Here is a 65654-nt window from a genome sequence, read left to right as displayed (position 1 = left end):
TGTATTACCAATCGAGCTGTTCCCTTTTTTTAAAAATAAGGCATTGGGCCCTCCCAAAAATATAAATTATATGTAAAATTAAGTAAAGCTAATTTTTAATTTTTCCCCTTTAAAACTGAAAGATAGATTAGAAAACCCACTTCTTTAAATCTCTTAAATTCCCTTTGTGAATGAAAAAAAAAGTTTTCATTTTTATCCTTTTTTTGGGGCCCTCCGGGGACTCCTTGCCGCGGGGTTTCTTTTTTTCTTTCGTGGGGGTTGCGTTCTTTTTGAACGCCCCCCTTTTTCCTTTTTTTTAAGGCCGGGTTTTTCTTTATTTTTACTCGGGCTAAAAACAATCCCGTCTTTTAATTAGCCCACATGACCAAAACCAGAGTACTTGAAAACATGAAAGCCCAAAACAACCCAAATTTTTTTTCGGGTTTTAATAGTTAATTTTTTTTAAACCGGCAAAAAACGTGGGGGAAATATGCATTTTTAAAGTACCGGTCATTTTTAAATTTCGTCACTCTTTTTCAAATTTAAACGCATTTTTTATTTTCGGGACGCAAGGGATTTTTTTCCCGAAACTGGAAAAACAAGGGTACGAAACTGATATTTAAACCATTTTTCCCCAAAAAAAGGAAGGCTGTCCCAAGATTTTTAACTAAAAGGTAAAAAAGGGGGTTTAAATAAAAACTAAACATTGCACCCGCTTAGAAATTTTATTTTTATATTTTTTTTTTTGTTCTTACAAAAGAATGTTACATTGGGTGGGGACTTAAAATTCTAAAAGGGTTCCCTAAGTTCTGTCGGTATTTTCTTTTGGGACAACCTTTAAAAACACAGGGGGCTTTTAAATTATGAAAAAGAAATAAAAACAAGGAAAGGGGCTTTCCCAAAACGAAAGCCCGGGCCAAATTTCAACGGGCCCCCAAAGGGAGCCAGTATGGCACCCAGCAAGGGAAATTTCCATAGTTTAAAAATATAAACATAAACAATTTCAGAGTAGGAAAATAATAAAAACGGGGTAAGAACGGGTTTAAAAAACGGAGATAATTTTTACAAAGGCCTACGAAAGGTAATTTGGTTTGGGGAAGGGTTAGATGGGACGTCCAAGGGGGCCCCCTTGAGAAAAAATTTTACCCCCCACCTGAAAAGCTTTTTCAAAAAGCCCAATGTGAATGAAAAAAAAATTTTTTGGAAAGGGTTTCATCGAATGCCGCCCTTTTTTTTAACCCGGATAAAAATTTGACAAACTTAAACAATTACCGCACGTTTACATTTTCCGCCTTTTTTTTTTCAGACTGAAAATAAAAGGGGAAAATATCTACTGACTTTTAAGGGGCATAAATCAACGAAAGGTTTATAAAATTTTTTTTTTTCCTTATTTTTAAAAGGGATTTAAGGGGGAATTTTTTGTTCAAAAAAAAAACGTAAAAAATTAAATATTCCCCAAATTTTTGTATTAAAAGAGGCATTTAAATTTTCACAACTCTGAAAAGACCATTTTTGGTTTCCATGAAAACCCAATTTTATTTTTAAAATTTTAAAAACAACCATCAAATAAAGTTTAAACCCCTTTTAAGGGTGTAATACCGGACAATTATTTGATTTTTTCATTTCCGAATAGGAGTGTCAAAAACCTGCCCCTTGCTTTGCCCTTTTTTTGTCCCATCGTCTGTTATGTTTGGTGTCGCTGGCCCCTTGCTGCTGGGTACCTTGCTGCGGGGGCACCTTGGGGGCCCCTTGTGCTGGGCCCCTTGCGGGGCCCTTCTGCGGGGCACCAAAGCGGGCCTGGGCCCCTTAAAGGAACCCTTGCGGGGCCCATTGCTGAGGGCCCCCTTGGGCTGCGGGAAACACCTTGCGAGCCCCTTGCGGGGAAACCCTTTGTGCGGGGCCCCCTTGGCTGGGGAAACCCCTTGCGGGGCCCCTTGTTTTGCTGGGAAACCCTTGTGGGCACCCTTGAACCGTTTTTGTTGCTTGTTTTGGGGGTTTCCTTTTTTGGGAATCCCCACTTTTCCCTTGTACCGCAAAAAAATTTCTATTTAATATAAATTTTAGCAAAAATTACCCTTTTGACCCAAGCTGATTTTAAGCTATTTTCAAATACTAAAAAAAATTTTTTGTGTTTTGGAGTATATTCCTAAATCATTTATAAAAATCTGGAAAAAGTATGATCCCTCGGAAGCATTTATCACAACAAAATTACATGAAAATTGTACATTCGATTTTATTGAGTCTGTACATGAGGGATAATGAAATAGTGCATCATCCATCATAAAGGTTTTAAGTTTATATCAGGAAAATTATTAGGTTCGTTTTTGTAAATATGTTGTTTTTTATTCTTGTTTTGACCCCAAATTTTAAACGAATTTTTGTCCCCGGTAAACAAACTACCCCAAAACCGTCTCCCCTTTAAAAATTAAAACTTTTTAAAGGGAAAAAATATGATTTTACCTAACTTTTCTATTGAAAAATATATACCCCAACAGGAACTGCCAACAACTACAAATTTCAAATTTAGTTAGGCGGGCAATGATAACTTTCCCACGTTTTTCTTGTGTTGCTGACCCAGTGATTTGTCGAGCTATTGCCAAAAAGGGTTTCTGAAAATAAAAGGGAAAATAAAAATTTACAATCTTTTAAATTTTAAATTTTGATGGGAAAAAAAATAGTAGCAAACGCTTTTAAAAGTTAAAAGTTCCAGATCAAATATAGCTACGCAGTCATTTTATATGGGGAAAATTTCCATAAGGGTAGGGTATGCTTTTTTGGGTTTTGTTTGTTTCTTTCCACCCCTTTGCCCCAAACCCGTATTTCATTTCATATAGGCGGGTTTATTTTTCCCAAACCATCGCCTGGGGGAAAAACATCATTTCCTTAAAAAATACCCCCCCGTGCAAAAATCCAAAAGCATCCCCCGGGGGGATCAAACCCCCGCGAGAAGGGGGTTAACGGGAAATTGGGAAGCCCTTTGGATTTTAACCCCTCGACCACGGAGGCGGTATGTATGTATGCATACTTGTATGAACCAAAGAGTGCCATATAATTCCGTGGAGACTTCATATTTGCTTCTATTCAGGAAGTTACAGACTCACAAGGGAAAAAGAAAATTAGATTCAAGAATCCAAACTAATAATGACAAATGATATTTATTAAGTGAACGTGACAATACTTTAAAACAATGACACCATTTTCACAAAACCATTATTAACATTACAACTTTTATTGTAAAAGTTCCACAAAAAACCATACTTTAAATGAGGCACAAATCCAGAAAAAACTGAAACCGCCCTTAGAGCATCATGGGTACATGTTTCTTTTCAAAAAAGCGGCCCCATCTCCGGTTTTCCCAAACATTTTCCAAAAGACCCCTGAAATGTTTCAAAAGGAAAAAGGAAAATTTCCCAATATTTTGTTAAAAAGAATTTTCCCCCCAAAGAAATTTAATTTACACGAATGCAATGTCCCTTTTTATTTTAGGGACAAACTCAAACAAGATGAATCACCCTCTTGTTTTTCCAAAAAAGCACCCCAAAAAGCCAGCTTGACAATTAAAATACACTGCCGGGATTTCTATCAAACTTATTAGTTTGATCGCAAGTCTGATCGCAATGGACATCCCACTTTCCGTTTTTACAAGAAGTGCATCTACCATGGCATTTATCGCAGTCGCTGTTGCAATTAACACTGCATGTGTTATTACAATAATTATCCCAAAATCCCGTGCGACATCTGCTGCAAACACCGCTTACCTCGTCACATGACCCCTCACAATTGATGTGGCATTTATTCTCACATTTATCTCCCCAATAACCAGTTGTACATGCTCTGATTGCGTGTTTACCTAAATATGAAAAAATAGAAAGTGTCGGCCGTGATACATCTTAATAAAATATTGATTGGGTTTTTTTGTTTTGTTTTTGTATTTTTCTTTTTTCCTAACAGATTTGATTTTGACCTAAAAAAACTCTATGCTTTTAAAGCGTGATATTGAGTCAGAAACTATATTTTGCATTCAATTTGATTTTATTCTTACCAGTGTAAAAGTAAAAAAGAATAAAAGAATAAAATCGAAATGCTATGCACATGTGGATTCGGCAAATATTTTCCAGAAATATATGCTTATCATTCAGATATTGACAGATATAACGAAGAATTAGCACAATCTAATATTTTTGAAGACATGGGCACTGCCGATAGAGGTGCTATTAAATAAATGGCAAAAAATAATCTAATCAATGGTATTCATTAATGGAGATGGCATATTCAGGAACTTACCAATGATATTATTAAGGGCTTCACTAGTTAAATCGGGTAAAGGGTGGTCCGTTTTTTTTTAAAATGAATTTTTTTTCTGGTAAAAATACTTTTTTCACCCTTAAACATGTTTATTTAAAAAAATTTTTGAACACGGGTATTTCCCCAATATTTGGGTGGAATTTTTTTGAATTCCTCTACAAAAAAAGGTAGTATAAACGATGTTAATAATTGGGGGGGTATCACTTTTAAACTTGTGGAAAACTTTTTTACTCGTATTTTGAGTAAAGTTTTCTAAAGGGGAGTTTTAAAATTTATGTTTTGTCGTTTTGTCACATTGTTTTTTTTGCTAATATATAGTGAATTTACAAAAAGGTTTATTGGCCCGGCTGATTATTGTGATAGGTGGAATTACAGTAAATTACAGTTAAAACGAAAATTATGAATATTTAAAAGAGGCGGTAGATTGCCAGATAATCTTGAGTTTTTTATTACAAAGATAATACTATTGATATTGTTAATAATTTCACTTATTTAGGTTTAGTATTCACAACGGGTGGTTCGTTCACAGAAGCACAGAACACCATTGCTGGACAAGCAATGAAAGCAATTTTTTAAAATGGGATAAGTATTTGTGTAAATTTGTTAACATTTCACTTTCCCATAGATAAGAAAGCTATTTGATAAACTTATAATGCCTATTTTGAATTATGGTAGCGAGGTTTGGGGGTTTATTCAAGGTTATAGTTTAGAACGAGTACATATGCAATTTTGTAAACGGATTCTTGGTGTCAAAAAAAAGTTACTCAAAACGATTTTGTATATGGTGAACTATGGTAGAATATTCATTAAAACCAGTACGTTATTACAATATTGTAAAAATTTTGGTTAAAATATTGCATACAAATGAAAATAAATATGTGAAGAAAGTTTATACATGGACTGAAAAACGATTTTGAAAATTTCCCAAAACAAAACAAACTGGTGTTCACTTGTAAAACATCTTCTGTGTGATTTAGGTTTTTATGATGCTTGGTTAATGCAAAGTGTGGGAAACTCTGATTACTTGTTATGTATTGTAAAACAAAGATTAACAGATCAATTCGTACAGAATTTGGTCGTGTAGATTAGATAACTCGAGTAGAGCTCTGTTTTATAAACAAATATCCGACTTTAAATTTTCAACCATACCTTAATTTTATTCATGTGAAAGGATTCTGTAGTAGTGTAACTAAATTAAGAGTATTCATCTCATAGGGGCTTCATATTGAGACTGGTAGATGGACTATACCCATACTACACCATTTAATGAAAGAACTTGTTTTTGCTGTAACGTCCTAGAGGACGAATTTCATTTCTGTATAGGAATGTAAATTATATAGTGATATAAGAAACGTTTAATACTACTTACTATTGGAAAAGACCAAATATGTTAAAACTCATCGACTTATTAAATACGGAAACATTTGTGTAGCAAGTAAAAGTTTGGGTAAATATGTGCATAGCGCTTTTGAAATTAGAAAAAAGAAGTTGTATACAAATCGTTTATCAATCTTCGTTGATGTCAAAAAGTGTAACTTTATAGTATATTTATTTTGTATGTATATATTGTGTATGTATGTATATGTATGTGTATATGTATATGATTACATATATGCATGATAGCAAATTTTAAAGTTTTCTAAAAATTACTCCACGACTCTTTCTTCCGAATAATTAATTTAGTGTCAAGATGTAACGTTCATACGACTATACATTACAGAATAATATTGTCGTATTCTTTTTAACTGAGCATTAGATTTCGAGCATTTAAAGAATATCTCTCTTCAAGCTATATGTTGATCTTGTGTTTCGTTTTCGATAAGATCAGGATACTTACAGTATGCAAATTCTATCTAAAATATTAAAGACTCATAATTTATGTTGGTCTTGTGTTTCGTTTTGACAAGATCAGGATATGACTTGTATATAAGGACTCATATATCTAACACACATAGTTATTTTGTGACAAAGAAGAGCAGGGTAGTTTATAGAATACAACACATACATAATTTTGTAAACATTTAGATATTATTAGAAATGGATTATTAATATATTAAGATATTTCAACATGCAAATGAATGTAAACCTTCTCCGTTGTTGTTTAAAACTTGTTTGAAATTTATTTTTGTACACTGTCTTGCCATATATATATTGTATTGTGTATCCTCACGGACCATGTGGCCTTATGGAATTTGAAAAATAAACTTATCAAACTTATCAAACGATTGACTTTTATAATGGTAATTGACCAATAATTATTACAACAAATGTTGACCGATTACTTAAAAGGGAGCTTTTATATTTTTGTTGTGCGTGTGTTGTTGGTTATTTTAATACAGCCACTGTTTTGTAGTTGTTTTTTTTCGTTTTATTTTTTTTCAAATAAATTTGCTACAGTTTATAGTGAGTGAAATTTTACAATTAATAACTGATTATACAGCTTCCAATGTACTTTGTCATCTTCAATAAACAAAAATAATGCATAAATTTTATAAACAAGAAATTATAGTGAAATTCTAAATCATTCCATTTTTATTTTCGATCTCTTTACAGATAAACATACTAATTTAGATTAATGTTACTCACCGTAAATTAATAATATCAAAAATAAGATGAAGACTTGCTTTTCCATCATTAATCCAAAATACTGCATCTGCCACTGCCCTCAAATTGTCCGCTTATGGTAAAACTATTTTCTCAACTTCCTTGTTATTTGAGTTTTAGGAAACAACACGTCATTTACTTTTACAGTCATCAGTTGAGTCAAAAAAATTTCGATGAATTAACTTATTTCAGTGAATTCTTTCTTTTTTGTAGAAATACAAAACTAGGTTTTTATTGACAAGGAACGTAAATATCACCCTGGTGCAATCCATAATTCAATTACATTAATCAGAAAGAGTATAGCAGAGTTTTTATGAAGCTCTTGCGCTTTTTATCATTACTTAATTTAAATGTACTCAAAATTCGATTCACAGACAGAAATTGGACGAGAAAGTGTTGGGGAGGAATAGGGCGGGGGTATTTTTTACGAGTGACGGGAAGAAAAAAATGGCACAAAATATATCTTCATAATTCAAAATAAAGAAAGTAACGCATTAAAGCATATCATTTTAAGTGATCCAAAATAAAAAGAATATTCAATCATTGAAGATACGGTTTCTGTTAAGAAAATGTCCCTCAGGAACAAATTCAATAAAACCTAGTCTGCGACTTTTTTTCTTTTCTTTGCCTTTGCGGATTATCCCAATGCCCCTTTACATGTTTCTCATGTTTCTCATTTTTTCTAGATCATATGCTCAGGTTCGATATTTCTTTGGCTTGTCAAGTAAATGGCTATTTAAGACTCATTCTTCTGTAACTGCTGTTTTATTATCAAACTTATATCATGGATTCCCCAAAATTGATACCGGACAGTTTAAGAAATGGAAACTGAACAGATCATCATTAAGAAATTCAGATTGTTCAGGGTTATGAATAAAGAAGATTGGAGAAAAGATGGGCGCCTTATCTTAAAGACCCATTATACCTCAGAAATGCTTTCATTTTTATTTCTCAAAATCTTTTTTTTTTATTTTTTTTTTATTTCTTTCTCTTTTTTTGGTATTCTTTATATCTTCAAACAAGTTACTCAATAGCCAATTACCTGATCGGTCTTTTTGTTCGGTTACTTTTTTGGCAATTTGTATATTTATAGTGATTAAGTAATTTGAATGAAAGCCAAATTAATATTTTGTTGCTTTTAAGACACGTTATTTTACATTTAGTGCTATTTTATTCAGTTAACAAGCATCTTACTTGCTCTAAAACAGTTATTTTAACGTTACAAAAACCAATGTTTTACCTTCCTTAAAAAGTAAATATTCTTAATTTTTTGAAGCGTAATGTACTTTTAAAGTAGTCGGTCACCAATTACTATGTTACCTACGGTTTAAACCCTTATACAACAACAAAGTAACGCACCCAATTTCCGTAATCTATATTACAAATCTATTTTTTGTTTTGTTCTTTTTATATGTGTGATTTCATGGACTTCCTGATTATGACCAAAAAAATGTAAACAAGAACGGTTTCAGGGTATAACAATAGGTACAAGTTATCAATTGCATTCAATCATCATAAACAAGCCGACCAAGTTTCATGTAAATACAAAAAAAATGTTTAATTTGTCATTTTTTCTGTGAATTCTATTGTTACAACTTTGGTAGGTAAATTGGTGACTTTAAAGGATATTGTCAGGAGAAAATATTAGAAAATAAATCGTTTTAAGAAGCCTAAGGCTAACATACTTCCTGATTAAAAAATCAAGATTTCTGAATTTCATAGACAGATTGTCGTATCATTGTATATAGAAACAAAAAAAACTGTTAAACTTCAGAATAAAGGACAGATAGTCTGCTCATAACTATATAAAACAACGATCGTTGGCCGTTTGTTTTTACCTGCCTTTTTCTGTTTAAAGCAGCACGCCTCCAGAATCATGCTAATTTTCATTAAAATTTTGAAAATGAATTTGAATGTGTAATGACGTAAAGTAACCAAAAGGAATCAAATTTCATATTATCAATGGCACTTACAAACCATGTAAATTACCAAAACGTGGTAAAAATATACATAGATGGCATTTACTGCGTTAGTAACGCAGTAGAAATTAAGTTGTAAATACTGGAAAAAAAACACTTATTAATCACACAGTCATAATATGTAAAATATTACTTGAATCTTGAAACTTTTAACATTTCTTACATATAAATACACTTTTCTCAAGTCTGATTTTATTGAAATATTTTGACTCATCTTTTAAGCAAAGATGATGTCTTCCTACCCAAAGTACTGCGTACAGTTAGGACCATCGCGACACACACCGAATTTCGGTAAAGTACTGTGTCCTGTTGGGGCCATTGCGACACACACATAACACGAAACAACGAAAACACGAAATTTCTACTGTGAAAAATTCGTAAGTACGATGGTGAAATTTAACTAACTACGATTTCATATATTATATAAACTCTTATTAGTTCTTTACATAAACTATTTCAAGCAAAATTAAGTAGACCTCTTTTCTCGTCTTTTTACCATTGTAGTTTTGGCTTTTCACCATCCTGTTTAAAAAAATGTAGAAATTTGAGTTCCATTTTAATTTGTTTTCGAATGAATAAGAGTAATGAAAATTTTATTTTATTTTTTGTCATTTAATTTATATTTTACGGTGATTAATGTATAATTAATGTTTTGGAATTGTTAACAATAAAAAAGTAGATGAATGACGTCATGCCACTTAGTTATGTGCACTGGTACTGTGAGACCAAAACAAATAATAATTGTTTTAATGTTTCTTCATATTAGACGACGTTGTGGTGAAATGGAAATCAAAATTTAAAAAATTTTCAAGATAATAAAAGGGAGAGAACTTTACTCGACTCTTCGACACTGCTAGTGATATGACAGTTCCCTCCCTTCTTAAGATATTAAATCTAATTTATACATACCACTAAACTTCAAACCTTTGTTAGATGTTTTTTATTATTATATAATCATATTGAAATCACCGTTGGTATATCTTGTTTCGTAGTTGTTTTGTTACATCATTTCTTGAGTTTTAAGTAGTAGAAACAGTGTTTCATACTTGCCACTAGTGGCTAAAAAGACCGGACCTAGTTTACCCACCCTGCATTTTAGGCACAAACAGGAAGCTGGTTAGAACCAGTCGGTTGCAACATGGATAGTAAGTTAGTAAATACGGTGTCCCGATAGGGCCATCGCGACACACATGTAACTCGAAACAACGAAAATACAATAGTGAAAAATCGAAATAACGAAACCCCGACTTCGACTTTTCACCATTGTTGTTTCCTTATTAAAGGGTTATGCTGTCGTTTGGAAAATATTAATGTCCTGGACATATGATAACAGTTGGAAAAAAATCACTTTGTCAAACGTATCTTACATGTACAATGTTAAAAATGTTTAAATGTTATATTTCTAGGTTTGTGTTTACATGATTATAATCGGTAACAAAAGGTTATCTATAGAATAAAATATTTCGGCCTTCATTTAAATTTTATGTTCTTTTTGGCACACTATACAGTTTGCATTTTCCAGTTATAGAATTAATATTTAGTATGATGTACATGTCCCATACGACATCGTGCAAGTACAGGTTGTTTTTTTTCCAATAAGAAAATAGGTGCATTATTTTCAATCATTAAAAATTGTAGGACTAACTTTGATTAATTGATTGAAAGTATATTTTCCCATTATACTCGACATTGTTTCTGAAATTTCATGCTTGATGTTTTAGACAAGGGTCTGGCATGTTTTTATTTTTAAACATCTTTAAAGAATTAGGTAGATCGGAAACCATTAATTGTTTTTTTAAACAAAATCTTCGCTGGCATAAATCGGTCTTACTCCTAACAAATTTCATGCACGAAATTTTACAGACATATAAAGCAAACTGAACTGACATGATGTTATCATAAGTTTAACTTTACAGACAAAGAGTTTAACTGGCAAAAGTTATCTTACACCAACCTTTACAGACAAAGAGTTGTGCTACACTTAACTTTTACAGACAAAGAGTACTGTAAAACCAAACTTGACAGACAAAGAGTTGTCTTAAACCAAACTTGACAGACAAAGAGGTATCTTAGACCAAACTTTACAAACAAAGAGTTGTCTTCAACCAAACTTTACAGACCAAGAGTTGTCATAAGCTAAACTTTACAAATAAAGAGTTATCTTAAACCAAACTTTACTAACAAAGAGTTGTCTTCAACCAAACTTTACAGCCAAAGAGTTGTCATAAGCTAAACTTTACAAACAGAGAGTTATCTTAAACCAAACTTTGCAAACAAAGAGTTATCTTAAACCAAACTTTACAAACAAAGAGTTATCTTAAATCAAACTTTACAGACAAAGAGTTGTCATAAGCTAAACTTTACAAACAAAGAGTTATCTTAAATCAAACTCTACCAACAAAGAGTTATCTTAAACCAAGTTTTACAAACAAAGAGTTATTTTAAACCAAACTTTACAAACAAAGAGTTATCTTCTTAAACCAAACTTTACAAACAAAGAGTTATCTTCAACCAAACTTTACAAACAAAGAGTTATCTTAAACCAAACTTTACAGACAAAGAGTTATCTTAAACCAAACTTTACAGACTAAGAGTTGTCTTCAACCAAACTTTACAGACAGAGAGTTGACTTCAAACAAATTTTACAGACAAAGAGTTGTCATAAGCTAACTTTACAAACAGAGAGTTATCTTCAACCAAACTTTAAAGACTAAGAGTTGTCTTCAACCAAACTTTACAGACAAAGAGTTGTCTTAAACCAATCTTGACAGTTAAAGAGTTTTTAAACCAAACTTTACAAAGAAAGAGTTACCTTCAAACAAATTTTACAGACAAAGAGTTGTCATAAGCTAACTTTACAGATAAAGAGTTATCTTACACCAAACTGTACAGACAAATAATTATCTTAAACCAAACTTTACAGACAAAGAGTTGTCTTAAACCAAACTTCACAGACAAAGAGTTATCTTACACAGACAAAGAATCGTGATATGCGACACTTTACAAAATCATCGAGTCATACACAGTACTTTAACAGAAGTTTATCCAAACCTCCAAATTTGAAAAAGAAATCAGAAATATATTCTCTTTCTTTTTTATAAACTATAAACTCATTGTGGTTTGAACCTAAAAGCTTATCTTTCATACATTTACATCGGATTAGCACCTCTACTCTTAAAAGTACAGATTTTCTGCTTTTAGATTTTTATCAGTAAATTTGGTTGTCCGAACACGAAATTTACAGTGCAGTTAATTTTAACATTCCTTACAAACATTATTTGAAAAGAAGGATTCTTTCTTCAGGTAATGAAAAATTATTATTTATCTTTGTGTATGATAGAGGTGCTACAGGTAGATCTAAGCTGCTTATTTCTGTGTAACATTAATTTTATATTGCACGCAACGAGGAGTGTTTCTTCAAAACAAAGTAAAGGTGATATACATAAATGACATACGTTTAATGTCATATGTTGATGTTCAGCGTTCTATATAATAATACAGAGTCGGTTGTTGCACTACACTATTGGGGTAAAGGTAAGTACTCTTAAAACAACCACAATATACGCACTATTTACCATGTTATTTCTGTTTCTTTCGACAGATAACTGATTACAAGGGAAAATGATAAATGGAGTCAGAGAGATCGTCACAGTGGTGGTAAGAAATCATTTTGTACAGTCTTATTATTTTTGTTGTATTTTTTATATTTTAATCACTGTATAAAACTGTGCTTAACAATAACTTAAATAAGAAAACATTCAAATGATAATAAACAGTAATTTATATCTTATCCATACGTATATTGGTACTTAACTTTTATCTTAGTAATTTATGAGAATATAATTTAGACGGTGATATATAAGGATCTTCAAGATTTTTTCTGTAAGTACAGAATTTATTTTCATTGCTAGGTAAGAAAATAAATATTTCATGAGTGGCGGTAGCTACTAGTGAAATATGTTAATTTTCATACCACAAGATGACAATTAATCTTGTATTTATAGACAGGTATACATTTTTCTTCTCTTTTGACATTACAATTTGAAAGCCTTTCCATTAAATTATTTATATTAGCTGAACTTAGATGAAAATAGTCCGGCAAGACACCAGCGAAAATACGGAAAAAATGTTTCACAACACTGAACAAATATTTTTTACAGTGAAAATACGGAAAATGAGAATACGCAGTTTATTTTATCAATATTTCTTATATACAATTTAAGTATATAATACAATTATCTTTGTGCAAAAAAGATAAGTCGTCCGGATAAATAATCTGCACATCATGTACAAGTCTACAACAGAAACTCGCTTATATCTTTAACTTGTTGAAATTATTATTCATTTCAGTTATTTTCTTTTTCCATGGTGATGAAAACAGAATCATTTGTCGTTGACACTGCAACAGACAAGTGCCTTCCGCGAAGTCCAGCCTGTCTTTGTGAAACGACTAAAGCCTATAAAGATGGCGGCAAAGAAGTCCCACAAAGCAACATTTACTGCGACGAGACAAGCTCGGATGTATTTCCTGATTTTTCGGTGATTACAAAACCTATAATTGACAGTTTTGACTGGTATATAGGACTTTCCAAAAATAACTTAACATCTATACCGGGAGGTTTGTTTACAGGTTTTGCACCCGTCAATCTCAATGCCACGTACATTTTCCTTGATTTAAACCAAAATCGTATCTCTAAAATCGAAAATAATGCGTTCGTAGGGATGGAAAACGTGTACTTAGAAATGGATTTAACATACAACAATTTGACGAATATTCCATTTGCATTTTTATTGCTGAAACAACTTCGGGGACTTTCACTTGAATTTAACCCAATCAAAGTCATGGATCAAATTGTTCTCCAACATATTGCCCCGACACTTACATATTATGATTTAGGAATTGGCAACATGACATCTTGGCCAGCAGAGTTATCTTCTTTTACTGATTTGTTTACTGCTGCACTGTATGACGTAGAACAATATAAGTTACCAAGACAACCCTTCTACGGATCTAAGAATAAAATAGATGCAATAAGTATAATTAGATCTGACCTAACAACGCTACCGTGTTATTTAACAGATCTTACAGCCCTGACAATACTAGCCATACATGAAACTCCTTATTTAAATGCTACAAACATTGTTGAAGTATGCCCAACGAATTACTCGCTGTTGAAACTTCAAAAATTAGAACTTGTTGAGGGGGCGCTTAAAGAGTTTCCAAACATTCTTAAGTATACACCTTTACTTAAAAAGCTTTATTTAGATCACAATCAGATTCAGTATGTGAATGGGAATTTTATTCCAATGAACAGTTTATTAGAAGGTCTGGTCCTTTCGTACAACAGTCTGCAGACAATACCAGGCAGCTTTCTGCGATTTCAACATCTGAGGGAACTAAATCTAGACCACAACAACATTGCTACTATGGTTCCTGGATTGGAGCGTATTATTTTACAAAATCCTAAGCCTAATCTGTGTTTAAGGTACAATCCAATTAATACAACATCACTTACAGCGAAATGTTCGCCGATCACTTTTCCATGGAGACCATAATTGAAAATTTGAATTTAGATATTTTCATAAAATAAATATAGATAATGCGATATGGAAATAAACCAACAGACCTTGACATTTCTTGATTTTTTTTTGGTCTTCTATTCACTATTCAAGGACTTTTATAAGCATTTTCTTATGATTCCTTTTTGTCTGGTACCTGACCACTCCTAAATCAGGTTTACTTGGAAGACTCTATATATAGATGGTCGACGTTGCAGCATAAATTATCCTGATTGTATATAATTAAAGTTAATTTGAATTGAGTTTTGTTCAAACTTTATTTATTCAATAAATTGTACATAAACTGCATTTAAAAACATTTCACTTACAGACCCTATAACAAGTAAAGAAACTGATAGCAAACAGCATGGATCCTGTTCAGACTGCGCGGACGCGCAGGCTGGTCTGGATCCATGCTGGTCGCAAACCCATTATGTTGGTTTTGTCATGACGCGGCTCATTTGATCGTTGAATTATCAGTATTGAGAGAGTAAGGTAACTTATGAAGAAGAAATGTCAGAAGAAAGGAAAAATATAGGGAGAAGTATAATTAAATATATCCGAATTTTAAGTATACTTAAGATAAACATGTTAAGGAATACGAGCGTACGGACAGGCCAAGTTCATTCACACTGATAATAAATTGAAAAATGATATTGAAATATGTCAGCACTATTTTTGAGGAATAAAATATATTCAATGGCAACGTTATTTTTCCTAAAAAACAAGAAATACATTTGTAAACCAATAAAGTTACAAAATTGTGAAAATATTTTGAAGGTAAAAGTATCTGTCAACTTAACCTAATTCTACAAACGAATAAGATCAAAGTTAAGGGGATTAAAATTAAAAGTACGCTATCAAATTTTCTGCTATTCAAGAATTGATCTTTTATGTCAACTAGTGAACATTCAATAAGTCACCGAAAAATAGAGAACTACGATATTTTAAATCTGGTAGACTTTCGTAAATATAGAAAACGGTTTCAAGCTCAAACATAATTATAAACGGAAAGAAATCTCGCACGTAAAAATGTAAGTAATTTTTATAACAAATTAAATATATTTAGGATAACTTTATTGTTTAAAAGTTTTAGAAGTCTAGAAATTTAGGGTAATGAATTTGACCTTACCTTTGTATTTATTTAAAATACGTTTTACGGACGGTAAAATGGAATTAAATTTCAAGTATTATCGATATATAATCATATAAAATAACCAAGATGGTCAAATTGAATGCATGTAATGTAAAGTCCCTGACTTTCATGACAATGTACAGGACTGTATATAGAAGCAGAAACACTTCTTAACAAGAAGAAACAACCGTAGATAATTTAGTTCCTTTTCTTTAACATGAATACTATAATCTACAACAATAATTTATTTGTAATTGTGGGCAGAATGTATGTACATGTACTACTTACTCTTTTTATTTCTTTATTATGTTACTCAAATGTGCCCGTAGTTTATCTTCCAAAGATACTGTCTTGTATTTTCGCAAAGTTTTGAGTACAGTCAAAATGTATTCAAATATTTGTTGATACGAATATTGATTGATCTTACAAAAAAATCTCAAAATTTATTTCGAAATACTCGTATAAACAATTGCAATTTTTGTAGGTGAAAAAGATGAAGATTTATTTGCCGATTTTGTTTCTGCATTGTTATATTGATGTCCATTGGCTAAGATTAAAGAAGACGGTGAATATTTCAGGTTCAAGTACTCAGTTATAAAAGCTGCAAAGTTGTAGGTAAACCATGCAAGTCAAACCTGAAACATGTATGTTTGACTAACGTTGTTTACATCGCACACTTATCATTAATGTGTTCAAGTCATGTTATAAAACAGATTGGTATAAGAAGCAATAAGTGTTTGCTTGACTTGATTTCAAGTGACACGCTCGTATAATAACAAGTCACCGATGTGTATTTTGAAGATATTTGGGAACCTTAAAATCCATAACAACACCATTTTATGTTCATAACTGTTACAACAAAATTATAGCAATAAACATGAAATAACGTTGTTAACAGTGGTACACGTTTAGTTACAAAGAAATACAAAAAGGTTAGCTTTTCTGTTACTATTGCAAGATGCAAAATATATCTTATTAAAACAATTCTCGCGATATTGGTGTAACTGTACATTTATAAGTATATGATTACAATTAAATGATTATTTGTAGACTATAATAGTAAATATAATGATATCATATAATGATGACATATTCAATTTATTGACCATGCATTCGGATAAATAACTATGAAAATTGACTGAATGTACCGCGTTTCGTAATCAGAATGACAAATCGCGGTTAACAGTATAACTGCAGTAATTGTAGTTGTAAAGAATATGTACTTAACTTGTGTGTTATTATTTAAGATTAAGTATTGATATAAATTATGTTCTGTAGTGAATCAAAATTATATAAATGAGTCGGTTGTTGATTTAAGGTAATCTGTATTTATCAGTGATCATAAAAAGTCTAAAAATTAAGTCTTGAATTATATATAATATTTGTACTCGGCTACTTGAGAGGACAAACACTTTTACTAGCATATTCATAGATATTGCGGTGTCTCTCTCAGTCAGAATGGGCATGAAAATGTGATTTAGTGGTGTGTAGCACGAACGTACGCGTCATGATTGTATAATTTTGGTTCTGTTTCGTACTTTTCATGATGGACTTCTTGGAAACAATAAGATTTTGGCAGAAAATTGTCTAATGTCACGCAGCTGTCCGCAGAAATCAAATTTTCAATTTTGTCGAACAATTTTACATCGGCATAGCGTTATCTCTGAGCTCGATCGCGTGACATTATGTAATATATGAATCAATGTTGGTACCACATCCAAATATGGGACAACATATGTAATCAATCGACCTTTGTCAGGACTTTTTCAGACGCTTTGGTCGTTTAAAGGTACAGTCACCAACGGAAATCAGTATAACCAATTTGCACGTTGCCGGAAACTAATTCTATAACTTAATCATTAAATATATTGTTTAAATATAAAGAGGCATGTGTATAAAGAAGATACTGTCCTAGTAAAATCTACGAAAACAAACAAACAACATCAGATAAAACTACTCCGATCAAACTACCCCGATTAAACTTGAATTACAGATTTATGGGCATACATGTAGTTGATTCTGGAAATTTTCAATGATAATGTACATTTTCTAGTCGTATCTTTTTTAACATTCAAAATATAGCTATGATTCATTACACGTATTTAAATATTACAAAATCAAGATTTCAAGATTCAAGATTTCAAGATTCAAGATTTTTTATTCACTTAATGCATAATACATGTAAAATGAGGTAAATACCAATTTTTGTTAAGTAAAAGATGACGAAGTTACGGTATGGGTTTGAATCATTGTTGATACACAAATACTTAAACACACATCTGAAGGCAATTAGGTCACCTAATTTCAATTATATAATATTTAATTTCAAGTTAAAATAGAAAGATGTCTAGAAACCGTATAGTTGGCACGGGAAGAAGACCTTCACAACAAACCCCGCCCAATGGGAGGGATGGCGTTACGTTAACAACAGCAGAAAGGCTTGCCACAACTCTTCGAATAGTCCACACAAACGAAATGTCTACTAGAGTCCTTTCCTCACGGGATTCGGGTGAGTCATTTAGATTTTTTACATAAATAACAATTGGGTTAAAATTGTTTAATGATAATATAATGTGAATTCCTCTTCTATATTACATTAATTTAATCATAAACATTTGAATTTGTATTATTTCACCAAACTTTATGTTCATGTCACACCTTTGGTAAGTCATGCAATACTGATCTCCTGTCTGTTCATACGCATGAACAATGAACGTCAGATCAAGGAAATACTAGCGAGGAAAAAGAATGTCATTATTGTTTTATAGTATTGTTGTTTCTAGGAACTGAATTTATGAAATCTATAAAAAATAAATATTTTTATCCTAATATACAAGCGACACGTGAATTAGAAATAAGTTGTTTTCTGACAAGGTAATAGTAAAGATATGTTGTTGTTGTGGTGGTGGTTATTGTTGTAATTATTGACAGTAGTAATCGTAGTAGTTGATTTTCGTCGTCGTATTATTATTATTACTATTATATTTATTATTATTATTATTATTATTATTGTTACTGTTATATTTATTATTATTATTATTATTATTATTATTATTATTATTTTTATTATTATTATTATTATTATTAATTCTGGCTGTCTTGCATTGATATGTAACTAGAACTTAACCTACTGCGTTACGCCGACAGTTGGAAAAATGTGTCGATATTTTAAATTATATGAAAAGCCTGTTTGACTTAGTATAATAAACACACTATGATAACTGTTTGACACAGTTATAGTGGACTTGACCACCGCGTCACCAAATAATTATCCTAAACGCACAGTATTTTTCTATTTTTACATACTATAGAAGGGCATTATGATTATTATTACTTATAAGCTAATTGTAAATTTTATCCAATCACAATGGATCAGTGCATATCAATTGTTATACCATTAACGTACTAACGTACTGTAATCACCTGACTGTAAAAGCGTATTGTACGATTTGTAAAAGATCAAGGTTACTCAAGATTTAGATATTTTGATAAAGTATTTGCTGTGCACTTTAAGAATGGATTAAATTTCATCTGTTCATTCAATGTAATTTGATTTGCATCTTGAAGTGTGGTAGCGCATTATTTATCAGATAGCACAGTACAACAAACAAGTTTTTATCTTGTAAAGATACGCCTTTTTACGCCAGACGGCCATGTGTGCATATAATTTGGCTTTATTAAATAACACACCAGGATAGATAATTTGGTGGAAAACACTATATGCTCTATTCTATTACAATATGACATAGTTTGCGCAGGCGCTCATTTAAAGAAAAAGTGACGGATTTTATCATTACATCATAATGGGTGCTTCCTATAGCTGGCTTTTCGGTTCAGAAAATGTGATTCCTAGACGATTGGATAGAAACACATTTTACGAAAGACATCCGGGTCTTCATAATAAACCTTTTGGAGGGATTGAATCGGAAATAACCAGAAAACCGAAAGCTTGTAAGCATTTTTATTATCTATTCAACAAAGTTCTTATTCTATCAAAAATAGTGTGAAAATCTGTTTTAAACACGCATTATCTTGATTCAGGGATAGTCGAACTACAATGTAATTGTAAGTACGCGACAAAATATTGTGCTTTTTTGTGTCTGCACAATATCTCGTAGATCCAGAACGACTTGAACGATGTAAAATTTGCATGAAAACCATTACAGATTAAGTTTGAGACAAATATGCAACAGTCGCCTCCGGAAAACATACCACTTCACTTCCTCGTTTCATTTTGATGAAATAAAATTCAGTTTTAGTATTTTGAAACACACGTATATTCAGCTCCAATAACAGCAAACGTTTTAGATGACATTAGTTTTACCTACTTATATAAAGCAGCATTGCTCGATATTCATGGTAATTTTCATGATTTTTTTTAAATGCATTTAAAAAGCGAAACGCTGTAAAGTGAACAAAGACATCAATTTACACATTACAAAGGGCACGTATAATGTGTGTAAATAACTAGAAAGAGGTCAAAATATCCAAAAATAGCCCTACTGCGTTAGTCACGCAGTAGAAATATGGTAACTTATACTGCAATAGCAGTCATTAATTGCAAACAGACGCCTCCGGAAAACATTACTTGAATTTTGAATCATTTTAATTTTCTTAATATCTTAGTTTTTTTTCTTAAGTTTGATTTTCTTGAAATATTTTGGTTCATCTGGAGGCATGCATCTTTTATTTACTTGGTATTCCACATAAGATATACATATGTTTGAGCTCTTAATCATTCTTGTATGCAATATAGCATATTATTCTGCCACATTGCATTTGCTAATTACGTTAAATATGACATATGTTTACAGGTATATAATAAACGCGAAAAAAATGAAAGACTGCATAATCGTCCGTGTACGTTACGTTTTTTAACATTGTCTGACGTTCTTATATTTAGTAAACACAATTTTGATGGAGTGAAACCAAATAAGACTTTATCTTGAAAGGAAATGAGGTGCAATCCAATCGTACACATTTATCTTTCTTGTACACATTTACTGCCTATTGTACACATTTACATTACATTGTACACATTTACATTACATTGTACTCATTTACTGTCTATTGTACATATTAACTATCTATCGCACACATTTACTTTCTATCGTACACATGTGCTTATATTGTTAACATTTACTACCTATTGTACACGTTTACTGTATATCTTACACATTCACTATCTTTCGTACACATTTACCATCTATTGTACACATTTTGCTATCTATTGTACACATTATTAACTATCTATTGTACACGTATACTATCTGTTGTACACATTTGTGAACATTATCTATTGTACACATTTTACTATCTTTTGTACACATTTACTATCTTTTGTACATCATTTACTCTCCATTTTACAACACTTTCTATCTATTGTACATATTAACTATCTACTGTACACATTTACTATCTATTGTAAACATTTACTATTAGTTGTACACATTTGTTATCTATTTAGCAACACATTTTACTATCTTTTGTAACACGTTTTTATTATCTATTGTACACATTAAACTATCTATTGTAACACATTTACTCTCTGTTGTACACATTTACTAATCTTGTTGTACATATTCACTATTCTATTGTACACATTACTCTATTTTGTAACACATTTGCTATCTTACTTACTTATACCGTACACAATTACTATCTATTGTGCACATTTTCTAACAATCGTACATATTTTCTATCTATCGTACATTATTACTTTATATTGTGCACATTTACTTATATTGTACATATTTACCATCTTGTGTACACATTTACTTTATCTTGTACACATTCACTATCTGTTGTACACATTTACTCTCTGTTGTACACATGTGCTATCTATTGTACACATTTACTTTATATTGTACACATTTACTGTATATTGTCACATTTGCTATCTGTTGTACACATTTGCTATCTATTATTCACATTTACTTTTTGTTGAACACAATTACTATCTGTTGTACACATTTGCTATCTATTGTACACATTTACTCTCTGTTGTACACGTTTGCTATTTTATAACCGGATTATGTTGCACTGAAAAAAGCGACGTTTTATCACGCACTATTTTTTTTCCAAAACTCATTTTGTTTAGGTGCATGTTATGTTTTTAAGTTATTCAGAAAGCTGTTTGTGATTTTTAAAATTGCATTTCACTCAATATTGCTTATCATCCTAAATCTTATCATTATAGGACTGTAAAGTACACAAAAAATGTATAAGTACTTTTTTTGGTATTTCTTTAGGTAGATGCTGTGGTAACAAACCTATTTTAGGCTTCTTGGCAAAATAACAAATGTTGATTATAGCTACTAGTGAATAGATGTTGTATATCAATTTGAGTCATCAAAAAGTTATTTGAAAGTAATGAAATAATGTTTAATTAATAAATACCATCCAACCACGAATGAAATAGAGCGTCCTTTGTATTTTGTTTAGATATCGATCCTTAACTATTTATGGTACCCACAGAGCTCCATACTTTAATAAACGGAGACCTATGAAAAGATATGTTAATCATCGTAAAGGTTATATCCAAGTAGGTCTGTCCTCATTCAAGAGCAATAGAATTACTGCACGTGTAGTAGAAAATATAAATAGTTTATCTACAGTGAAAGCGTTTCATATCATCGTGGTAGATGTGCACGTGCTTTTCGAATTTATCATTCGATATTTTATTCAATTTCTTGATTATTATTTCCGCTGAAATATTTTGAAAAAGGGAGGATATATGTTTTTCTTTTTAAAAGATATGCTTTTCAAGGTTCAAAAAAAGTTTTATTTTAAACAATGTGGTTTAAAAGAGTAAAATTTGACACGTTTGGAAAAATTTTTAAATAATTTATGATCTTTACTGTTCAAAAGAATTGTTATTAATCGCTTGATTGGATATAAACTATACTTATGGGGTGCGCAGGAAGCACTTCCGGTGGCGGACGTAGAGCTCGAACCACTGACAATAACAATTACTATAACCGCCATCCAGGATTACGTAATCATTCAAGGAATGGGATTGAATCTGAAATAACGCGGCACGTGAGAGAACGTAAGCATTTATTTTCACATGATGATGGTGTCTGTATTTTTGTTTTTGTTGTTGTGTTGTTGTTGTTGTTTTACAAATGCTCAGATTTCTGTAAACTTTTACTCAGTACAAACTGATGATTTTGTTTTCCACAACATAATCAATAACGATCGTAAACATTTACCTATACATGTACTAATAAATTCACTCTCTTATGTCAAACTGTATATAGATTAAATAACTCTGAATTTAAATCATTGTGGGTTTAAAGTAAAATATACCCTCATAAAAACTGTTTGAACATTATTTTTATGAATTAGAAGTTTCCTGCATGTAGTCTGTCCCAATAAGTGTGTCACAGTATTATCAATATAATAATATGATTGAACAGGCTTCGTTTTATGATCGGTAATAAGTTCGTAAAAGTCCGTCATATTTCGTTATTTTCCGCCTAATATAATTTAAAATTAAAGTAGAGTAGATACGGAGAGAGACGAAAATTCCCGAAGTTGCAAACGCGACGGGTACAGAAAGGCGTGTCGTCTGCATCAGGACGCTTCATGACAGTTGTTGTGCATGTTGTTAATTGATATTTTGTTTATAGAAACAGTTGTTAGGAAATGTATAATATCGTCAAATGTGATGTCAATGTACAGGAAAAGAAGCGTCAATAAAATATGATCTAATCGCAACAGAGTGTAATAAATGGGTACTTATAATCAAACAATAAGACACCCTATATTACACTGAAGTTCAATATTTTATTATAGTTTTATGGGGTATACTTAAAGTAAGGCATACGATAACGCATATATATCCTTCTTTCATAATTGTTGTTATTTTGGTTAAATCTTTGCCAAGAAAAGGAATGATCAATGTAAATAAACCAGTACAGAAAATGGGCATTATTATGTTTTGTTGTTAAACGGCTACTCTAATGGTCTTCAAAGATACTTCTTTACATGATACAAGTCAACATAAATTACACTTTACTGATTTTTCTTAAAGGCCAATTTTGCCACAGAAATGCTTTTTTTCAAAGCTTTTTATTTTTTGTGTCCTATTATAGTTTCCAAGAGGTAAGTAATTGGTCAATTGGTCAATCTATTACTTCCGCTGCATTTTGGCAATAAGTACAATTATAGTGATTTAGTATTTTGTATGGAAGTCAAAATACTACTTTGTTTACATTTTGCTACTTTTGTGACAAATTATTCACATTTAACACTCCTTTCTTGAAAAGCAACTAACATACTCTAAAATAATCTATTTACAGTAACGAAAGTCATATTTTCTCCTTCGAAAGAAAAGGAAATATTTATTCGTTTCTTAGGAATAATGTACATTTAAGTAATCTCTATGTATTCAATATAAGCAGTTAAACCTGGCATCGGTAAGCGTAAAAAGGGTATTTTGTAATGATCAAAAGCAAAAGTAATAGATGATGTATAAAAATCCGTTCAAAACTCAATTATCGCGATCCTTTGGTAAATAATGACTCTTCTATGTTTGTATGTTCGCGATTTCATTTGCAGTATTACTTCAAAATATGTACCTGTTGTTTTTTTGTTGTTTTATCTTTTCAAAATTGTGAAATCTAAATAATTCCTTAAGAATCAATATTTTGTTTCCAAGACATCTTATCACGGAGCTTTATTTTACATTCTGTAATACGAGTCTCTGATATTATATAGCATTATCTATATCTACAGGCATATTATGCCTTAACTTACCTAAGCGCAGGATATTGAAAATATTTAGATCCTGGGTCATTCAAATAGAATCTATTTGAGAAACCATGGGTTAATGAAGCGTGTAGGCATGAACTTCACGCACCGTTGCACCTGATATTGTTCCATATCTGATTTTGTCATTCTTGTGTGAATAAATTCTCCTATAATATATAAATATTTAATGACAAATGTTTAAAAGGAAACCAGAGTGTTATTTTAATAAAACAAGTAATAGATAACGAGGGGAATGGTTTTCAAGAAGTTTTTTCCAGAAAACGGGGGATCTTTACTACGAAAAACAGGGGTTTCGTAACCGCAAAACCTTTCGATCATTTTCCCGAAAAACCCAAACCCGTTAAGCAAAATTTTTTTTTAAAAAATTTTTTTTATTTTTTTTTATAACGGGTTTTACGAAGGTATATTCGATAAAATAAAAATATTTGTTGAAAAGTTGAACTGTTTCTTGTCTATAATGAACATTGAAAAGGATGTATATATTACAAGCTGTAAATAAAATGAATTGTCATTAACAAATGCATTTCTAGATATACTAAGAGAAATTCAAAACTTTTTTAAGATAATAATTTTAACAAAACCAAGTTTTTTAGAAAGTTTTTAAAGAAGGCTGCTTAAATTTTCATGTGAACTGAAACGTTGCATATTTTTTTCGGCAGCACAAAAAATTATACCGATACCGTTTCCTCGAAAAAAGAAAGGGCCCGGTTTTTGTTACCCCAAAAATTTTTCCACACCTGTTAAGACTAAGTAACGCATCGTATTATTTTCATTATGCTACTACTTTTTGGATGATTACATAACATTGATCAGCTAAATCGATCGTATATTCTTCATATGGAAATAATTAGCCTATATTACACCAACATTGCACAATATCAAGAACAGACTCTGTTCTTTGGTCTGTCTGGATATATAATTTCCCAGCTCCATAGTAAACACAAAGAGTGACAAGTACATTGTTTAAGGTTTTATAGATATGCAATACTTTAATGTTTTATTAATAACCTCTATAGATTTGTTTAACAGAATGGATTACCTGATATGCAAATCGATTTGTTATATTTCTCTTTTACAGTTTCAGATTACAGGGCCATTATCACTTTGTCGTATCAGTAACAGAAGTAATCTTTAATATTTTAACTGTGACTTTGTTAACTATATATTTTTTACGACAGCATGAGCCCACAAAACGTTTGTTCAATTCCTCGAGTTCATAACTTTGACGAATATGTAAGTTATAGTATATAAATCGAGTTGGTTACGAGGATATAACACTACATCTTGCTGGGGCCACATCAAGGCATGTATCTGCTAAATAATGGCGAGGCAGTTTTTTTTATAGAAACATCCCGAGATACCTATATACATTGTATTTATTTATAGTTCTTTTTGTATAATAAACACACAACGTAAGAGTACACGTGCATATATACTGACGTGCACAGTATATAGACATCTAAAATTGAAAATCAAAAGATAGGTGTATGAAATGGAAACAGTGTTTTATACTTGCAACATGTGCATTATTTCTACCTTGTAAACATGATAAGATAAAGCTGATGGATAAATGCAACATTTATCAAAATAATTGCACCAACTGGCGCCCGTGTTGGTTAAGAAAGTACACTGCACTGAATAAATACTGCATCTGTATTAATATTCTTTAGAAAGAGTAAACAAAATAAAAGTTTAAAATTTAAAGTAAAATAAAGCTATTGCAACCATATATAGGTTGTAAGGTAAAATTAAAAACTATATTCGCTTATAAATTAAGCTCATTTACTCGAATTTCTAATTATCATTAGCTATGAAGATTTTCGACAGGTCATATGACACTGTGTAAAGGGAACTTGTATAACGAATTTATGATAATGCCCATTTTTACGGACGAAAAGTTAATCATGGAAAAAAATATAAATTATAAAATATGTATAGAGTATATCCAAGTTATTTTTTTCTATTCATAATCATCGAGTGATATGAAAATAAATAGTTCATGAGTCGCTGTAGCCACGTGTGAAATATGATAATTTTCATACAACAAGATGAAAATAAATCCCGTATTTCTGGCAAAAAAGCTTTAATATTCTGTTTATCATATATATTTCTCTCTCTTTTTAAACATTATATTTTGAAAGACTTCCCCTTAAAAGTTTTTGTATTGCTTGAATAGAAAAGAAAATAGTCCGTCAAAACAACAATGAAAATACTGAAAATTTCTTTCACTGCAGTGAAAAAAATAAATTTTACAGTGAAGATACGGAAAATTTGGAAGTAGGCAATTCATTTCATTAATGTTTCTCAATATTTTAATTTAAAGTATACAATAAAAACAAATATACAAAGAAGGCAGGTATACGACGAGGAAGGGTACCAAGGTGCGTGATTTCAATTCATTTGAAAAATTGTAAACGTCTATAAGGAATTTGTAATAGAGCAGAATTCTAATATTTAAGAAAGAGTATTTACAGTAGGCGTGTACATAAAGAATATAAATATATTTTAAAAATGAAAGTCGACATGATCATGACAAACGTGCACTATTATATTAACGTTGGCACACAGTATACGTTAAATTCCCTGCTGAGCAATCATTGTATATATATATATATATATCATGACAAGATATGAAAAATAGCATCAATGTTTTTGTCTGCTGGATCATGTCAGAAATGTTTTTCTGTCTACCTGTAGATGTCTGTAATTTATATTATCTCGTGTTTTTATCAATTATTTTTGTCATATTTTCGTGGCTACTCATTTGCTGTTTTATTATTTTGATATGTTTCGCATGTAACCCCTATCAAAAGTAAGGAAATTGCTCATATTTCCCCAAAATTTTTAAGTGTTTTAATTATTAATTAGCAATTTTTATGTCATTTTAAGTCTATCATAATGCGTAATTATCTTCCGTTCTGATCCAAATGTTGACAGTTCTATCAAGCTAAAATAAACACCACTTCTTTCGGAACTTTTTCTTTACAAAACATTGCATGACCACGAAAAATAAATGAATCAGTTAAAGGTCAAATAAAACCACTTAAACACCAATTATTATAAATAAAATTAAAAAAAAAACAGCACAAAGAAAATCATCTACGCCCACAGTTATTGTAGCATCATCAACATCATCAACAACAACAACAACAACAAAAAGATATTTCTATGAAACAGAAGTACCTTATCATAAATACGTATTGGACATTATTAAAGAGTATTTGCATTGTCTCCCTTTACGAGAAAAATTTTTTATTCAATAATGTATGAAATGATCAATAAATCATTAATTTTTCTAACTTCAGTTCCAGCGGAAGACAAGACGCTGATTGAGGTGCTGAAAGTGGACCTTGACGTTGAAACAAATTCAAACGCTCACCACACTAACGAATATGATGTCGTCGAGAAAAAGAAATCGCTTGTTATACGTCGAGGTCAAGAGTTCAACATCAACATTGAGTTTAACCGACCTTATGATTCACAGAAAGATGATCTTAGAATTGTGTTTCAGTTTGGTAAGGACATGATTTTTATTTGTTATAATGAATTTTTTAGTTATGTCTGTAGGGTGTACAGATTATATGCGTTTGATATGCTATATTGCTATTGAATTAAATATCTTTAAAACATAGATTAAGATGCAATACAAAAAACAGACAAGTCATCAAACTCATCATCATCATCATCATCACTTTACTTTATTTTGCTACGTTGTTATCATCAACAATTGCATTCTTATCTATTCATAGTTTATCTTATTTTCTGTGATATATCACTTTCATTATTAACTATCATACCTAGCAATCTTACTTGTTTTACTTGAACATTATGTACAAAACACAAAAAAAACTTGTTTCGAATTATTGAGATTTTTGCACGAAATGCCTCGTCTTGCAGCACGTGTTTAACGTGCAAATATAGTCTAGGTATCCACCAGTATGTGTTTTGTTGTTGTTGTTTTTTGCAATTATCAAGATAAGCTTTTTGTGGTTAATGCTTTATCGCTTTTGATAATGCTTATACCATCGTGTTTGAGCTAAAAGTTTGCTTTTCTAATGAAGCAAAACAACATAAAAGAATGCTTAGGTAAGCTAGATTCAATGAAATCAGTCGTGCAATCACACCGTATTACCGGCGCCAATGATGGCCGATTGCTGTAGTGACGGCAGAAATATACTCTACTTCGGGTGAGTACTACATTTGGTTAGTCAACATGCATTTATAGTTCGAAATATGATTATCGACAGCCTTGAAAACACAGCATGTTATCTTCAACCGGTCTACTTTGAATGCCTGTGAGAGTCGTCTGGGTCGATATTTGGCACGCGTAACCTTAAAGATGAATGTCTATGTGTGTAATACGAACTTCTTTCAATAGTTAAAACTTGAGATATTTTGAACAAAAATAAATAAATAAAGATTAAATATACAATAATTTTCAGAGATTTTTTTAAACGGTCAAAATATTTTATGAAATGGATTATTTTATGAAATTGGAAAACGAGTTCAAAATTATCTGCTATTATCTCCAGTCAACTGACAGCAAGTCTGTAGCAACGAAATTGTCACGTTATATAAAAAAAATTATAACGTACCTGTAGTAATCAGTAAATCTTAACATCTCTGTCATTATTGCAGCAACCGGTCATCACTGGCGCCGATAATACGGTGTGGTATTGTACATAGTTTATCTATCTTAGATTAAATGCTTTTTTCTTTTTATTTAATTACTGTTTTAACATTCATTTGTTTGCTTGATGATGAAAAGTTGAGGTTATTAAAAGTATGTCATCTGTATGAAAACACTCTTAACAAATATGTAAACACATTATTAAAATGATATTTGTGGAATGTTCTAATTAAATAACCAAAGTGTTTCTTAAGTAGAATGCACAGTAAAAAATAAAATTGATAAGATAACACATAAGACATAATAATAATGAGATGATAGCTTAGGCTTTAGTCATTGGGGTAAATTGAAAGTCATAGTCACCTCAAGTTTATTAACATATTTTCTATGTACGAACATACAAGCCACGACATATAACAGAGGGCAGCATAACGATACGATATACACACATTTTAAAGCGTAAAAAAGCTATGTATCTGCTCCAAAAATATTGTTTTAATTTATAAAAAAAAACCCGAATACTTCCGACATGCTTGTATGAAAGAAATACGGTGATATACTGTCTTAAAAGCGAATGGCGCATGCACGAAATCATTGCTATACAGTTAATATGAAACCTTGCTTAAAATAGCATCATAATATTTTGTTCCGGAACTACGTTTTTCTGTTTATTTACAAAACACATGTATTTGTGAGTGTTATATAAAAGAGACGTTTTAAAAACTCTTCCGATAATCAACCATAGATTATGGAAACAATATTATTTTACTTTTGATCAATTAAAAATTATCATACGATATAGCTCTATACCTTTTAAAATAGCAGCATAAAATTTTGCTCCATAGCATTTTATTCCATTTATAGTCAGACCTGTGTTTAAAAGCCATCTCCGAATAAAAATCTTCCATGTAAATAACGACTATTTTACGGAAACCTCCACTGTCTAAATAGAACAAAAAAACCTCTTAATAAATGCCACTTATCAATAAAGGCAATGTATGGTCTATCCTTTGGATAGATGGCTTTTGTTCACATGTTTAACTGTACATACAGTTTTCAAGTGTGATAAATTTCAGAAACATTCTATGTTACAACCCTTTTGAGAAACGACTATAAGGTAACGAAAACAATAATTACCGTTTTCAAATTTTATTTATTTATGAAAAATAAACCATAAGATATAGCTTTATACCCTTTAAAAGAGTAAACAATCAAATATATATTAGTATAGAGTTTATCTTTCTTGTAAATAAGTAAGACAATACTTAGGTTTAATAAATATTGAAGACTGGATGAAACCAGTTTTTGTCTGAATATAGCAGTAAAATAATACATACAATCTTTAGAAATTCTTAGCATAAATATAATGCAATAGAATTTAAATTCATTTGCTCAGATTTGATGCAGGATTTTCAAAAATCAAAATATTGGTTTTGTAATCAAGTTGACGGGTGCCAAAATATTCGAGGAAATGAAGTAAGAGATAAGAGATGAGTTGCTGCAAATTCCAGTGTTATCTTTTAACATATCTTTGTTTTAAACTGAAGTCTGATATGAATAATCTGTACGTGATCACGTGCTTTTAACATTGTTGATAAGAGGACCAAGTGCACGGCATGTTCGAAATGTTGGACTTTTTTTTACTTAAGAAAGGCATATTTTGTTATTTAGACCGCGTGACCTCTCATTAATTTACCAATCATGTTTATAGTACTAAAATTGTATGATAATTGTTGAGTGGTCATTGCCGAAACCACTTAAACGATTTTTTTCTTAATTTTGTTCATTTATTGCATATTTTTTTTGCATATTTACATTCATAGGTATATCTTTAATACTCTAGCGAAAAGGCGCATTAAAATGGTTGTCACAAAAAAAGTTCAAAAATGGCAAATCCAAATAGTTTTTTAGTTTGTATTGTTTTTCTTTCTTTCTTTTCCTTTTTTTTCACCGTAAACTTATCGCATAGTTTTGAATAATATCTCAAAACTGATCTCTGTTGGACAATATCATAGCATTATTTTCACCTAAACAAATTACGTAAGAGGAGAAAAATGATTTCAAAATCAGGAGCAATAAAACTGCTAACCGGTTTCTGCCAGAAAATCTTTATTGAAATATCAGTGGTATAATTGAATTTGAAGGAAGAAAATATGTTCAATTATGATGTCACTCAATCAGATATGTCTGACTAATGTTCAAGTAATTTATAAAACGTCTGCAAGTCAGATAAGCTCCTACTGCCCAGAGTTTCAGCAGTTGTTTACTGCCATAACATTAATATTAATATAATTTGTCTCTCCCATTATTCATAAAATAAACGCCTTTAAGAGGAAGTCCAATTAAGTTGTTTTAATTGATGCTGTCTAAACCCTCTTTTTAATGCTGACATGATAAGCTTTAATTAAAGAACAGTTGTGAAATTATTAAAATACTATCAATAAAAAAAGGCAATTAAATAATCATTCATCATCATAATCATCATCGTCCTCATCATCATCTTCTTCTTCTACATCTCATCATTCATCTTCATCATCATCGTCATTCATAATCATTATCATTCATCAATATCATTTTCATCTCATCATCACCATCATCATCTCATCAATATCATCATCGTCGTCGTCGTTGTCGTAATCGCAATTATCTCTGATGATTCAATTCATAATTGAAAGGTTCTTTTATCAAGATTAATTTTTTAATTGATTTACAAAGTACATCATTTTGCACGACATTTGTTGTCTTTTTCCATAATATATAATTTTTTCAGGTAAAAATCCAAGACCATCTGTTGGTACACATGCAGAATTCATTCTGTCTGAGAAAGACAAGCCAAAGCAATGGGGCGCTTACATAAACAGTAAAGAAGGAAATTCACTTAACCTCGTTTTGAATTCATCGCCATCATGTCCGGTCGGAAAGTGGTCCTTAAAAATAGATGTCGTAAAAAGAGCAGAGAACTCTGTAGAAGTGTTCCGTTATACCCATACAGACGACATTTATATTCTTTTCAATCCATGGTGCAAAGGTACGCAACAAGTTGCCTTCTATATAAATTCATGTATATATACATACCTTCCATAACATTTCAAATTATGGGCTCTTAATTGCTAATGGCATTATAGGTTACTTGTAGAATAAGTTATAGCATCAAATTGTGGCTGCTATGCTGCTAGGCCGGCTGCTATGCTGCTAGGCTGCCATTTTCAGGCTGTTATTCTCCTAGGCTGACAATTTCTGGGACATTTTAAACTTATGGTTATTTTCCCGACGACGTTTAAAAACACTTTGGTTTTTCTTGAAAAAGTATTGTATTATCATATTTTGTACCATTGGTTTTATATGTTTATATATTCAGATGACTTTGTATACATGTATGAAGAAAAACTTCTCAAGGAATACATATTGAACGAAACTGGAAAAATCTACTCTGGAAGCTATAAAAAGATTTCACCAAAACCCTGGGTATTTGGTCAGGTAAGTGCTTCTGATATTGCAGGAAAAGTTGAAATAATAACGTGTTTGTTTTAATGACTAAATAACCAAAACGTAATGTCGATAACATCTGTGATGTGATGATATATTTCAGGCAACAGTTTAACTTTAAATTTTCACGTTAATTAAATTAAATTTCTACCAGTCAGTTTTCATTAACACGAGATAAATCACAGATATTTTCCTGATTAACTGGATAGTGATTTCACTTAATTTAGTGGACACGAAATTTCGTGGTTTAGTAACAAAGATGATTTTCGTTAGTACATAAATTCGTGGACTATTATTTTTCCAAAAGGGAAAATGGAAATGATGTGATGCAAAATATCTTTACAGCAGACGAAATGAAATTTCGTTGGATCTAAAATTCGCGGATTGACCTATCCAGGAAAACCACGAACAATAGTGCGCCACAAATGTTAATGATTTTGCCGTACATTTTTCGTTAAGTAGTATATTGTTCTGATATACATTATTTAAAAAAAAGAAATGTCTAATGTGTGAATAAAACAATACTTTTGCTGTAAGTGAATTTCAATTAATTTGTATTTCAGTTTGAGGAAAACATGCTTGATTGTTCGTTGTTGCTACTAGAGGTATCCGGTCTTCTTGATAATGCCAGAGGTAATCCGATAGCAGTTGTTAGAAAAATATCACAAATGGTAAGCTTCTTGCTGTATAAAGTTATTATTATCAAACTATGCATGATATCAATGAGTGAGTGAGTGCGTGAGTGAGTGAATGAGTAAATGAGTGAGTTGGTGAGTGTGTGAGTGAGTGAGTGAATGAATGAGTGAGTGAGTGAGTGAAAATGTGAGTGAGTGAGTGAATGAGTGAGTTGGTTGGTGAGTGTGCGAGTGAGTGAATGAGTTTGTGCGTGAGTATGCGAGTGAGTGTGCTAGCGAGTGATTGTGCGAATGTGTGTGTGAGTTGGTGCGTGAGTGTGCGATCGAACGAGTGTGCAAGCGAGCAAGTGGGTGAGTGTGCGAATGAGTAAGTGAGTGAGTGAGTGAGTGAGTGAGTGACATATTTCATTAATTGCTCTGAAAAAAAAAGCTTTTATATTTCTACAATTATTAGTTTATTGACCGAAATAATGATGATGTTTCTCTTGTTAAATTCTTCAAGGTGAATTCTTCCGATGACGATGGTGTTTTAACCGGAAACTGGAGCGGTGATTATGCTGGCGGTACATCTCCATTGAATTGGCCCGGAAGTGTAGACATTCTTAATGAATATTACTCAACTAAACGACCTGTAAAATTTGGACAGTGCTGGGTATTCTCTGGCATAGTAACAACAGGTGAATTTTTTCAATCTCTGAATATTAACTCTGTTTCATTTTCTTTCTTTTTTTCGGTTATACTTTTAACACGTTTGAATGTATGTTGACTGTTCCACAAACAGAACCTAGCAATGCTGTAAAACAAGATATACTGAAGGTATTGACCCGCTTTATTTTCGCTTTAAATTTACCATTAGATCTACAAAAAATCAAGATTCAGTTAAAGCAAAAGCATTATGTCATGCATTTTGCTGTAAAAAAAGAATGGCATATACAATATCAAAGATTCTTGCATCTCAGACAGGATTATCTACCGTTTACACCGGTGCTAGAAAACTCTGTCTTACACCCCCCATGTAAGACAAGTCTCGTGCTTTAAATGACGTCATTGACGCGCGCCTTTTATGAATGAATCGCGTTCTTATGATGACGTCATTTTTCCGTTATGAATGAAGTTGCATGTTCATACGCTACTATAAGAAAAAAGAACGTAATGCCGAAAATAATTGACATGTAATATGCAAGAAAAAGAATCAAACACCGGCTGCCGGTACAGACTGGAATATCTAGCTCTCGGGTAACTGTTTAGCGGAAACTCGGCAGAGCCTCGTTACCGCTGTAAACAGTTACCCTCGAGCTAGATATTCCGGTCTGTACCGGCAGCCGGTGTAAGATTCTTATAAGCTCCATTGAGGTCACAGCATAAGAACATTAAATTTGAAATTGCTATGTCATACTAATGTTAATTCACCTTTACCCGTCAGTATAAGCCATTGCCACCAGTATAAAGTCAGACTAGCCTACATATCCGTGCAGTCTGACCAGGCTCTATACTGTTGTTATCTCAGTTTATATATTTTCATTGAATCTTTTAAACTTTGGAAGGAATGTTCCAAATTCAAAGAAGGCCACAATCATTGCACCATTTTTAGCAAATTGAAGGTTTATTTAATATCACAATGAATAACGCAACAAATATGGACTGGTCTATTACAGTTTGTAGGGCACTTGGTATACCAGCCAGAAGTGTGACAAATTTCGCGTCTGCTCACGATACTGACGGAAGCATAACGATAGATTACCACTATAACGAGAAGATGGAACCCCTGGAAGACGAAAATAATGATTCTGTGTGGTAAGATATAGATTATTAAAAATGCCAAGCAAATTCAAGATGGTGAAGAAGAAATGCGTGTACTTTTCCAGACCATCGTGTAACAGTGACTCAAAAATAAAGTACATTCTTGTTTGTATTGACTTCTAACTGTATAGTCTAAAAACATATTGCATTGCGTTTTGCAGCTAAACTATTCAAGTTCAGCCATACAGTAATGCACCAGTCATTTGAAACTCCGGCCCAACGCCAATTACGATTCGTTGGCTTGTTAGGTGCAAAATTTCCGGTAGATGGCCCTCACTTATTTCAAGTGCTCCGCTATTGATCCGACAGAGTGCGTAAATGCGATCTGTAAAACGTTCCCACTGTATTCCCTCAATGATGGATGTGGATTGATGTCTGCAGTCAAGAATAAAATCGTTTGGAACAGATGTTAACATTTCCAAAATCCAAATACTAGTATAATGTTATGATAATAAGGGCTTTTAATTATTGATGAAGAAGTATAACAAAAGTGACTCTGGTGTTATTTTAGGAATTTTCACGTTTGGAACGACGTTTGGCTGGCCCGACCAGATCTACCTAATGGATATGGAGGTTGGCAAGCTATTGATGCTACACCACAAGAAACAAGCGACGGTAAGTCATTTAAAAACAGATCAATTATACTGTCTAATACTTATACATGCATAGAGTTAACTATTCATACATTCGTATTTTTGTTTGAAATAAATAATACAATATATACTGCAGAACATTGGTTTACAGTTGGATTGTGGCGTGACTGTTTCTTGTTGATTTTTTTTTTAACATTTAAATTTTTTACTTTCTGTGTTTATTTAATGAACAGTCAATTCTGTATTAATGACACATTGGTCCTTGCCGGGCAAGTGAAACATACAATTGTTCAATAAGTGAGTTGCCTTTGATTAACAATGACGTTTACACTGTTTTGTAAAGGGAAAAAAACGAACTTAAAGAGCATAAGTTTTTAACACCTTATTTTTATTGTTCACCGAATTTCAAGTATACAATACATATTTTCACATATAGTATAATTATATTACATTTTCTCTCATTTATTACATACGGATTGTTTTTGGTTTATTCAAGGTGTATATTGTATGGGACCAATGTCTCTCTTGGCCATTAAACGAGGAGAGTTGTTTTATCCATATGACGGACCTTTTTGCTTTGCCGAGGTTAACTCTGATAGGGTATACTGGAAAATGAGCGAGAGTGGTGCAATGGAGAAAGTTTATGTCAATAAATACAGGTTTGTTTTACAAATTAAAAGTACACATACTACATATACCTGAAAGTGTTGTCTTGTACGTTGAAAGTATATTTGTGTTAAAAATAGTAACTTGTAATGTATTATAATAATGATAGGCGTGTGCTCGACAGCAGTTTTCCATAGATATAATGGACCTGTTGTAAAAAATATTGCAGAAAGGGTTACAGATGATATTAGTATACATTTAGAATGTCCAGTTATCATGATATTGGCATCTAAGAAGACGGTCAGTGTGATTCTACTACATTGACTCGACATACAATCTTAACGTCATTGAGTCAGTAAGAGTGAGTATTTACACAAATATTTTCAGTCAGGTACAATTTATAGAGGTAAATGCAGGTAAAGGTTTTTTTTACAGAGTATAAGGTCACTTCCGGGCTTGAAAGGTAAAGTCATTTACGGGTAAATTTCGAAGTATAAGGTCACTTTATTTATGCGACAAAATGAATCGGGATATAAAGTCATTTACTTGAATCATGCACATATAAATAATGTTTGTTCAAGGGAGCATGTCATTTTTACTTTAAGCATTGGGAAAAGTATAAGTACCAAGAGACCTTCCAGCGATGAACGGGAAGATGTGACTGATCAATATAAGTTCAAAGAAGGTAAGTAATTGTTATTTCAGGCACAGAAATCTATATTTTTTCAATTTTCTTGAAATGTAAAGCATGTGTTTAATATTTTTGATAGTAAATTTAGAGTATTAGATGTCTAACAACTGAAGACCGTAGCACTGACGCGAACGTGCTGTAATGTGTCATAAAGGTAGCGAAATGTAAATAAAATAGTATTTTGACTTCTATACAAAATATTTATTTACTATAATTATACCAATTGCCAAAAGAACAAAGGAAGCAGTTTATAATTCAACTTTGTGGCTAATGAGTAAAGTTTGGAAACTCTAACAAGATACCAAAAATATAAAAAAAGTTTCTCTGATAGAAATGCATTTCTGAGGCATAATAGGCCTTAACATAATCAGCAATATTGTATGATACATATACAATTTTGGAAAGACAAAAACTTAATATCTTCACGAAAACAATGAATTTGTTCATTAAGTTATTTTCTTTTATGTTAACATTTAGATAGATAGAAATCGTGTAATTCATCGTCAAGCTTCACCATGCTCTTATTTACAAATGTTTAAACATATCTTGAATTGAATTTCATTCAAGGGTCTGACGAAGAAAGAACTGCCGTACGTCAAGCAAATCAGAAGTCAACACTAGCAGGGTTTTATGAAACTAAAGCCGAGGTATAAACTGACATTCAACTTTGTAACAATACCACGTGCTTATAATGTATCATTTGATTATATATCAATCGCGAAATGTTAAGATACAGACATTTTCAGTTTGAGCTCAAATATCTTGAAAAAATAGATCCCTCGGAAGAAGCATTAAAAACAGCAAAATTACACGAAAATTGCAGACTCGGTTTGATTGAGTTTGTACATGAGGCATAATTAAAAGGTGCAACATCCCTCACGCCCCCTAGCACCGGCTTAAACGGTACTCAATTCTTAACACTTAAAAGTGCTAAACTCAAAAAATATAACAACACTGTAGTACGGGGCAACTTTTTACGGCTGTATTTCTTAATAAACATATTTGTTCAGAGCAATTTTGTTCTATTCATATAGAAAGATATAAGAATAAAGAATGCCGAGCGCTAGAGCGTTCTACCGAAGAGTTTGGATGAGTTTCTTTACTGAAAATTGAAAAGTTTGCAGATGTGGACCTTAAAGATAGTTTTAGTGTATTGTTTAACATACAAAATTAAAATATCATGTAATCGTCAATTTTTGACAAAAGGTGTCATCACATTATATGCTTTGATTCTCATTTATACAATATGACACAACAGCCTTATACAATAACATCGTTCATTTTCGACATAAGGTTAACTCATGTCACAAGTATGTCACAGGATTATCGCATTCGACTACGATCGTCATAGTTGTCGGAAACATTTCTCATCAATTCTAATGATAATTATATTATGATTAACAGGATGTAACTTTTGAGCTTAAAGCCAACCCTGATGTATTCATGGGAGATACAATGAAATATTGCCTTGAGTTGAAGAATACAAGTAGTGACAAGAGAGTAGTGAATGGAACGCTATCTTTGGCCAGCTCTTACTACACAGGTGTCACGTACAGGAACATTAGAGACTTCTCCATAGATGGAACCGTTTTGCAGCCTGGAGAACGTAGGTTTTCCAAATTTAGTTAAACCATTATTTATTTAAGTTCGACTGGAAAGCACGCCAAAGCTTGTTTGAAGCATTCTAGGGTCCGCCTCTACTAGAAATAAACGTGGTCGTCCCTATGATCCCTTAGATGATAGGGAAACACCTTAACCACAGGGTCACCGTTACACGTTAGGGGGGAAGATACATAAAATTTACACATGCAGCTTATCACAAAATGAGATGTATGTTTAGGTTCTTACCAGTGAGGGTGTATGTAATCTTGTAGAATTCCATATGAATAAAATACAGTTATATAGTATTACATGAATTTTATAATTGTTTATTGATATCCATGCTGATCTTTTGACATGAATGCCGACAAATTAAAATATCAAAAAATGTCATATTGAAGAAAAAAAACTTTTTTACTGACTTAGTGTAAATTTCCGTTGTAGAGAAGTGCATAGATGTAGAGGTCGGAGTGGACGAATATCTGGACAAACTGACTGACCACTGTATTTGTAAAATATCTTGCATGTGCCTAGTTGAAGAAACAAAGCAAACGTTCGCTAACCTTGACGAGCTTCGGCTTCGTAAACCACATCTTACAATAAAGGTAGACATCATTTTGGATATTGTTATCAAATTGTGTTCCAAATCAAAAATAAATTATGTATCCTCTACTTAAAACATACTATCAAAATAGAAGTTCAGGTCAGCATTCCTGAAATTGACAAGTTCTAACATAGGTCGCAGCACATGGCCTCTTTCACTTTTTCTAAGTTGCGGTTGTATTTGTTTGCTGAAGTAAGTAACTTTTATAGCTAACAAATCATGGTTTGGCAAATAGATATTTCGTTATTGATAGATCTAACTCTACCTCCGTTTGCGGTGGTAGTCAAGTGTTTACCTTGAATGAGAAAGATTGACAGTCTAATCTGAGGCCGTGCCGCAATGATGCACCCGATGTTCAATTTACAGGAAGTAGTTGAAGAACTTGACGGACTGCAGCCAGTATGATTTAGCGTGGTGGAATATTTTCTTAGGGTCGTCTGTATGATGTTTTTAAAGAACTAACACTATTAGGTTCTTTATTTGGCATTATCATAATTACTGAAATGAAATATTGTTGCGGCGGATGCTAAAACTAATAAAAGCAAAGAAAGCTTAAAGTAATATTTTTTAATTCTTTTTTGTAACTCTTTTCTTTACTTTAGGCACCTGAGACTGGAAAAGTTGGAAATGAGTTCGAAGTTGAAGTTTCTTTTGTAAATCCCTTGCCGGTGACTTTAACAAATTGTGAATTGCGTGTAGATGGACCCGGTGTACAAAAACCTACAAAATACAAGCAACAGTAAGACCATTGTGTTATGTTATGTAATTGTTATAATTATATGTTTTAATTTCGCAATGTTATATATAATGATACCAGTGAATATGATTGAATATAATAAAGACATTTCTTTAAAAAATTTTATATAATTTTCGTGCAAATATTGTATACATTATGTTGTCATTCTACTAAACTTATGATAGAAATTTAAGAAGAAAGAATCGACGTTTTACATGTTTGACCGAAAAATTAATTGGATCATCTGCATAAACTTAAAACGTGATGGATTCCTGCGTATTTCTTTCTTTCTTTTCTTTTTTAAAGAGTAACATGTACCAAACATTTACCCAATCCTTTCTCGTTAGTCTTCGGATAAGGACCTCGAACATAATAGTATGAATATGGTATTTCGGTCTAACCTACGCTAAGAAAACATGTAAACAAACGATAATCAAATGCTGGAAGTTGTTGACTAAATCAATGCCAATGTATTGAGGAAAATGTCCACCTAAATTAAGTAACTTATTGATATAGAAGTGAACAGTACACAGTTTACTATTATTATGTTTGTAGAAACCGAACGTACAAAATGTCTACCTGTTCAAACTTCGATAAACTGTAAGACATTATGTATTTTTTTTCCATTACAGGAATGTAAATGCAGGAGCAACTTACACCGGTAAATTCAACATGTGTCCCAAGAAACCAGGAGACCGAGAAATCGTCGTGTATTTTAACTGTACTCAGATATATGCTGTGAATATCTCACATCAAATCAAAATCAACCCCTAGTCAACTTTTGACACAAAGGAAATGGTATTGACTACAACCTAGCTCTTGGCTCCATGTGTAGTATAACGTGCGGATTAATGTCATGACGTTTTGCTGTATAGGTTTTATATAAAGGCTTAGAACCACGAAGACACGTCTTTCAAACGCAAAGTCAGATGTACAAATTCGAATGCAACAGTAAATGTGATATAAATATTGACTAAACTTGCGTAAAACTTATGCAAATATTGTTACGTCTTTTCTAGTTAAACTGGCTCATCTTCACCATACAATGCTTAAAATGTTGTTTTTTTTATTTTTGTATTTGCATAATTGTACCTTATAGAAGTTTTTTCATTCGCCTTCATTATCATGTTGTTTCAAATTACCAAAGCATGTTTTGGAGACATGTATAAAGTATTTCATGTTAGTTCTCTCATTTATTTTATGTTAGATTTTTACATTTTTATAGATGTTATTTTACAGTATTTAACCAAAGCATTGTATTTATATAAAGTAGACTTTTAATATAGATAGGGTGTTGTAAAGAAAAATATTGTATATATGAAAGTTTTCTAGTCATTTATATCGCAATCTGCAAATCATGTGTAAAGGTAAAAGTGCTAGAAAACAGATATGTTGGATAAAAAATAATGTTTGTTTCTGTTATGGTTTCATTTATTGCAAAAATTGATATTGTGCAGTCTTATACAACTGCATCGCGACAAAACTTTGTTTTCACCAATACCAAGACACAGATCTGCTCCGGCCTGTCAGTGTAATGGTCGTAGACACAAGATGAATCTAGTCCTCAACCCTGAGTGTATAGTTATATTTGATTCCTTGGTTTATACCACTGATTCAGATTGTATCACAGACAAAATAAGACTTACATCACGCCTGATAGGGTATTTTTTTTATAATTTTGTATTGTTTATTTGCGATAAAAATTAAAGAGATCAAACTCCATCCCTGACCTGTCTAATTCTAATTATCAGATAAGTGGATATAATTAGCATGTCACTAAAACATATTATGCCAATGTTTGTGGTTACTTTTTTATTCAAAGTTGTTAATATATACCTACTTGCACAGGTTAGTGGCATTTTCATATCAATCATGGTGAATACTTGAATAATAAAAGCTGAACATGTGCTCTCTTGTTAACAAATATGTTGTTGTGAAATTCGTATTGAAATCCACTAATGTGATATTTAGAATTAAACAGGTCAGGGGGTCTATGTATTGTAATCCACTAATCTGATAATTAGAATTAGAAAAGTGAGGAATCTAGCGCCTAAAAGAGAATTTACAAACGATTATAGCTACGACAACAAATCAGACTGATTATCAGTTAACTTTGAAACAGGAAGTAAACACTGTCAAATAAATATGACGTAAATGGTTTACTTTAAAAATTGAACGTAGAACCGCAAAAAATAAAACATGTCCATGCAAGGTTGACGTCGCCGCAGAAAAAGGTACCTTTTTAAACAATTATCGCATAATATTAAGCCCGATGAAAAAAGTACTTATAAGGTAATTACTAAAATGAATGAACTTCTCTATAGCTTTTTGGTAGAAATTGTTCATAAGGTTGCTGCTTTAACAAAAACAAAAGTAGTTGTCGTGTTCTTCTCATTTGGACTATGCAATCAAATACGGTACTTTTACTATGTAGTAAAATAGAATTGAAAGAAATATTTACTCATGTGTAAACTTTACATGATATTTGATTGATTTTTTTATGTTATATGAAAAAGAAATTCCCGTCTAGCTTTTTTCGAAATGGTGTCATTGATCTCTGTGTTTTTATTTTTACTGAATATAGTATGAAATAGAGAAAAAACAGAATCTCTAAAGAAAGCACAATACGGCAAAATTGAAAATGTTGCAGGCTCGCTTTGATTGAGCTTGCTCATGGACGGTACTGGAAAGTTCAAGTTCCCGTCCAAGCCCCCTAGCACCGACTTATTACATGTATACACAATAATAATCTTCACGGACCGAAAATATAACATCTTTGATTAAATTTACGGGTAGACTATTTTTTCAGCCGCCACACTTCACAAATAACACTAATGTGACAAAAGAATAGAAAAAAAAAAACAGAATCCTATCGGTAATGCATCTGAATGTATCACTTTATGCAAGAATACTGCACATTCCAATATAAATAATACTTATATGACTTTCATAAACATAAAAGAAACGTAACAAAATATATTCACCTTAGAATATCTTAGATTTTATCATAATGCGGCAAAATTACGCTTATGGTAAATAAAAATGAGCGGTTTTAAAATGTTTCTACAAACAAGCCGGACAAAGACGCAGTTTTTTGCTATAAAATTTACAACATCAAAGTGATAAACGTCTGAGGAGAATGACATAATTATATAAGCCATAAACATATCTATAAATAACTTCTTCTTAATTCGTTATTCAAGTTGCACTTACATAGAATTAATAAAGGATCCATAGGTATTGGAAAATTAATAGGCGAATATTTGTTAATTTACTTATAATTTGTGAGTTATTTACATTGTATGGTTTGTTTTAATAGAAATAGCTTGACCAACAAACGAATGATACTTAAAAATTAATTTTACAACAAAAGCAATTTCCCCATGTATGTTAAGAAACACTTAAATCACAAACAAAGACAAAATATTTAATTTATTTATATAGCAAAACGTGACCGAGACACAATTGTGGGTAAAATCATGTCTTCCTCTTTTGCCCTGTACTCGTGCATCTTAACTTCATAATAATCATGAAATATCAATTAACAATAGTGTGTTCATGCGTCAATTCTTTTCTTTCTTTTTTTTCTTTGGACGTTATTATTCATAAATCACGTGAAGGGATCTACGCGTGATTCTTTTAAAATTGAACAACAAGGAAGTCAAGATGCTGAAGGCGGAAGTTCCAGTGTCTGGACTCTCCGGACAGAGAAAGATAAAACGTTATAGTGGCAGAAAAGAATAGACGAAATGTATTTTCTCTTTGTATATTTAGTTCTAGGTTTGTGCCTTTTCGGTGAGTTAGATTTCAATTTAATTTGTATTTGCAATGTTTAAAATAACAGGTAATTGAGCAGTATAGAATTAATGTTCTTCTAAATTCTCATTTTAGTAAATTGATTAATTATAACTTAGTTTTATACATACTGAGTCTGAAATAGACGCTTTTGTTATAGGTATAATTGTCTCGTGTTTAAATTTATTTTCATTTTGAAGATTGTTAGTATTTTGATTACATACATTTTTATCATTTTGCTTGTTTTTGTTTTGTTATAGACAGTTGATTTATGTTGGCCGTTCTTTTATTTGATCGTTATTTTGCAGACTTGTTGAAATTAATTCTAGATCTTTTTACACTTGTCTCGTTGACCATTCTCCCACTCTGTTCTTTAAATAATTAAAATGGATTCAATTCCTTACTTTACTTCATTATCTACGTTATGCACAGTCAATGTTAGATCTTAATATTTCAAAAGCATATTTCAGTTAAGTATTAGGTAGTTCAGGTGTGGAATCCAAATCGTATAATTTGGAATTCTCAAAATATCCCAATGTAGTTGTAAAACGACAAATACAAACATAATATATACGCTAAAATTGTTTTCATGCATTATTCGATTTACCTTATGTGTTGCTTAAAGTTTGATTTAATTTTGTTCTTATTGTTTGAATAAATGGAAGTGTAAATTGTTCATAACATACCATATCATATCGAATTACCTTTGTTAACTCAAGAATAGTTATCTATTAATTTCATTTTTACTTTACAATTTCAATAAAGATATCTTATGATTTTGTGATTATTTTTAATTCACCTTGCTATATGGTATCTAAATTCTTATATAAAAGTTTATATATGCTTTAAAGACGTTGTTTTATATTTGACACCATTTGCATATTGAATTTGGATATGGAATGGTCTTATTAACACCTATTTTATCTTGCATATATTTTTTAAAGTATCAATTTTTATTGAAAAAACTTTCAAATACATATTTTGTGTTAAATTTCCTCCTCCATTCATTTTTATTCACATTTAGTTTTTGTAAATGTGCATTTTTTCTGTCTTCACAAAATGAGAAGAAAACATATATCAAATAAATTTATATTTTTCGTTTAGGCAAGCATGTGGACAGTGCATGTACAAGAGGAAACTGGGGAAAATATTGCCAAGAAACATGTGAGATAAACTGTGGAATATCATGTAATGAGAAAACAGGAGTATGTAGATATTGTAGCACTGGTTATTGGGATGACTACTGTAATAAAGATTGTCCGAAAAATTGTAGGCATACATCGTGTCGTCAAAGTGACGGAATTTGTTATAATTGTATTGATGGTTGGTATGGTAATACGTGCAACAATACGTGTGATAAGAATTGTGCAAAATGTCAACAAACAGATGGTGAATGTACAAAATGTAACGATGGTAAGTGGGGAAAATTCTGTGAAAAAGCGTGTGTTCCGAATTGTCAAATATGTGACAAATTAACAGGTTATTGTGAGATATGTAAAATTGGTTACTGGAACATGTCTTGTGAAGAAAGATGTTCTGTCCCGAATTGTGATATTTGTAGTAAACTTTCAGGAGCATGTCAAGCGTGTACATCAGGATTTTGGGGAGAAAACTGCCTGAAAAGTTGTGGAAATTGCCTGTCGGGTAAGTGTGGTCGCAGTGATGGACGATGCGCGACCTGCAAGTCTGAATTTGCCGGGCAGAACTGCTCAGTACTATGTAATGATCTTAGAAACTGCAACACGTACTCATGTAGTGTAAATTATGGATGTTATAAATGCAAAACCGGATACTGGGGAAACATTTGTAAATATAAATGCAGTGAAAACTGCTTATCAAGCTGCGATAAAAGCAACGGGTATTGTAGCAGTTGCATTCCTGGATTCTGGGGAGAAAATTGTAACGAAACATGCATGCACAACTGTTCATCTTCAAGTTGTTTAAGATCCAACGGGCAATGTAACACGTGTAAGCCAGGATTCTGGGGTATGTTTTGTAATGAAACTTGCAGCAAAGGTTGCTTTTCTTTGTGTGACAGGTACAATGGAAAGTGCAGCAAATGCAAGAGTGATTATTGGGGAGATAGCTGTAACAACACATGTAATACAAATTGTTTAAACTGTGATGAGAATACTGGCGTGTGTATTGTATGCAGAAGTGCATTTTGGGGAATGTCATGTGAGAACAAATGTAGTCGTTCTTGTTCATCTTCTAAATGCAGTGTAGATTCCGGCGAATGCTTGGAATGTAGCTTAAACAGTTGGGGAAAGGTTTGTAAAAGTGTGTGCAACACATCATGTTCTCACAATTGCTATAAAGATACTGGATATTGCCAAGCATGTAGAAACGGATATTGGGGTAACTATTGTGAAAATATGTGTAACAACTCAAGGTGTGAACAATGCTCAATTACGAATGGGTTTTGTTTCATATGTAAGCAAGGCTTTTGGGGTCAGAACTGTCATTCTACATGTAAGTCTGAAACATGCATTCAATGCTACAAAGACACTGGGGATTGCAGTAAATGTTCTCCGGGACGATGGGGACATTTGTGTCAGAGCATGTGCATGGATGGGTGCAAATGTTGCAACATAAGTAATGGCGCATGCACATTTTCATGTCCAGACATTTCAGGTACTTCCTTTATATTATTTGACAATCGGCAGATTAGTTAGTGATATTAACGTTTGCTTGTGATGCATTTATGTTGTAACCAGTATCATTTGCACTGATATCACGAGTGATGTGTCTAGACTGCAGAATATCAATGATACACAATTATAGAAAAACACGCGCTCAGAGTCAAACAAGACAAAAACAAATTAATACAAGGAAAATAAGTAAATGTATATTATTTAAAAACAGCTATATTTGATTTTTCTAAAAAAAAACTAAATAAAAACCATGTATTAACTTAAATTCACTGTATCAGTTAGTGGCATTAATTTTACACAATTATTTTAAAAAGCACTTTTAATGTTTGCATTAAGAGGGCTTTATTCTAATACATTTAACAAAAGTTTTATGTATTTATTGTGTATCGTATTAATTTTAGCTGGCTTTATTTAGTTTGAATTATGTTGATATTTTTCTGAATATATTTAAACGTGTTACAGACGCTGACAAACTATCACAACAGGGGAAACACGTGCTCACAATTATAGTGGCTATTGCTGTCGTCTGTATTGTTATAACTGCAGTCGTTGTTGCAGTAAACGCTGCTACCAGATACAGGTAATAATGTTATATTGTTTGTAAAATCTGAATATTATTTTTATTGTACAAAATATAATATCAAACTATTTTGTAAACCAATCTTAACAGAATATAATTATACACTTAAATTTTTTAATTTTATAAATTAAATTTTTTTTTGTTAATAAATCATAATCACTATGTACAATGAAATTTCACAAAAAAATAAACATAGTATTTGTTATAATAAAAAAAGGTTAATACATTGAAAGGAAAGAAATGTCACGAATAAAAACATTTGAATTGTTTATTTGTTACAGATAGTTTACTTATCATCTTCTTGGTGGCTGCTTTTTATGTCTTTGTTTATTTGTTTGTTTGTTTATATATAATACAATGTTTGTTGATATACAGTTTATAATTTTATAATGTAGATTGAAGCAGAGAAAGAAAAATCAAAAGGAACAGGAAGAACCGAAAGGTAATGGTTACAGTACTTGTTTGATGCATAATTGATTATATTGGTATCTGGAGCCACATTGAGCCCTAACTATGATTTATTCTAAGATATATGAGCCGCGTCATGACAAAACTAACATATATATATATATATATATGTTAGTAAGTTTTATATAATTAAATACCTGAAGTAACTCAACATTTTCTTATCTATTTTAAAAATAAAACTGACAAAGCAATAACATAGACATATTATATTGTAAAATAATCTTTTTTTTTAATTTTCATTTTGTTTATTTGCAAAGGTACAAAAGCGTCAACGGAAATGACAAACAACCAATCTTCACCGACAGTTAGACAACATCGAATGTACATAAATGTCATTGACTCAAACCAAAGTGGAATACCATCAGAACACGTCTATGAAAAATTAAGCCATTGACAAATTGCTATCAAGTGTACTCTGGGCTCAAACTACATCCAAATCTAAATTTAACAAGCTCTGCTTTATTTATAACAATAGTTCTAGAGCATATTAAATATTTACCATTTTATTTTTATTTTCCTTAGCCATTTAAAATGTCTTTGTCGTGGTAATACTGCACTAATGATTTGTGTTTAAGTAATGTTTTCATGACTAATTTGCAAAATTCTTGTACAAAATACATGTAGATAAAAAGAGAGTGTACAGTATCAATTTAAGATTATGAAATTTACGTGTTGTAATCTGTAAAAATCTACAATAATTTTTGGGCATTTTTAAGATTTACTCTGCTGATTTAGTTTCCAGTTACATTTTATAAAGATGCCATGTTTGCATTTGAATACGAGAACTATTTAGATATTTTACCAAAATGATTTAGATGTTATTTTTGTAAATTAAGAATGAGTGGCATACCCCTAAAAATTCAAACAGGAAGATTTAACAGAAATCCTATTCCACGTATTGAACGATCGATATTGTTTATGTTGTATCACATTAAAAGATATAGAAGATATGAATACTTGTAATGTATCATGTTATATGCGTTATATGCATATATTGCTTCCATAGAAAATAGAAAAGTAATAGGAACATTATGAGCATTATAATTGTTATTGAAATGTTTTTGTTTGTTAGTCATGATAAATAAAGATGTATGATTATTATTTCCTTTTGCTTATTAATTTTAAAAGACAAACGTTCTTCAAAATCTAAATAAACGCTTTGAAAACGAAGGCCCGCAACAGGGTTGGCCAATGTCAAATTGCAGCATGAGAACGCGTCAACTCACAAGGCGTCTATTGAAAAGAAGTTCTGAGGCGGAAAAAAGTCCTTGTGCTACCCCATGCTCCGTTTTAACCTGGCCTTGACCCTTCTGACATGCTTTGATTCCAATGCTAAAAAAAATACCTTTCAATTCGAAATTTTGTTCTGCGCAAACATCTCGGTTCTGCAATATTCTATTGTATTTATAGTAAACATAAAAGACTATGAAAATAACTTTAAAGTTTGGATCGGGAGACTGAAACTTTGTATACCTGTTTGGAGTGAATACTTAAACATAAAGAAAAAATCATGATACCTATGAAGAATCTAATATTAGATGCATTAATATTGGAACACTTCAACGTTCACAGATGCTTCAGCAAAGAAACTAGTAAACATTCGGCATAATTTATAAAACGGGACATGTAACGATTTTAAGATATTCGATTATTCATTTAAGGAATAGTTAATACGAATAAGACATCCGCTGGAAGGGCGGGTATAAACATATCAGATTAATTTAAATGAAAACAAACGAAAACTTTTTTTTCAAGTTGTTTAATATTAAACTTTTATAATTGGTTAAAGTTTGGATCAACTTTTAACTGATAGGAATATTACCTATGATGTGTTTACAGTTCAGCATACTCAAACATTTATCATTTTGATTAAAAGTAATTGAAATAAAAGGTATACATCATTACGGCAACCCAAAATAAGAACTACTAGTAATCGTTTTTAACACTTTTATTTCATCATTATTTAGGTTAGAAATATATTTATGGTAAAACAATTACAACACTCAATATATTTTATAGTGGTTACGGAAGCTTTCGTTAAGGAAGGAAAATAATTACATTTTGTATATAAAGGTTATACAGTATTAATAAGAACAAACTAAATTGGTATTTCATTGTTCTAAAAAACTAACAATAACTATACTCAAATGATAAACACTACATACGAAAGATTTAAGTTAAAGTCTTACTTTGGTATAACCGGATACAATTTCTATATGTCTGAAAGTAGATACAATTTGTGACGCGTACAATGAACGTTGCTTTCTCCCTTGTTGATCTTTACTTTTTAAATTTGAGCCGTGTCACGACAAAACCAACATAATGGGTTTGCGACAAGCATGAATCCAGACCAGCCTGCGCATCCTCGCAGTCTGATCAGGATCCATGCTGGTTGCTTACAAACCCTATAACAAGTAGAGAAACTGATAGCAAACAGCATGGATCCTGATCAGACTGCACGGATGCGCAGGCTGGTCTGGATCCATGCTGGTCGCAAACCCATTATGTTGGTTTAGTCGTGACACGGCTCATTTCTTAAGACTAAATTGCATATTTACTAGTTTTGTCATTATATTTCACTGGCTGATACTTCGTATATATGTAAGTTGAGTAACAAATTAAGAATAAGATACTGCACACAATAACACACTATCATTCCAACACAAAATCAAGAAGACAAAAAAAGGTTTTAATGGTTTGTTTAAGGTGTGACAAAATTTTGTCAATGGCTATCGATACGAATTTAAGTATATGTAGAATATGCTTTACGCAAATTCAATTATCTGATACTGTTTATTTAGGAAAACGTCAATCACGATTAGTTTAAAACTACGGTGGCACAGATTTGACATGTGTGTGTTTTTATTTATCCCATGCGCACGAGATACAATGTCGTGGACACAAGTTACTAAGTCGTGACCACGAGATCACGAGATACTATGTCGTCGCCACGAGATACTAATATGTGAAATATAAATGCATTACAGCACATATTAAGACTCAGATAATGTTATAAAATCCGTTTTGGATGGAATAAAGAGTTCATTCTTAAGCGATTAAAATGCATAATATAATACACTTAGGTTTCTTTTTTTTCCCTTTTAGTTTATTTCCGAGATCCGATATATATAACCAATAGCAAAACACTCAAACACTAACATGACTTTCTTAAACTCAAGAAATTGTAACAACATATAATATAAAGAAGAATCAACGATTAAATGGTTTGATGTTATTATGATAGTATCCATAGCATGTATCATAAATGGCACGATGAAATATACGAACAATATGCAACTGGCAATTTCTGAAATAAATTAGAATATTATTATTATTACTAAAGATAAGAATAAAAAATCTAACGTGAAAGCAGTTAAAATGCCGCCTCTATCCTTAAAATCCATCCGCGTAAAAAGTTTTTTTTTAAATCGTATTACTTCAATTACAGCAAAGAAAAAATAAACGATATTATCTGGTTCACGATGCTTAAATATTTACAATCCAAAAATCCCTTGTATTTCCTCTTTCTGTCATATATGGACGGCCAACGGCAGTTGTTGCCCTGTTGTTTGGCATTTGCATCCTCTTTTTGTCATTACCACATATAGTTTGGATCAGTGTAACTTTCAAATGACCGTAAAAATTGTAATCATATAAAAATTGTTTATAAAGCAGAGCTTTGCTCTCATTTCTTTTCTGTTTAATCAAATAAACGAAAAATTTTGCAACCAAAAATCAAAGGTGTAAGACAAATATTTGGTGTGTATCTTTTAAGAGTTCGTAAAATTATCTAAGTTTTTGATTTCTTTAATTACAGAGAAGTTGTGATTATAAATTGCATAGAAACTTAAATACATGTATTTCAATCGTATATACACCGTTCGGAGTTTTCCTAGAAATATGGAAGCTCTCATTATTTCTTAAAACATTTTTGGCGCAAAAAAAAAAAAAATAGTCATTTTTTTATTTATTTTTTGTTCCTTTTAAACATTAAGTGTAAAAGACCCAAAACATCTGCCTATTTTGTTTTTGTTTTTTTTTTGTTTTTTTTTTTTGGGGGGGGGGGGGGGGTTGTTGTTTTGTTTTTTCAATTCTAAATTGTACAAACATCAGATGAAAATGTTGGATTCTTCTCAAGGCGGTACAATGTAGCATGGGCGATAGTTTGCAATAAACCCTACATGTCTATATACATCCTTAATCAAACAAAACAGGCGACATTTTTTTTTTCTGTTAATAGCTTCCTCATTATTAAACTTGTCATTGGTGCCTCTTAACTTCATATCGTGAAATGGCAATTGCATGATCGTGCAATCACAATTTAAAGAAATTCAATTGATGTCAATTGATTAAACTTTCTCATGTATTGTTTTCACGTGATTCTTTTAAAACTGAATGAAAAGGAAGCAAAGTACACAGATCGATGCGAAATGTTCAACTACTGAAGTTACTAGACTATAAGGATAGAATAATATTGCAGTATTTTCTTTAAACATGTTTTAGAAAAAAATGAATGTGTTCTGTGTATTTTCAATTTTGGTTTTAAGTTTATTCGGTGAGTAAATATAAAACTTTTAATTTATGTTTTTCAGTAGATTGCTGATTTATCCGTGAACATTATATTTGATAATTTCACAGTGAAAATTATCAAAATATAATTTCACACTTTTCAATGATGAGATTACTTTTTAAAAGATTTTCCCCATGCAGTACCTCACTTTTATTATTGTTGACAATTATGACATTGTCAGGGCTGTTTAGAGAAAGCAAAGCTGAAATTGATAAATAACTTAAATTTCAAAAATAATAAAAAGAAGAAAACTTACTTCAATTCAAATTATCAAACACCAAATATCGTCTTTTAATTTTTGTTTTATTTCTACAGTCTGAAAAAAACAATTCCTTCTACATGCAAAACTGCTGTTGATGACATTTGGGCATATTGAAAAGCAATGACAGACATCAGCCCGAAGAATAAGTAACCACCCAGCGTTCGTCAGGCACCCTTTCAAAAATTCCATTTTTTCAAATTTCTATCCGCTTTTTGAATGCTTACACATCTGTTAACACTTATTTGTTGTCTTTAACAATCCTCAAATAAGTTTTCTTTCTTCTTAAAAGATGTATGACTAACAAATACAAATGATATCCCTCTGAATCAAACACAATTACTTTCCTCCCGTGAAATACACAAGTTTTAAAAATGGCGCCGCTTATATTTCAAGAGCCAGGTTCGCCGTTAGTAACAGTAATATGAATGGATGGTTTGACTTTTTTCTCCTACTAGAAATGTTTGTTATCATTATTAAAACAAACGATCATTAATATTATTTGAATAATATGAATAATAACATCGCCATTTAACGTTGATTGTCGAACTTATTTTTCAGCCCTAGACTTCTTGTATTTTATAAGAAATTCGACTTATAGAGGCTAACATTGGGGAAAACAGATTTTAGTATTAAAGTTAATATCAAAGAAATTTTGTTTTTACTTGTTTTCAAGCATAAAATAAAAAGACAATTTGTTTGTTTGTTGTGTAAGCTGTAATTTTATTTCATCTTGTGAATTTCGAAAAACAGTATTCTCACTCGTAGATACGCTTATTCCTAATTTGAATGAGTGCGTAAGATTAGTTTATTATAAGTATTTTTCTGCCTTTTATTTTTTTTCCAGTTTAAGTGCTTTATTTTATATAATGTTGAAAATGCAATTTTTATGTTCTTAGGCATTTTGAAAATTATTATGATCATAGAAGGTAACAAACTTATCATTATTCTCCTTTTCCTTAGAAAAACATGTCGACAGTGCATGTCCGAATGGCAAATGGGGAACTGACTGCCAAGAAATATGTAAAACAAATTGTCGACCTGCATTTTATAAAAAAACCGGGAAAAAGGGGTCGGTATTTTTTTTGGGGGTTTATTTTGGTGTTTAGAGATTGAAATCAACCCATGATGGGGGTTTTGAAATTTCCTTTTCCCTGATGGTGGGTAGGTAAAACTAAAATATGTGTAATATCAACTGTAAGAAATGTCATCAAACGACTGGGGCATGTTCAATATGCAATGATGGTTACTGGGGTGAGTTCTGTGGCAACACATGCTCTCCGAATTGCAAAACATGTGACAAATTAACAGGTGAATGTTTGACATGTAAGAAAGGATATTGGAATTCTTCATGTGAACAAGTTTGTTCTGATACAAATTGTAATATTTGTAGTTTTTCATCAGGAATATGTCAAGCATGTAAATCTGGATTTTGGGGAGAGAACTGTCAGAAATCCTGTGGAAAGTGTGCATTAGATAAATGCGGTAAAAGTGATGGACGATGTACATCTTGTCAATCTGGATATGGCGGATATAACTGTTCACTTCTCTGTAACTTTGAAAATTGTAGTTCGTACAACTCCTACACATGTGGTGTAAATCGTCAAAATTATGAATGTAATACATGTAAATTTGGATATTGGGGAAATATTTGTGAGCATAAATGCAGTCAAAATTGTTCATCAGACTGTGATAAAAGCAATGGAAATTGTAGCAGCTGCATTGCCGGACTATGGGGAGCTACTTGTAACGAAACCTGCATGTACAAGTGTTCCTCGTCAAGCTGTATTAAATCAAATGGCCAGTGTTATAGTTGCAAGTCCGGGCTCTGGGGTTTATTGTGCAACGAAACATGTAGCCAAAATTGTTCTCCTTTAAGCTGTAAAAGAAACGATGGTAAGTGCAATAGCTGCAAGAATGGACTTTGGGGCGAATTTTGTCAGGACACTTGCGGCGAAGGCTGTTACTATTCAACATGTAGACAAAGCGATGGATATTGCAGTTCTTGCAAAAGCAAATATTGGGGAGACATTTGTAACAAGATATGCAGCCAAAGTTGTTTATCAGATTGTGCTAAAAGTAATGGAAAATGTAGCAGTTGCATTGCCGGGTACTGGGGTTTATTTTGTAATAATACTTGCAACCAAGGTTGTTCTTCCCTAGGTTGCAATAGAAGCAATGGATACTGTAGTAGTTGCAAGTCTGGACTTTGGGGAGACGATTGTGTTGATTCTTGTGGTCGGGGTTGTTTGTATTCATCGTGTAGGAAAAGTGATGGTTATTGCAGTTCATGCAAACTTAATTATTGGGGTGACAACTGTAACAAGACTTGCAGCCAACAATGTTCAATTTGTGGTAAGAACAATGGAGTATGTGATACTTGCAAAGATAGATTATGGGGACCATACTGTCAAAACGAATGTAATCGATCGTGCTTTCCTACGCAATGTAATATTGCGTCCGGCGAATGTATGAATTGCACTTTTAACAGATGGGGTAAGTTTTGTGAAAATGTGTGCAACAAGTCCTGTCCATGGGGCTGTAATAGACATACTGGATATTGCATTAACTGTAGAAACGGGTATTGGGGTAACGACTGTTCCAATATATGCAACATCTCAAGATGTGAACAATGCTCATTCACGAATGGATTATGTACAGTGTGTCAGCCAGGTTTTTGGGGAAGCACATGTCAGTTTTTATGCAAGTCTGACAAATGCCTTCGATGCAATAAAGAGACTGGATACTGCAGTATTTGTCCATCGGGACGATGGGGATTACTTTGTCAGGGCATGTGTAGAGATGAATGCCCATGTTGCAGCATAAGAACTGGAGCATGCTTGTATTCATGTCCAGCCATTTCAGGTATTTTGTTTATAAGGTTTTCAATAATAAATCAGGGAATACCATTTTCAAGTGTTTATGTGTTTTGTTCTTATTATTTGTTCTTACTTTAAGCGTAGATATCACGAGTACCTAATCAAATGCCTAAATTAATTATTCATTTCGGAAGATGAACTGACATGATACTTACAGTCAAAATCAAACTTGAACAAAATAGTGAGTATTAGTATTTTATTCTAGCAGCAGGACAACTTTTTAAATGAAAAAAAAAATCCTTTCACGTGAATAGTTGCATTAATCATTATTTAACATAATTTTCATAAATCTATTGATTTCAATATGAATATTTAGAGAATACATGTACATGTTTTATTTTCATACTTGCACGAAATTAATTAACTTTGATTATAATTCACTTATTTTTATATTTAAATAATAACGTAACACTTTCTTAACTATAGAACATTTAGAAAAATTTGGAATTCAAAATTAAATGTGTCTAAAAAAACGTTATTTTTTTTAAAATGATAGACACTCATCCTTTGGTTTATTATAATATTTTCGTACTGAAGTTGAAATTGTTGAATCTTTTAACAACATATGTGAATATTTTTTTCTAAAGAAACTGGTCTATAATTCAAAGACATATTGTGTAGCTGGAGATATATTCAGTTGAAGCTTCTAGTTTCCCTTAAATATGAATTTATTTGACAGCGATATTTTACTGACATTTTCTTTGCTACAGAAGAGTGGCGATATCGAAGTAAACATTTTGTATAGATATGTTCTAAATTTTCATAGAATTAAGATCGAAATATATATCAAGAGAAAATACTAAAGGTTGCCAACAATAGAGAAATTTGTAAAAATTTCGTGTGTATGAAATCAAAATATTTTACTCAAAGTTACAAAACAATAAGTTATTTTACTTGATTAATATGTTATACAATTAAGTGTTTTCTTCGTACTGATATATTGTTCCCATTGATACAGAATATGTTATTTTAATTTATAGTTGTTCAATGTTCAATAATTTTATTTTACTATTTATGTTTCAACTACGTTTGTCATATTGAATATTTTACAGACACTGACGAATCATCACAAGAAGGCGTACACGCGCTCACATTAATAGTGGCTGTGGTCGTCTGTTTTGTTATGATTGCTGTTGTAATTGCCACAAAATACATGTAATTATGTATTAATTGTTTAGCAAATCTAATATAAATTTTTTACAAAAATTTTCTTGAAAACCATAAATAATTAGGAATACGCAGTTTTGCTTTATCTATAGATCATAAGAAAATGCAAACTCATGTACAAAATAGATCTAAATTCGTTTCCAGATAAATATTTATCAATGTAAACTTAAAATTTCACTTTTTATTCAATAATGTTTTGTTTCATTGATTATGACGATTACAATCTCTGATTTATGATGTTATATTTTAGATTGCTTAGACGAAAGAAATATCAAAATGAACAGGCAAGTTCGAAAGGTAAAATGTTAAATTGTATTAAACTATATCTGATGTACTGATGATGATTCAAAAATGTAGTAATTTCTTTTCTAAGATAAAAGTGTGTAAACCTTTAACAATGAACTACTTGTATTTTTTGTCTTTTCCTTATTGAAATTGTGTTTGGAAACAAACATCGATAATAAGAGTTATAATATATATAATTTATATAAATTAGAGGTCAAAGATATGAAACTTGACATAACGGCCAGTCTAACCACACAAACCTTATTTGTAATCTGTATCTATGTATCAAAGGCCAGGTAACACAAACCGATATATGTACGATATATTAATTTTCATATATACTTTTTTGTTATTTGTGAAGGTACAACATCAACGGAAATGACAAACAATCCACCTCCATCGACAATAAGACAAGATCCAGTGTACATCAATTTCGCTGAATCTGATCTTAGTGAACTACCAACAGATCACGTTTATGAATCAATAAGAAAATAAAAAATACGCGTAAAACATTCACTATTCACTCTCATGTTTTGAAAACTAATTACAAATTTTACTCTAAAACTAGAAATTAACTTTTAGATAGTTTTCTTACAGCTTTTGTTTGTATGAATGGACGAACTAGGTTATCTAAGCATTTTTAAAGGGAGACACAGGCAATATTTTTATTTCTACGTTTTGAATTTTTCATTCATTATTCTGTAAATGTCCTCTTATGAATACACAAAGAAGTCACAGGAACATTACTTTTCTCCTTATAAAGAATGAAATGGTGATTTCCTAACTTGACCCACGCGGGTCAGGTTAGAGTGTCAAGATTTCACAATAGATGTCACAGTGAACTCTAGAAACGTTTCAGAACATTCCAAATGAATAGCCTAGACTTGTTTCAATACTACAATATCCACAATATCTGTCATTGTAGCTTCCATGGTTTCCCTACAAACGCGAAATGTATAGATTTTTTTGGTCATAAATTTGCCTGAGTATCCCTTTAAAGAATATGTATTTTTCAAGTCAAACAAGTGCCTTAACTATGCTAGTGTTATAATTCCAATCAACTATTACATTTTGTTTGTGATTTATTTGATGTATCAATGCTATATTTGCATCAATTTGGGATTTTATTTTGAAACGTTCACAATGCTAACGGGGAGTGCATTTTTATTTCCCCGCCTCACTTTTGCTGACTGTCAGGTTTGGTTTTTTTTTTCTAATTTACTTTTTTTACACGGGGAAAGATAACATAGAAAAATAAAATTTCAGATGCTCGGACATCTTTTTTTTTGGGGTTTTAAATTTTAACGACAGGAACGTTTTTTTATTTTTTTTATATACAAAAAGAAAGAACATCAAAACACTCGGCAGTCTAATTTACTCGGGGGGGGGGTCACTTTTTTGACGGGGGGTGAGTGACGGTAGGGAGTGAGGGGGTTTAAAGGGAGTGAGGAGTGATGAAAAGGAGTGAGTAAAGGGGGTTGAGTGAGTGGGTCGACGCCGAGGCGACAATATATCGAGATATATGTTTAAGCTTTTTCTTGTTTTTTTTCTCCTCTATTAAATACAAATGTTTGCTTGTGTTGTTTATTTGAGTTTTTCAAATATTTTTTAAATGTTTTTTTCATGGTGAATTATTTATGGTCTACTTTTAAAGGGATTACTTAAAATTTAACTTTCAACCGTTTTATTTTTATACAATTTTTAAAAAAATTTTTCTAATTTTGATATGTTTCAGAAAATTTTTTTACTTGCACGTTATTTTGGGTTTTTTTTCTTTTTTTGTTTAAGGTCATCGTTTTTAAAAAAATTTAAAATCTGTTTCATTTCAACAATAGGCCCGGTGAAATTTTATTAACGTATTTTTTAAAAAGATTTGACAAACCCACTGTATATTTACGACCATTGGGTATTTATAATGTTTACCTGCAATGCACCTTCCCTTTTCCCTTTTTTTTTGTATATGTTTTTTTTTTTTTAGCCCGAACATCTGCCAATCACATTTTAATATTGTTTTAACATGAAATTTAGTCCCCGAATAAACATGTCTAGTTATTTTAAATCCCATATCATCCCAATAACCCGTGACCCCTTACACATTTTTTGTTAAAATTTTTTTAAATTTAAAATTTATATTTAAAAACAAGCTGGTATTGGAACATTATATACGAAAATAAGCACTATAATAAAACCACTTTATTATACTACGTTCATATATACACATTTTTTAAAACGACTTATCCCCGTCCTGTAAGAACTACAATATTATACAAAAAACGCATTGATGCAAAGCATCAAAGGCGATGCATAGAATATATTTGATCAAGAATTGCACCTAAATATTAACAAAAGATGTGTACTTTATATCAGTACCATTACACATGACCTAGATGCTAGGACCCTGTTTAAGTTGACACTTGAACCCCCCCCCCCCCCAAAAAAAAAAAGAAGAATAGACTCTGTCTTTCAAAGATGCAAAAATCTGGAAACAAAGTGATCCCTCGGAAGCACTAATCACAACAAAATACAAGAGAATTTCAGACATGGTTTGATTGAGTCTGTACATGAGGGATAATGAATACTTGCAACATGCCTCACGCCCCCTAGCACCGGCTTGAGCGGTACTAATTTCTCAACACGTAATAGTGCTGGCATCAATGATCCCAAGGACCACAAAAATATAACAAAACAGACAATTGATAACCAATTAACCAATCACTAATAAGACTCTTGCCATAAGACTTAATTTCTTCAGATTTAATTTATCAGATACAAGGATACCTGAATAATCAGTAAAAGCTTATTGCTTAGGGTTGTAGACATGTCATTGACATATGGTTGGCATCAAAGAGGTCTCTGAGCAGTAGTAGAATGAGTACCAGCCACATCCACCAGCTGCTGTCTTTCAGAGATAAGATTTGAACCATATAAGAATGTCATTACCTATGGCAAATGCTTGAATCAACTGTATCAAATGCATTTTGTAGATCTAAAAGTATAATGCATACAATACTGTATTTGTTCATTTCAAATTTAATACAATCTGTTAAATTAATAAAACATGTGTCAGTTGAAAAAACACTTGTAAACCCTGACTGAAACTGCCTGACCATGACTCGAACCCATGACTGTCAAAAGACCAACTGATCTATACGGCCGGCTACACATTATCTCTTTAATAATGAACAGTTCTAAACCATAAGATCAATAACAAAAAAATGAAAAAGAATAAAATTACCATCAATGTAGACCACAACGATATTCGAAATCCGACTTTTTGTATTGCCAATAAAGCTACGAGACAAGATGTTAAACTGAGTCTGCAATTTCATGAAAATAATATTACGATGCACAAGCTTTAAACATAAAGTTATTAAACACAAATATAACAACATATTTGTTTACTTGATTCTTATGAATCAAAATAAAACTAATTAACACAATATGACATTTACTGCTAATAATAATAGCTCCTTCTCTGGGCCAAAAAAGGCAGTCCATAAGAGACGACGCCGCTCACCGGCGTCGCAAACAAGAATGACTAATCTCTAATAATATTATTGACAGTACACTTTTCAAACAACGGGTTTGGGAAGATGTAAGATACAGCTATATTATTTGAAACGTGTGGAATCCAGTTAACCGATCTTGACGTGTATTTAAATCGCAATCATGAAGTATAATTAAATCGCGTAAAAATTTATTATCCTCGTTTCTCAATTAAGATATTTCTAACCAATAACTAAAAATTATCAGTATAAACAAAAAGCTACTTGAATACTTTACATCTATCTGCTATTATATATAGAATCGAATCATGTATTTAATGTATTTCACACTTTTAAAAAAAAAATTTTAGTAAATATCGGGGTTTGTTTTTTCACGTTTTATCTAAAAAACTTTTAACATATTATTAATGGTATAAAAACTTTCCCGTATGCAAATTAAAATTAAAACTTAAAACCGTTTTTAAAGTTGTTATTTTGTTGGAAAATGATATTAAATCTAAATTTTTTAAGTCCATTTGTTTTTTTGGGATTTTTAAAAGGAAATTTTGAAACTTTGTTAATTTTGTAATTTTTATTTTTTGTCTATTTATATCAATTTAAATATTTCTGTTCAGAATCACTTTTTGAAATTTGGTAATCACTTTTTTTAAAGTAATTTTGAAACTTTTTTCATCAAACTTTTTTCCACCGTAAAGTAAACTTGTTTTATCCTGTTTAAGTTATCCTGTTCATTGAATATATTTCATCAAAACAGCTCTATGTAGTCGTTTACTTTCTGGTTATGGAGATTATGTAATTATCAAATTTTTAAGATAAGTAAAATTAAGAAAGATCGTAATTCCGGAAGACAGTCATAAGCAATTTTTACCACAAATTGATGGATAGATGGTCACAAAACTTTGTCTGTAGCATTTTTAAATGTTTCTTTTTATCAAGTTTGCTCAAATTAATTTGATTTGTCCCATTTAAGGGGCCGCTTGAGCTGAAAATGAAAAAAAAATCAAAATTTTAATATGAAGAAAAAACAATCAGTGTCGGGAAACTTTATAACTAGAGAGGCAAGTTGAAGTTGATCTTGATTTGTCTTTTTACAAGTTCAACTGAAACATGATTTCTATCACTGAAAGACAGTTGTTTCTGAGAGCGATTCAGGGCCATCATGGCCGTCTTGTTTTCATTACACCGCTAGTCAAAGTCACATTCTAAAAATATTGCATTTAATAATGCTTTGCAAAAATAAAAAAAAATCGAATTATGTTATCATCACGCTGGAAGCATATTCACTGTAAAACATGACATGTTTATATCAAGATTTCATATCTTGCTCAATCTCACGACGATACATTCAAAATATAAATAATACAAAGTGCGTCCATCCGGTTACTTTTATCATCATGATTTTAAAATTACAAGGGCGTGTGATTTTTTTCAAAAATGAATGACAAGGAAGTTTCAAACAGATCATCATTACGAGCTGCTGAATGTAGACATTGCAAAGAATTAACAGGAGAAAAGAAAAGTTGGATCATTTATTCTAAGGAAATAGGAAAATGCCTGTTACCTGTGAAGTTTTCTTTTTGATTTTATGCGTTTTCGGTGAGTGAAACAATAAACTTACATGTATATCATTTATGAATAAATATACAGAAAAGGTATTATGTTTTAAAATATTAATTGCATCTGATAAATAACCAAATGGTAAATATGTATCATACCTGTTTTAAAATTAACATTATTATAATACACTTTTTATTTTTCATGATAGGTTTGTTTTGGTTTAATCTAGAACAGCAAAGTAATAAGCGGTCTATGTAAATCTTGTTTAAAATAATAAAAAGATTATAAACATGCATTTACATTGATAAATCATACATGTATGTTATGTTCTTGTAGTAAATATCAAATAAAGATAGCCGTAGACCGCTCATCTGTGTTTCGTAACAAAAGTAGGATATTCGGTACAATTGTATTAACTAGTGTTGTACCATAGGCACATGGCACACAGAGGAATTATTCATTGGTCTAGGTCAAGTAACCTCCTTTGTGGGGAAAAATTCGATCAGAAGGGATGGTTTTATGTAAATTTTGACTAGGTCTATATGTTATGTTACATACAAAATATCTTAAATCTAGGACATAATGAAATTAAGAAAATAAAGATTTTAACGCGTTTTCTGTATTCGTCTTTGTTAAATTATGTGAATTCACACAATGTGTTACACACATGCTAATATCGTAAGGGTTTTTTTTGGAGTTTCTCATAAGATTTAATCTTGTTTTAAAAAAAGTCTGTGTTAAATTAATGACAGCAAGGACCGAACGCTTTGTATTTATACATATAACTTTTGCAACAGTCTTCTAAAAATTACTTCATGCCAAATATCAAAATTGACAACATACAAGTTTCACTTATTTGGTTTATTCAAGTCTATGTTTGATATTAAGTGCCCATTAGGGCTGGGCAAATTTTGAATTTGGCTTGATTTAAGTTTTGTAAAGGTCGTCTACATGATTACGCATTACGTTAAATCATTAAACTCTGGGCATTTTAATTTAGCAAAATAACTTTAATGTCTTTGTATTATCTTTGTAAACTAACTGCTCCGAGACTAGGTCAAATTTATGTACATGATTAATAACTTTCTGTAGAGGGGAGACAATATAAAAAAAATATATGCTAGCACTTTCTTAATATGATGTTAGGTTGTTTACAACGGTTGTGTAAGTTCAAAATAAATATCTTAAAAAACATTTAAAATCAAGTACACTTAAACATGTCAGCATTTGTTGTCAGATGTTGACAGTAAAATTATAATCTATTCATGAAATACAGAACAGACTTCATGTATTTCTATAAGAAAAACTTTTGTGTATTAATATACTCTAGCATCCTTTTATACAAGAAATAATTTCAGTTAACTGATATTTTGATATTCTATAAAAAAATCAAACTTATTAAATTCATTAAGGTGAAACTGTCAAAAGCACATGTCCATCTGGATATTGGGGAGATGACTGCAAGACAGCATGTGAGACAAATTGTGGATCTTATTGCAATGAAGCAACAGGGGTATGCAGTTATTGCAGATCTGGCTATTGGGATGAATACTGTAATAAAAATTGCCCGGAAAATTGTAGCTCTCTATCATGCGGTAAAAGTGATGGAAGTTGTTATTCGTGTACCGATGGCTGGTATGGTAAAATGTGCAACAACACTTGTAATGTCAATTGTGATAAATGTTATCAAACGACTGGGGCATGCAAAGTATGTAATGATTATAAATGGGGAGAATTCTGTAACAACACGTGTGTTCCAAATTGCAAAATATGTGACAAACTAACAGGTGAATGTCGAACATGTAAAACCGGATTTTGGAACACTTCTTGTGAAGAAAAATGTTCTGACATTAATTGTGATATTTGTAGTATCTCATCTGGAGAATGTCAGACGTGCAAAGCGGGATTTTGGGGAGAAACCTGTCAAAATACTTGTGGAAACTGTAAGTCAGATAAGTGTGGAAAAAGTGATGGACGATGTACATCATGTCAATCTGGCTTTGCTGGACATAACTGTTCAATAATGTGTAAACTTGGAAATTGTGACTCGTCCTCATGTAGTGTTAATTACAGGTGTTATAGATGTAAATATGGATACTGGGGGAATCTTTGTGAACATGAATGCAGTCAAAGTTGTTCATCAGGCTGTGATAAAAGCAATGGAAATTGTAGTAGCTGCACTTCCGGTCTTTGGGGAGCAAATTGTGACAACAAATGCATATACAACTGTTTCTCTTCAAGCTGTATTAGATCAAACGGACAATGCAGTACTTGCAAGTCTGGACATTGGGGTTTATTGTGTAATGAAACATGTAGCTATGGTTGTTCGCTCTTAAGCTGTAATAGAAATGATGGTAAGTGCAGCAGCTGCAAGAATGGACTTTGGGGCGAATTTTGTCAGGACACTTGTGGCGAAGGCTGTTACTACTCAACGTGTAGACATAGTGATGGATATTGCAGTTATTGCAAAAGCAAGTATTGGGGAGACATCTGTAACAGGACATGCAGCCAAGGCTGTTCATCAAGCTGTAATAAAAGTAATGGAAAATGTAGCAGCTGCATTGCCGGACTTTGGGGAGATTATTGTAACAAAACCTGCATGTACAACTGTTCCTCAACGAGCTGTTCTAGAACAAACGGTCATTGTGCTGACTGTAGGCCAGGACTTTGGGGTTAATTTTGTAATTATACTTGCAGTCAAGGTTGTTCCTCCCTAGGCTGCGATAGAAGCAATGAATACTGTAGTAGTTGCAAGCCAGGTCTTTGGGGAGACGATTGTACTCATTCTTGTGGTAAAGGTTGTTTGTCTTCATTGTGTCTTAAAAGTGATGGCTATTGCACTTCATGCAAGCTTAATTATTGGGATGACACCTGTAACAAGACTTGCAGCCAACATTGTTTAAGTTGTAGTAAGAACAATGGCGTATGTGGTACTTGCAAAGATAGATTATGGGGACCATACTGTCAAAACAAATGTAATAAGTCATGTTCTCCATCACAATGTCGTATTGCGTCCGGCGAATGTGTAAATTGCAGTTTTAATAGATGGGGTAAGTTTTGTGAAAATATGTGCAGCAAGTCTTGCCCATGGGGTTGTAATAGATATACTGGATATTGCATAAACTGTAGGAACGGATATTGGGGTAACGACTGTTCCAATATATGCAACAGCACAAGATGTGAACAATGCTCTGTGGCGAATGGGGTATGTTCAATGTGTCAACCAGGTTTTTGGGGGGACACATGTCAGATTTCGTGCAAGTCCGACAAATGCCTTCAATGCAATAAAGAAACTGGATACTGTAGTATATGTCCATCTGGACGATGGGGATTACTTTGTCAGCGCTTGTGCAGGGATGAATGCCCCTGTTGCAGCATAAGTACTGGAGTATGCTCGTATTCTTGCCCAGCCATTTTAGGTATTTTTACTTATTTTACTTATTTTGTTCTTATCATTTTAAACGCAGAAGTCAAAATCAAACTTGAACAAAGAAGTGAGTATTTGTATTTCATTTTTAAACAGCAGACCAGCATTTGAATAAAAAAAGTTTTCCTTTGGCGTGAATAGTTGCATTTATCATTAGTTGACATAAATATCATATAATTATTTCAATATGAAGAAATTAAGCATGTATGTATTTTTTTCATACTTCCACGAAATAAATTAAATTTGATGTTAATGCACTTATCTTTATATATTAAAGGAAAGATTGGGTATATCGAAGTAATGCATACAGTGAATATAAATTTGTATAGATAAGTTCTAATTTTTTATGACATATCAAAATATACCGGTATATAGAGATAATATTAAAGGTTGTCAACGATATTGAAATTGTAAAACTTCTTTAGTGTGAAATAAAAAAATAAACAATTAAGCAAAATACAAATATTACGCAAAGTTACAAAAAAAAGTTATTTTACTTGATTAATATGTTATATATTTAGTATTTTCTTCGTACTGATCTTTTATTCCATTGATACAGAAAATGTTTTCTAATTTATATTGTTAATTTTAATAATTTTATTTTAAATTTTTTTAAAGTTTCCCCGTTTGGTCAAAATATTGAAATTTTGAAAACTGAGAATTCACAAGATGGAGTTAAAAGCCTTCCTAGGTTATAAGGGTGGGGAACCTGTTTGTATGAAAAAGGGTTTGGAATTTGCAAAAAAAAACTGTAAAAAGCAAATCTCAAAATTATGTTTTTTTCGTAA

The 65654-nt window shown here is 31.6% G+C and overlaps 4 protein-coding genes across 5 annotated transcripts; all 4 read left to right on the top strand.

The window, feature by feature from the left end:
• The first annotated feature begins 13222 nt into the window (after positions 1-13222).
• On the top strand, positions 13223-14499 carry LOC132721095 (leucine-rich repeat-containing G-protein coupled receptor 4-like). Its single transcript, XM_060705346.1, has one exon. It carries the CDS (start codon positions 13233-13235, stop codon positions 14421-14423), a length of 1191 nt encoding a protein of 396 aa, XP_060561329.1. The 5' UTR covers positions 13223-13232; the 3' UTR covers positions 14424-14499.
• Positions 14500-19201: 4702 nt separating this feature from the next.
• Positions 19202-41136, top strand: LOC132721092 (hemocyte protein-glutamine gamma-glutamyltransferase-like). 2 transcript variants are annotated; one of them, XM_060705339.1, is made up of 15 exons: positions 19202-19512; positions 27645-27854; positions 31740-31997; positions 32328-32446; positions 33019-33126; positions 33593-33767; positions 34746-34884; positions 35402-35505; positions 35980-36142; positions 36695-36774; positions 37348-37427; positions 38185-38386; positions 38824-38984; positions 39586-39722; positions 40352-41136. In XM_060705339.1, the coding sequence occupies exons 1-15, from the start codon at positions 19365-19367 to the stop codon at positions 40491-40493; spliced, it is 2226 nt and encodes a 741-aa protein (XP_060561322.1). In that variant the 5' UTR covers positions 19202-19364; the 3' UTR covers positions 40494-41136. The 2 variants fall into 2 exon arrangements, with proteins under 2 accessions (XP_060561322.1, XP_060561323.1); XM_060705340.1 differs by lacking the exon at positions 19202-19512 and adding an exon at positions 22413-22612.
• Positions 41137-41981: 845 nt separating this feature from the next.
• Positions 41982-56871, top strand: LOC132721090 (cell death abnormality protein 1-like). The gene is made up of 9 exons (XM_060705338.1): positions 41982-43514; positions 44619-46148; positions 46631-46748; positions 47144-47190; positions 47474-47605; positions 53228-54910; positions 55977-56079; positions 56342-56388; positions 56738-56871. The coding sequence occupies exons 1-9, from the start codon at positions 43469-43471 to the stop codon at positions 56869-56871; spliced, it is 3840 nt and encodes a 1279-aa protein (XP_060561321.1). The 5' UTR covers positions 41982-43468.
• Positions 56872-61250: 4379 nt separating this feature from the next.
• LOC132721094 (multiple epidermal growth factor-like domains protein 10) lies at positions 61251-65079 on the top strand. Its single transcript, XM_060705345.1, has 2 exons — positions 61251-61478; positions 62852-65079. Exons 1-2 carry the CDS (start codon positions 61433-61435, stop codon positions 64114-64116), a joined length of 1311 nt encoding a protein of 436 aa, XP_060561328.1. The 5' UTR covers positions 61251-61432; the 3' UTR covers positions 64117-65079.
• Positions 65080-65654: the final 575 nt, after the last annotated feature.

The sequence above is a fragment of the Ruditapes philippinarum genome, unplaced genomic scaffold (assembly GCF_026571515.1).
Source record: "Ruditapes philippinarum isolate M1 unplaced genomic scaffold, ASM2657151v2 ctg5001_1_1_1_1, whole genome shotgun sequence".
Classification (NCBI taxonomy): Eukaryota; Metazoa; Mollusca; class Bivalvia; order Venerida; family Veneridae; genus Ruditapes; species Ruditapes philippinarum.
Note: the sequence above shows the minus strand (reverse complement) of the source record. Positions and strands in the feature narration are given on the sequence as shown.

What these genes read in the sequence shown, in the direction of transcription:
- LOC132721094 (XM_060705345.1), top strand. Translation starts at nt 61,433, where the DNA reads ATGCCTGTTACCTGTGAAGTTTTCTTTTTGATTTTATGCGTTTTCG. An exon ending in TTTGATTTTATGCGTTTTCG is followed by an intron (nt 61,479 to 62,851) that starts GTGAGTGAAACA and finishes AAATTCATTAAG; the next exon opens with GTGAAACTGTCAAAAGCACA.
- LOC132721090 (XM_060705338.1), top strand. Translation starts at nt 43,469, where the DNA reads ATGTATTTTCTCTTTGTATATTTAGTTCTAGGTTTGTGCCTTTTCG. An exon ending in AACGCTGCTACCAGATACAG is followed by an intron (nt 46,749 to 47,143) that starts GTAATAATGTTA and finishes TTTATAATGTAG; the next exon opens with ATTGAAGCAGAGAAAGAAAA. An exon ending in GGAACAGGAAGAACCGAAAG is followed by an intron (nt 47,191 to 47,473) that starts GTAATGGTTACA and finishes TTATTTGCAAAG; the next exon opens with GTACAAAAGCGTCAACGGAA.
- LOC132721095 (XM_060705346.1), top strand. Translation starts at nt 13,233, where the DNA reads ATGGTGATGAAAACAGAATCATTTGTCGTTGACACTGCAACAGACAAG.
- LOC132721092 (XM_060705339.1), top strand. Translation starts at nt 19,365, where the DNA reads ATGGGTGCTTCCTATAGCTGGCTTTTCGGTTCAGAAAATGTGATTCCT. An exon ending in CTCTGGCATAGTAACAACAG is followed by an intron (nt 33,768 to 34,745) that starts GTGAATTTTTTC and finishes GGTCTATTACAG; the next exon opens with TTTGTAGGGCACTTGGTATA. An exon ending in GTTTATGTCAATAAATACAG is followed by an intron (nt 36,143 to 36,694) that starts GTTTGTTTTACA and finishes TTTTACTTTAAG; the next exon opens with CATTGGGAAAAGTATAAGTA.